This window comes from Mustela putorius, unplaced genomic scaffold (assembly GCF_011764305.1).
Source record: "Mustela putorius furo isolate JIRA1106 unplaced genomic scaffold, ASM1176430v1.1 tig00003834_pilon_pilon_pilon, whole genome shotgun sequence".
NCBI lineage: Eukaryota > Metazoa > Chordata > Mammalia > Carnivora > Mustelidae > Mustela > Mustela putorius.
Window position 1 is genome coordinate 25,843,878 of NW_025421987.1, and position 72,089 is coordinate 25,915,966.

The window sequence follows — 72,089 nt, forward strand, 5'->3', positions numbered from 1 at the left end:
CCCCTATGACCCTGCAATTGCACTACTGGTATTTACCCCAAGATATAGATGTCGTAAAAAGAAGGGCCATCTGTACCCCAATGTTTATAGCAGCAATGGCCATGGTCGCCAAACTGTGGAAATAACCAAGATGCCCTTCAGCGGACGAATGGATAAGGAAAATGTGGTCCATACACTATGGAGTATTATACCTCCATCAGAAAGGATGAATACCCAACTTTTGTAGCAACATGGACGGGACTGGAAGAGATTATGCTGAGTGAAATAAGTCAAGCAGAGATAGTCAATTATCATATGGTTTCACTTATCTGTGGAGCATAGCAAATAGCATGGAGGACATGGGGAGTTAGAGAGGAGAAGGGAGTTGGGAGAAATTGGAAGGGGAGGTGAACCATGAGAGACTATGGACTCTGAAAAACAATCTGAGGGTTTTGAAGGTGCGGGGGCTGGGAGGTTGGGGTACCAGGCGGTGGGTATTATAGAGGGCACGGATTGCATGGAGCACTGGGTGTGGTGAAAAAATAATAAATACTGTTATGCTGAAAATAAATTTAAAAAAAGGAAAAAGAAAAACAATGGGGAAAAATAAATGAAAGAAACACTCTCTTCCTTCCCTGTCTTCAATCTGTCTACTTCTCTCCATCACCACTAATTGAAATCCACCTTAGTTCATTCTGAGTTTCCTCCATTTTCTTTTACTTTCCCACCTTGGACACAAAGATCTTTAATACATTATATGTTTATTAAAAAATTAAACAATTACACACAAATAAAATAACAAAAAAAAATTAAACAATTAAAAAAATCCAAATCTCTTCATTTTACTCCCTTTCAAAAACTCTACAAAAGTTTCCTTTAGTTTTCTGGGTAAAGATCAAATCCTTTCATCAGAACCCTACAGTTCTAACTTCATGTTGGGCATTCTTTTTCTTGAAAATGATAATAATTTTATGTCAAGACCTCTGTCTAGAATATTCTTCTTTGTCTCCTCAATTAACTTACCTTCATCTTCCACATCTCCACTCAGAGCTGTTTCTTAACAACTGATTAGATCTCTTCTTTTTGCTGCACTCTCAAGAGCACCCTGAAATTATTATTTATATCATATCACAGATGCAATTACATTTGGAAATTATTTCAATAATTTCTATTTCTACCAATATTTTTAAGTTCCTTGTAGGTAGGGACCCTATTTATTTTGCTGACCATAGTCAAAGAACTCCAGGTGCCTGGGTGGCTTAATAGGTTAAGCATCTTTCTTCCACTCAGGTCATGATCCCAGTGTTCTGGGATTGAACCCCATGTCATTGGGGTCCCTGTTTAGTGGGGAGTCTGCTTTTCCCTTTTTCTCTGCCCACCCCACCCCACCCCCACACATGCATGCACATACATACTCTCTTTCTCTCTCAAATAAATAAATAAAATCTTTTAAAAAAAAGAAAAGAAAAGAAGAGAACTTGACAAAGTGTGAGGCACATAGTTGGCCCCTGGTAATTATTTGTTAAACAAATGATTAAATGTAAGAATTCCTGTTTTAAGGAAAATATTGGACACTTATTTTCATAATTTAAAAATGAAAGATTTTTAGAAGAAAATTTAGAATAATAATGATAAATAGGATATGAATCAGAGAAGGAGATGTTCAAAAGTAAAAAAAAAAGAAAGAAGAAAAAGAAAAATGAAGACACATATATAATATCAATTAAGTGATTATCATAGTTGTGTGAAAAATGAACATCACATGTCTGTTTTATATTTCTCCATTCAGAATCTGCCTATAATTTTATAGCTGTTGAAAATACATTTTTAAATTGTATTCTAAATGACAGCCTTTAAACAATAATATTTCCTCTGAAACAAAGCCAGGAGATTTTACATCATAGATGTCCATGTACCGAAGGAATCCATTGTGCAGAAACTAATTCCAAAGCATTCCCTTTTATAATTTGCTTACGCATTTCCTTATGTAAATTAAAGTGAAGACAGTCTAACATAAGAGAAGGAGAATGTTGCCACATTTTTCAAGTATACAACATCTGTTTTTGTAATTCTGTGCCATTTCAACTAGCCTAAAGAAAACCTCAGGGAGAAAACTATAAATGGTATACCCCATGCACACACACTTATAATGACCAGCACACATGGAAGCTGTACATTTAAGAAGAAAATCAACGTTTCCTATTGAAACTAGTATAGTTGTAGAGAGGAAGCCTCCAAAACAGGAAATTTGTTATTCAGAAGCCAGCATTAATCAGCCTAGATATGTTTTTAGGGTAAAATAAAATCTGATCAGGGCTTAGGTGCCGGGTGCTTTACAAATACTATGTCACTTAATCTTCACCTCAAGCACTGTGAGGCATACTTAAATGCCAACATTTACAGAAGAAACTGCGACTGAGACTCAATTACCTGAGGTAGACTCAGACAACCACAGGGTGGGACTTAAACTCAAGCACAACTCCAGTCTTCATGTTTTCCAGGCTTGTTTTAAAGAGCCCTTCATTCTTCTTTAAATCTAAATCTTTCTCGACCAGTGACTATATCTCTAGAGCTCTTCTTAAAATTTTACCTCTACTACCAGTTTGCCTCTGTCAATTTTGAACCCCTTCACAGTAGTTACTATGATGGGCATCAGAAAAGTAGGGACGTATTTTTCACCTTATTAGAGAGTAACTTGGGACTAATTTCTATTTCGCATCTAGTTCTCTTTCTCTTTTCCTCTTGTGGGTCACAGGATGCCTTGGACAAGCATTTACCATGAGTACTAACAGTTTGACATAGGAGGAGCTGAAAAAATAATATAATAAATGACACTCCATCATTTCCAAATTTCTCATGCATACTTTAGCTTATTTGAGAATGCTTTTTAGGTATATTGGATGTTAATGTTTTCTAAATGAAATTAAACCAACAAAATATCCCCCTGATCAGAAGTGTGCCTCATTAATTAAAGATCACAATGAAGAGGCAAATTCCCAAGCTAATCCTAAATAGATCTCTTCTGCTCAATACCTGGGTGTATTATTTCCCTACTACATAAAACCAAAGAAAAGATTTCTTTTCCAAAGTAGAAACCAATCCTCTCATATTCATGGCTTTTCTCATTCTGCACCTTTTTAAGCTTGGGATTCTAACACTTGTTAATTTAAATAATCTTCAGGAAATTGCTTAACTTCACTTCAGTGTGCCCATCTACAAGAAAAGCTGTAGTAATACATAATACATAATGAGATTATCTTCAAGAATTAAATATTTTCAAAGTTTTTAAAAAAAATTCTGTTTGTTTTTCTCTCTCGTCTCACTTGTCTAAGTTCTCATCAGTGCTTGCTCTGTTTCCCTGATTCTCTTTCCTTCTGTAATTTATTTATCCACTAATATCCTCTAATCTTGAACTTAGTCTGAGTTATTTCTCTCAAACCTCAAAGCTTTTTCTAAATGGAGTGTTTATCAACCTCCCATTTCTTCCCCTTACTGTAGAGTAGCTTGGAACTTTATATCAAGACTAATTTTTTAAAGTGGATAGGTTGTGGTTATGTAACTCATCTGGAACTTGAGCGTGTCAACAACCTTCATTAAACTCATATGTCCTGTAGTGAAAGGGTAGAACATAGTTATTTCCCTCTCAACATTTCTGTAGAAAAGCAGCATGTCTGCATTGAATTAGATTCCAATGTCTCTGTCTCTAGCCAAGCTGGAGGTATTTCCAAATCCACCATGACTTTTGAGAGATGGGGTGGCTTGTTACAAGGTTTACTTCCAGTCAACTTGATATTTGGGTATGTGCTATACAAATTATAATAATAAGCAGATCTAGGAAAATAATTAAGGGAAAGATAATACTCATATGGTCATAAGAAATTACTATTATCATAGTCAGTAGGGTAGAATGGCATGTTGTTTAGGCTTAATGGTAATATCAGTGGCATTGCAGTGGTTTTAAAAGATGGTTCCAAAGTTTTCTTGACACTCTTTCATCAAGGGTCTACGTCTGTTACCTTTAAATCAGGGCTCTGTGGCCACTTGAACAATAGAATATGTCAGAAGTTATAGTGTGCAATTTTCCAGCCCCAGGCCACAAAAAATTGGTAACTTACATGGCCTGTCTCTTGATATACATGCACTGAGGAAGCCCAATCCTAAGGGTTCATGCAAGAACCCTTAGGAATAGATAAATGAAAGTTCTGGCCCACATCTCTGTGGAGTTCCAAGTGAAAGTCAGTGCCAACTTACTGGTCATAAGGAGTCATCCAGGTTCCAACAGATGCCTTGTAGAGCAAAGATGAGTGGAGCAAGCCTTGCAAAATTTATGAGCAAAATTTTACATTTTTGCATTTATGAGCAAAATAAATTATTGATATTATTTGAGCTATTAAGTTTTGGAAGATTTATTAGGCATCAAAGATAACTGGAATAAACACATATTCAAAGGTCGTCAGTATTTCTTGATTAAGATTGAGTTGTAATGTCACATGATAGGTCTGTGTCCTCTATGCTCCCTACACACACCCAAACAGACTCTTGAGATGTCCTACCTAACATCTCAGTGATTCTGCCATATATAGAGATACATACATACAGTCAATCCTCATTATCCATGGATTCTGCATTTGCAGATCTGTCTACTCACTAAAATCTATTTGTAAACCCTAAACCAATAGTCACAACACTGTAACAGTCATTGGTGGACATACATGTGATTTGCACTCCCAACTGAGTCTGAACAAGTTAGCACTGCCTTTTTGTTTCAGTTCTCCTACTATAAACAAGGGTCTTCTCAATGGTCAATGCAGTGTCACATTTCTTATAATTTTGTGCTTTTTGTTGGTGATTTGTTGTCTAAAATGACCTCTAAGCATCATGGTGATGTGTCTCAAAGTGCAAGAATACCGTGATGTGCCTTATGGGGAAAATATGTTGTTAGGTAATCTCTGTGCAAGCATAACTAGTAGTACAATTGGCTTGAATTCAATGTTAATGAAACAGAAATACATAATAAATGTTAAACACCTATTAAGCAAGTTTATGTACTGACTGGTTGATGAAAATGTTGTAACCAGAAGATTAAAGGAATCTTATAGTGTATTTCCCCTGGCAATGATGGTTCAGTAATCGCAAAGTCAGGGGTGGCTACTTTATAGAACATAACTATGATGAATAATGACAAGCAACTGTATACAGCCCAACCTTATATCTCAGTGATTCTGCCTAACTTCCACCTATATATGTACACACACACACACACTTATACACACATCTACTCACATATAAAAGATAGCATGACAGTATAGGAAATTACCAACATAAACTTTGAAACATCAGTCCAGCTTCTATTTGTCCTTTTACAGTATAAAATTCATTGAAATATATGAAAAACTGTGAGTACCATTTTATGAATAGATCTACTAACACCATACCCAAGTAATCTGTTTCCCAACCAATCCCATCACACATAAATAATTTTATGTACCCTTCACCTTTTAAATGAGCATTATTTTCCAGCCAAGAAGTGAGGGAAAAATCATGATTTCCTACATATAATGTGAGTTTAATCAAAGCTAAGTCACACTGAAATGTAAATGATCAGATAAATACATGGCAAAGGTGACATGATTAATTAAAGCTGGCTGCTATAAATAGACTGGCTAATATAGCAAACTCCTGGGTGTTAACAAAGTTTTTGTCTATCATTGTTTGTTCTTCCTTCTCATTGATAAATTTCACAGTTCTACTCTCAGAAGCTCACCTCCTAATGAATATGTAATGATTATATAATGGAAAATATGTAGACCAAAGTATCAACCTGCACTTCATTTCCTAAATCTAAACTCAAAGGCAGCATCCTTTCTTTTTCTAGTTTAGAGTTGGTTCATAACAGCTGAAAGGTTGAACACAAAGGAATATATAAATCTGACTTTTCCTGCATGAGCTACAAGTAATCATCTATCCTTGTTCCTTCTTCCAGATGTTCATAATCTCCCCCCACCTCCCCACACCCACTAAACCTTTTGATGTATGACATGCTGGAATGCTAGAGAGCAATGAGTACTTTGGTCAGATAAGGAAATAGAGCTAAACATGAAACAATGGACCAAATTCATTTTAAATAAAGGAACTCAGTAGAATCTGAGGTCTTCATTCCATGCTCTATTGTGCTAGGAAAAAAAAATACTCCAAACTGTTTTTATTATATTTTTGTCTTAATGAAAAATCTTGCTAAAAGAAAATAACTTCAGAATGGAAGGGATATTTGGGCTTCTATTCTTTTTTTTTTTTTTTAAGATTTTATTTATTTATTTGAGAGAGAGAGCACGCACAAGAGAGAGCATGAGTAGGGGGAGGGGCAGAGAGAGAGAAGCAAACTCCCTGGGCTTGATCCCAGCATGAGCCAAAAGGAAAGCTTAACCAACTGAGCCACCCAGTTGCCCCTGGGCTTATTTTCTAACCCAACATCTTCATGTTAGTTATTTTTAATTTTTTCTAGCTTTATTGAAATATGATTGACTAATAACATTGTGTAATTTAAGATATACAACATGATGATTTGATATATGTATATTGTGAAATGATTGTCACAATAAGGTTAATCCATCACCTCACATGGTTATTCGTGTGTGTGTGTGTGTGTGTGTGTGTGTGATAAGAATACTTAAGATCTACTCTCTCAGCTGCTTTCAAATATACAATACAATATTGTTAATTATAGTTACCCTGCTGTACATTAGATCCCCAGAACTTACCTTTTAACTGAAAGACTGCAGCATTTGACCAATATCTCCTCATTTCCTCCATACCTAGCCCCTGGCAATCACATATAAGTGAGATCATACAGTGCTGGTCTTTCTCTGTCTGACATTTCACTTAGCATAGCATCTTCAACTTCCATCCATGTTGTCACAAGTGACAGGATTTCCTTCTAAATGAGGAAACTGAGTCCCAAAAAGATAATATGACCTGTCTAAGCTCTCACAACTTTCTCCTAACAGAACTTGAAATGGAACCTAAATCTTAATACTATTATTATTGTGTTATACACAATTTCCTGATGAGTTGGGAAATATGAGAGAACCACCATAAAGAAACTGTAATAGCATATCAACAGTCTTATTTCTTGAGCTATACTGTTACTGTATTGCAAGTAACTATATTATAACTGTATTGTAAGAAATAAGTAACTGTAATAAGTAACTGTATTGTAAGAAAACTTTGGGGCTGTATCCTGAGAGTTCATAATCCCTGTTTTGCACATTAAAAAAAAAAATTCCTGTGGTGAAACAGTGCTACTAATTCTTCTACTGATACACCATTGAGAGGACTATTTTAAGATTCCTTATTTTATTGACATGTAAAGTTATTTTTTTTAATGTTATTGGCAACAGCAGAGAATGCTTTCTTCTCTTCCCCATTATAGCTGTGAAATTCCATCCAGTAAAACCATCCCAGGCAGTTTGGAAAATTATCACTGCCTTCATCTAGCAATAGCAGCAATAATCTCTGGTGAGAAATTAAAGCAATTGGTTGCAGGCAAGACTTACTTATACTATGATCTTGGAGCCAGAGACAGCAGAGAAAAGCAAATGAACATGGCCCCTGCTTATTTTTTGGCTGGTCTCTAGAGTCAAATAAGCACAAAAGAACTGTAATCTTTGTTAAAATTCAGTATGAACTATGCACAGTGGTCTTTAACTGGTCCCGATGTGTCCACAGGAAACCTGAATAGCTTTGGCTACTTCAAAGCAGAGTCTAATCTGAAGCAAGTGCTTTTGCCTAGTGACAACAGTTTCCTTACTAAAATTGTATGATTCACTTGAAGCATTTTGCTGTAGCAAACTGGTTAGCGAATTTAAATAATGAACCCAGATACGTTATTTGTTCCCCAGACTTCTTTCAGTAACAGTTAGTTTCTTTCCTTTCTCATATCCAAAACACAGCTATTAAAATGGGAACATTTTAATAATTTTGGGAAAATCCAGAGAATTCCTCCAAAGTATAAAATATGAATAGAACATGCTACATGACTCATGGTTTAAAACATATTCTAGCCAATGTGGGACTCTGCATGGAATAACTCCAGCAGCATCATTTATAACTTTTTTTTTTTTTTACACAGATGGAACATCTAAACTATTAGTCTGGTTCAAAGAAAAAATAATTCTGAGATGGGGGTAATGAGGTACTATATGTCAAGGAAACATTGACTATGTGAAAAGTCTTGACACAGATGAAAGAAGAGCATGTTAATGAGCAAAAAAAAAAAAAGAGAGAGAGAGAGAGAGATGAAATAATAATCTAGTTTAGAAAACATGCTAAACATTTTCCAGTCAATCAGGGGAAACAAAAATCATATTCATATCTAAGATCACAAAAATGAGGGTTGAGCTCTGGCCGTGAGAAGGGCCTCAGCTTCCTATTCTTGAAGTCTCTAATAGGTTTCTTGTTTGTCTCTACTTTCATCTTGTTCAGTCATTCCCACACTTGTTCTTCACACTGGAATGAGAGGGTTTTTGTTTTTTCTTTTAGTATAAACCAGATCATGTTTCCACCCTGACTGAAACCTCACAGTCATTCCTACGTGACTTAGCTTGTCTATCAGATGACACCATCTGACATGTGTTTCCCTCTTCATCTCCTCCTGATTTTCTGTACTTTGTTTCCTACCACTCTATCCCCTATTCCATATGATCAGCCCCTTTGCCTTAGTTTTTCTTGAATAGGCCAAGGATATCTCCACTGTAGGACTAGTGTAATTGCTGTTCCTCAGTGTGAGCTCTTCTGCCCAGAGATATTTTATAGGCTTTCTCTCAACATTGAGATTTCAGCTCAAATGTTACTTCCTTACCAAGGCCTTTCCTGACCTCATAGCTTTCTATTGTGTTATGGTATTTTATTTTATTTATGTAACCTATGATTAGGTGAGATTATCTGTATTTACTATGTCCCCTGCATCCTCCCTCTGTCTGATTCTGTGCCTTATTTCCTCCAGCAAGAACTTTGCTTGTCACGTAGTAGTCACTCATATATTTAATAAAGAAATCCGTATTACCTAACTCTGTATTGCTTTGTCAATAATTTCAGTCTCAATTAGTCCAGAACTAAGCAAGAAGAACTGCTACTTTGAACTTAATTCTTTGTAACAACAACAAAAAACCCTGATTGAGTCAATGGGAGTGATAGTAACTTTGGAGAATGTGAACAATGTTCTTAGAATTAAAAATAGACCAATAGACCTGTGGAAGGAATTCTGGGGGGCAGCCAAACATCTACCCAGGACTTTAGGAAAGTACATCTCAAAAAATATAAGGCAAATTAGGTATGACCACATGTCCAGAGATTCTGAAAGGGAAGGTTGCTTCAGAGAAATGGAAGAATAACAATGGCATTTTGATAATACAGACATTAATTATATTTTTAAAAACAACAACAACAACAAAAAATAGAGCCTTAGGTACTATCTGGGATGAGATAATATTTTTAAAAACATGCACAAAAGACAGAATAAACAGTGTATAGCTAAAATGAAAATAGGAGTGTCATAAACCCATAAGATTCCTAGTCAAAGTCCAAAATGGAGTAGAAGTAAAAAAAAAAAAAAAAAAAACAAAAGGAAAAGAATCTAGAATTAAAACCCAGTGTGAGAAGAACATGAAGAGCCAAATCCACTTGGGTGAGACAGAGTAATGTTAGTACAAGACTAAACTCTTTTTTTTTTTTTAGATTTTATTTATTTATTAGAGAGAGAGCGAGAGCACAAGAAGGGGGAGCAGCAGGCAGAGGGAGAGGGAGAAGCAGGCTCCCCAAGGAGCAGGGAGCCTGATGCAGGGCTCGATTCCAGAGCCCTGGAATCATGACCTGAGCCAAAGGCAGAAACTTAGCCTACTGACTCATCCAGGTGCTCCAAGACCAAACTGTTGATTATTGTTTGTTGTTAACTCTCATATTAAAAAAAATTATTTTTGAACTGAAAAAAAAAAAAGGAAACAGAAAAGGAAAACAAAGCACAAGACAGATGAAGACAAGTAAATGAAAGGGGAGAGCAATATAACCCAGAATATTAAAACAATTTGTAATCACACAAACCTTAAGGAATCATAGTTAATAGTAAATGGAGTGGGGAAGTCCTTACCTTAAAGCTCACAAGGAATAAAATGAATCTTTGAAACTACATACTTATTAATTTGGGTCCTTCATGGTAAAATTCTAAAGCATATTATTAGAGGTGTAAGAGAGTATCTTAAAGTGTACTCTGTGAACCAAGAACATGGCAGGATGTTAAAACAAACTAAAACACCATCTACCACCCAGATATCCTTATACAAATAAGCTTGGGAAATGTTGGGTTAACTGAACTTAAACAAGACTTATTACCACTCCAAGAGTCCTCACTTTATAATATGCAGACTTCCCGAGAAGGGTATGTAGTATGTGGTGTCTCTCAAACTTATCCAATCATGTAAATTTTTCCTTTTTTTCCCTTTTAGCATCTCATGGAATTAGCATCATGAAGGATATAATTTGGAAAATGGTGATCTGATGACATGCTACAAAGTTTTATACTTAGGTCTCTTGTGCACAACACTTTTACTAGTAATTTAAATGAGGACAAGAGGGCCTTTTTATCATCTGCAGCCAACACAAAGATGGTTAATATGATGGATGTCGGAATCAAGTTTTAAAAATATTATGACAGGTTGAAATATTGGGGAGAACCTAACAAGATATTATTGGTTTCCAAGATTATCTTACAGGATAAGAGACACCTGCCATAACAGCAATTGCTATGAACAAAAGCTAGTGGGTTTACTTGACTTAAACTCAATATAAGCCAATAGTGTGTGACTCTTACAAATAACAACACAGCAAAACTGTTAAACCAGGATGTTTTCACAGATGAAAAAGCAGATAGGCATTCCTAACTGCTCTTCATACGAGTCACATGTTTGGAAGGTGAAAAAAAAGATCGGAATGTTTTCAGTGCAGGACCACAAGAAAGTGAAGGAGTCTGGAACACAGTCACAATAGCAACACAATAGGAACACAAAACTGGAAATGTTTGGTTTAGATAGAAGAATATTTGCATTAAGTTCCATATAAGGAAAAACAGTCTTTGATTATTCACAATTCAAGGAAGACAAAGTAAAATGCTGACTTACGAGATGGTGAGTTCTTTATTGCTGAAGATCTTCAAGTTAGGCTGAGTAATTATCTTTCCAGGATGTTGTAGGAAGAATTCCTACACTGATTTCTACTTTTCTAGTCTAAATGATTTCTAGGAGTCTATTATATTATGCATTTCAATATTGTTTTTCTGTTCACTGAAATCTTATAATATTTTCATATACAGTACTATAAAATGGTAGACCTGGAACAAACCTTACATATCAGTGAACAAACCTTCACTGAAGTCTTACAATATTTTCATATACAGTACTGTAAAATGGTAGACCTGGAACAAACCTTACATATCAGTGAACAAACCTTCACTGAAATCTTACAATATTTTCATATACAGTACTGTAAAATGGTAGACCTGGAACAAACCTTACATATCTTTGTAGGGCTCCACTTTTTAGAGGTGAGAAACCCTTTCCTGTGGTGGCTTGCATGGAGTCAGCTCGCAGGTCTGGGAGGTTCACATCTTGGCAGGTGTACCCTATGGCTTCGTGAACGTCACCATGCCACAAAATGAATATATTGAGTTACACCGGAAGCACTATGGCTGTGGTTCGGATTGCCATGAGAAAAAAAGAAAGAAGGTCAAAAGGGTCGTGGGCCTTCAAAGAAGGCAAAAAAGATGACTGATCTGAAAGCTCAGCTCGGTGTCATGCTGAGAAAATACAAATGAAAGAGACTATCAAGGTGCATGAAAAGAGAAACACCAAACAAAAGAATGATGAAAAGACTCCACAGGGAGCAGTACCTCAGTATCTACCGGACAGGGAGGGACAGTCCCGAGCTAAAGTACTTTCCAAAATGATTAAAAAAGACAAAAAGAGAAAGCAGGGAAATGGGAAGCTCCTTTACCCCACAGGCCCAAGGAGAAACAGAACTATTAAAAGTTATTCAAACCGGAAAGAGGAAAAAGCAAGCATGGAAGAGGATGGTCACTAAAGTCTGCTTTCTTGGAGACAGCGTTACTCGAAAACCACCTAAATATGAGAGATTCATTAGGCCAATGGGCTTATGTTTCAAAAAGGCCCATGTAACACATCTTGAATTGAAACCAACTTTTTTACCTGCCAATTCTTGGCATAAAAAAGAATCCTTTATCCCTACTATATACAACTTCGGGTGTTATTACCAAAGGTACTGTAATTGAGGTGAACATAAATGAGTTGGGCCTTGTGACACAAGGAGGCAAAGTTATTTGGGGCATATGTGCCCAGGTTACCAACAATCCTGAAAATAGCAGCATAAATGGGGTATTGCTTGTTTGACAGCAGTTTCAGACAAGTAATTCCTTATAATTATTGAAGACTACACACCAATCAGGAAGACCACCATTACTGTGATGGTTCTGAATACTACCAAACAGCCTTACATATCTGCAGTCATCAAGAGAAGTATTTATTTATCGTGAAAACATTAAAATCGACATTCATTGAAATAGAGATGAGAAACCTAGGCTCTGAAAAGTTTCTTTCTTTGAACTGCCAGATATTTCCTGGGTACGAGACCCTGAAATATGTACTATAGAGAACACCAACACTATCTTGGATGTGATCTCAAAGGTAGATAAGTTTCGGGTGGGTATATCCCTTTAGGCCCATAAACCAACTGCCCCATGGGAAAGGGCACAACATAAGGCCAGAGTGAGATCTTCTAGAGTTCAGGGCCAAGGGCAGGAGCCCTTCTTGGCTTACGGTAGGAATTTTGATTTCATTCTATGGCTTGAGAACTATTTGAGTTTTCTGCAGAGAGAAGTAGCATTATTTGCCTAAGGTGATGCTGCTCAACTTAGAATGCATATTTTCACATCCGTGGTCAATATGTCCTCCATTACTTCACACTGTACCTATTATTATGTATTAGGATCTGTGTTCAACATTGATTGAACTCTCAGTTAACTTTTATGGCTACATATTGTAAAGAATATCTTTTAAATATAGATCTAAAATAATAAATATAAATATTTCCAAGAGGAATCGATTAATGTGCATCCACATTAAAGACTTATTTCAGTTAAGGGGGTAAGAGATATGAAGACTAAAGTACCAGAAGTCATTAAGTCAGTCTGAAAATGATGTACCAGGCACTATTGTTGACCCTGAGGTTAGGTCCATGAATAAAACATGTAAATTTTCAACCCTCATATAAAACTTAATTTCTTGCGATTGTAAGATCAGAAGATGTTTAACATTCCCTGATATATGGCCCTCTCTGTAACATGGTAGTTGCTCATTCAAGGTCAGAAAAATAAGTCTCTCCTGCTTCTAGTTTCTAACTTCTATTTCTGACCTCTAAATTCAAATTTACAGTGCTTATGTGACTAAGTCAGGCCCATCCAGATCATCTCTGTTTTTATAAATCCCAATTCAGCAAACCTTAAGTACATCTGTAAAATTTTTAGTAACTAATAGCAAAATCTGCAGTATTTAAATGTCATTAAACTTAATAATCTAAATTACATCTTCAGAAATCCCTTTTGCTATATAATGTAACATAATCAAAGGAATGCTATCTCATTATATTCATAGATTCATCCACACTAAAGGAAAAGAAATTACATAACAGTGAGGCACTGGGGGTCATCTTAGAATACTGTCTACATGAGCACTTATTATATGTATACTATACTAGAGGCTAAAACTAAGTAAACAAGTAAGAAGTCACTGGCTTCAAAGATATAAACATCTAGAAAAGACATTTTGATTAATGATAGTAATAATAAAACAATGTGATAATTCAATAAGATAAGTAGGCAAACCTGAAGATTTGGCACAGAAGGAAAGATCAATCATCTAAAAGGGTCATATGGATTGTGAAAATGATGCAAGACCCTGTGTATTAATAGGTGTTTTCAAACTCTTCTGAATATGTAACCTTTATCTTGAGACTTTCATGGAAGGAATTACAGTAGAGACATATTTTTCCTTACTGGTATTAGTTTGTTTCTATTTAACACTATGAATGTCATTTCCCCACATCTACAAAGGAGCACCTTGCTAGGTGTGGCTACTTATTCCATGGGTTAATAAACTTTTCAGTTAAGTCTATAAAGTGAAATTGATGAGTCTATGGAGAGATCTTTCAGCATGCATAAATGTAGTAAAAAAAAGTCTCGGTTTCTATTAACAATTAAAGGAACAACTAGTTTTAAACTTTCTTGCATTTGCAGGTTGGAAATAAAGGTTAAGTCATACCACTAGTAAATCTGTAGCAAGATCCCACAGGGCAATAAAAAATGATGAACACATTCATTTTTTTGGCTTATATACAGGGAAAGTACATGGATGCCTGGGCTCCAAAGGAACAACTTTGTATAGTTCTGTTTGTAGTTACACATGGTATGTATAAACAGATGAAGGGTCCTTGGCTTTCTTTTGAACCAGGAAGGGTAGTGAGATTCTAGCAGCCAAAAGCAAAACACTAATTGTTGGCTACAAACAAGTTTGATCAATGGTCTGGGAGTTTCAACTGACCATTCTATTTTCTTAGCAAACAATTCATCTTGTGCCAGCCACTGCTGTGCACCCTGTTTGATATTGGGGACTGGCTATTCATCATCCCTTGGTTTTCTCATCAAGCACAAGAGTGCCAACAGACTGCTTATTGCCTCAAGGTAGCAGGTGGCAATGTTGGCTGTTAAACAGTCATCAAAATGTCAATATCACTCTCTGCTTTGTTCCTGAAAAACATAGAACTAAATGGAAGCCCATTTCCCCTACCTCCTAAGTTTTCCCAACTGTCAGACAGTTTGAAAACAAAAAACAAAAAACTCAACAACATAGAAGTTTTTTATAGTTCAGGACTTAATATTTATTTTAAGAATAAAAAAATTAATTATTCATAGAGTCTATCTGACATATTGGAAAAATTTTTTCATATAAAATGAAATATAGGAATTGTTTTTGTTACAAGATTTTGAGTGACTGATCATTTCTTTAAGTGATCTATCATGTCATCCACAGGGTTCCTTAACCCTAACATGCTGGCATTTGGGGCCATATATTATTCCAAACTAAAATGAAACACAAAGGGAACACTGTCAATTATCTGCCTAGATCACCTCAGAATCGTATTTTGGTTTCTTTCTGTATATCCATTCTCAAGCTCCTCTGAAATGTGCTCCTGATGGCTTACTCCAAAGTACCATGCTTCAGGGGCTTGTTCTTGAGTGACTGAAGCTGCTCTGCCCACAGGTGCCGAGAAAGAGGGGAGTGCCTGGGAGTTATCAGCTACTAGGACAGCTCATAAATTAGGGGATCAGCTCTGGGATGTAATTTTTGCTTTAATATACCCTGGAGAAAGGCTGATATTGTGACTAGGCTTGGCTCCTCCTTTGTACACCCTCATCAACTTGGGGAAGAACTTCCTTAATAAATTAACGACACAACAGAAAAGTATTTTGAAGAGACCCTTCTGGCTGTGATACAGGGAACAGAGGGTTGGTTGAGATTATAAAAAAATAAGACTGGGCTCCTAAATACTGAGGATATTATAATTCTTTGGAGTAGAAACATCTTGAGGGTATGTAGTCCAACCTTCATTCAAATCAGGAATCCCTGATAAAAAATCCATTACAGATCAGCTTCAGCCTGAAGATCTGGAAGCTCACTCTCTTAATAAGACAGTCATCTTTTTCATATAATTGTAACTGTTAGAAACTTCTTCCTATAATGAGCCCAAATGGGCCTTCATGAGTTTTGTCCATTATTTCCAGTCTGTTCTCTGGAATCTTGCAGATAGGGCACCCGGGAGGCTCAGTGGGTTAAATGACTGTCTTCAGCTCAGGTCATGATTCCTGGGATCCTGGTATTGAGTCCCAGATAGGGCTCCCTGCTCAGCAGGGAGCTTGCTTCTCCCTCTCCCTCTGCTTCTCCTCCTGCTTGTACTCTCTCTCTCTCTCTGTGAAATAAATAAATAAAATATTTTTTAAAAAGAAAAGAGTATAATCTTGGAGATAAAAATTATTCTTTGTCCACATGTGGTTAATTTTATGTGTCAACTTGACTGGGCCACAAAACCCAGACATCTGACCAAACATTATTCTGGGTGTCTCTATAAGGTTGTTTCTAGATGGGATTAATATTTGACTCAGTAGACTGGGTAAAGTAGATTAATCTCCCTAATATGGGCAGACCTAATCCAGATCAATTGAATACCTGAATAGTACAAAAAGGCTGATTAAGAAGGTACTCTACCTTTCTGACTACTTGAGGTGGGATTTTGGTCTTCTTTTGCCTTCAAACAAAATGAAAACTCAGTTCTTCTTGGGTCTTGTACCATTACTGTATACCACTATATCTGGGTCTTCCACTTGCTGTCTGCAGATCTTGGGACTTCTCAGCCTCTGTAATTACATGAACAAATCTTTATAATAAATGCTGCCATAAATATATATTCTATTGGTTCTGTTTCTCTGTAGTAACTAACACAACAAGAAAACTTTCAGAGATTTCCCTATGGAGTCTGATGTAAGAGTAACTGATATCCCAAATATATCACATCCCCTCTGGTTTGTCATATATTGATGCCATTGACTATACTACTTTGGATTAAGTAATTGTACCTCCATAAAAACTTTGCTTAAGTGCACATTTACATAAGAATTACATGAGAAGATAATACATTAATTCAAGAATAATTTTTATTTTACCATCAGAGCTTTGACTAGATGGGATACAAGAAGGTATAGTTTAATGTGGGATGTGGAAGGCCCAATAAGAGGATTAATGCAGGAAGTGAGATTCCAGTAAGGTTCTGTAATTCAAGGTTCTAGAAATCCTGAGGGTAGCATGAGGTGTTTGAGAAGGGTATAAGAAGGCAGACAAAAGACTTCCGGTCATTAATTTTTTCTCAGACTGGCCCAGCATTAAAAAAAAAAAATTACCACTGATAATTTTAACATATGTCTAGTTTACACATACTTTTAGAAGAAATTAGTACATTTAATAATTTTTGTGTACATTTTTCAAACATGAAAAATTTCCTTTGGTCACTTTTTATGTGGCAAATCCAGATATTAGGGACAGAATCAATGGAGTACTCTCCTTGGTTATAAGACAATTGCTAAGACATACATTAATATCTGACTTGGTTGGAAACTTTTGGATAAAATTCTACAAAAGACAAGGAAATAAAACCTAATGGCCCTAAATTATAATCATCCACGTAGTCCAGGATTTTAAGACCCTGGGGTAGAAAGATTCCACATGTCTTACACATGTGAAGAATTTTTTTGTGTTAGCAAGAATGGTTATTTCTTGGGAAAAATCAATATCTTCATGAGAAAATTACTTTCATCTATTTTTAATCTTGGCCATTTCTCTTTATATATACTCGATAACTGATGAGTTACTAAAAAGGATTTTAAAAATTATAACAGGCACTGAACCATTTGAAGACCTAGACATCTTAACTGTATTCATTTATTTCACTTACACCACTGTACATTTGATAGTAATTTTCCTTTGGCTATACACCAGTGTCATTTCTAACTTTAGTCAACTTTATTTATATACATATTCTTTGAAGGGAATGCCTATCATTTCTAATTTGCAGCCCAAAATTATTTTTAATAATCTTCTATTACACTAAATTATTGGTATTTATTTCAATCTCACCCTAAATTTCATCACCTTTTAAGAGAGAGAACACTGTCTGAAGCTCTAAAGAGCTGGTTAAAGTCCAAGAATTAAACTATGGCTAGGTGACCTTGAGGAAAGTCATAACATCTTTTCAGGCCTGCTGCTTTTCCTTATATGTCAAAAGAGGCTATAAAGAATATTTCCTTTTTTTTAAGATTATAACTTCTGTCTGAAACCACTCTCAACTATGATATTCTATAATTAAAGTGGACTCTTTCAATACTAGTTATATCTATGCTTTTGTTTTAGCAGTATTTATTTTTTTAAAAATTCAAGTGAATAAAAATGAATACAATCTCAAATACTTACAGAAATGCTTATGAATAAGTTAGGGCATCTCTAGCACACTAACTTTATAAACAAGAGCTTAATCACTTAATAAAGTGATGGGAAATGTCAGAAGATATAGGATAGCATTAGGGAGGAATGACATCTTCCCTTTATCATGCAATGTTGTACCTCTAAAATTCAGTAGGTTCACTGAGTATACTTCACCTTTCTGTGATTTTAGGAGAAAGCAGAAATTCTCCCATCACTCTGGATTCCCTACTGGAACTCGGCTTACATCCCAGTTTGAGTGGGAAATTATCTTTTCACCAATTATGAGTTAAAGTGTGTGGTTTCAACTGATAGGGAAGATAAACGCCAGGCCCCTGGTATACCCAGAGTATGCAGAACTTGTAGCGAAGCACCAAACACTCTTGAGGGAAAGCTCCTGGAAAGCATGTGGTGGTTTCTCCTTTTTTTACAGAGATCAGATCCTATGGAAAATGTAGACAGGCTTGCATTTCCAATGGACACATGTAAAAGTATGGTGACAGATAACAAAAACTGAGGGAAAATGGTATTTTAGCTTGGATTACTCACACTGAATTAGCCTCTTCTTTTTTTGTTTTTGTTTTTTGGTTTTTGTACTTAATATCCTGAGGAGAAATGACTATTAATTACTTATTGAATAATCATGAAGAATGATTTGGGAGTTCATGAGGATACAAAGTCAGATATTAACAAACATCGCTCTTAAATGGATGCTCTAATTGAAGAGATAAACATAAAAGTAAATACAGTACAAATATGCTAATTAAAGCATGTATTAAGTGCAATGATAATACAGAATCAGTGAAAATTTCACTGAAGTAGTAATGCTTGATCTAGTTTTGAAGAGATGAGGAGTACGTTTCCAGGTGGGTTTGGGGTATTGAGAATGTGAAGCAGAATTAGGACTCTGCCAAGTCCTGAGTAGTAGCAACAGCATATACGAAGGCACATGGGGCTAGAAACACCATGGTCTTTTGGGCAACTGCATAAAGTAATTTGGTATGTGTGAATCTTAAGGATGAGTAGAAGCTGCCAAGATAAGTTGGAGAAGTAGGTTATAAGTCAGTATTTCAAGCCAATTTCTAATACATAGACATATATTATGTTACCATTACTGGACAAAAACAGACACTAAATATCAAAGACATTTTTATACTCCTAAATTGTTGGTGACAGTTTTACCAATTTTATGGTGAAGTTGTATTTTTAAGTACTTAACTTATGCAAATTTACCATACAAGCACCACCACACAGGCTCTAAAAGAAGACAAAACAAGACAAACAAATGCAACCAAATCCAAATTCATCAATTCCATCCATTTGTCCACTTAATAATAATGTTATAATCTGAGCATGATATGGGAGTCTGAACTCTACTGTTTCCTCTATTGATCTCAGTTCCAGAGCACCTCTCACAGTGTATCTCTCTTCACTAGGTTAAGACTATGGAAAAATGTATATTTTTATTAGATTTAGTATGCATCCTTACTAGATACAGACTGTGTAAAAAAAATGTGTATTTTTAAAAACAGTGTTTTACACAACGTAAATACAAGTCAACTGCTTTACATGGTGCTCCGTCCAAATAAAAGTGACCTATTCCAATGCTGAATAAAAAAGCTGCACTGGACTACTTGAGAGATGCTATTCTGATCTCCAATGTGTACCTTCCTATAAGACCAGGATTAGTTTTGACTCTATACAAATCTCATCCTCTGCATCCTCCACTTTGTATTCTAACTCTGGTGGAAAATGTAGGTTCATGGTACACTGTAAGTTCTTTTTTAATTCTAATAACCAAAATTAAAACATCAAGAAAAAAGACAAAAGAGTAAATAATGCAATAATTCCACCACTATGAACTGTTATTTAATATTGATATTATTAATATTAATGTTATTTAATGTTTGTAATCCTTGTGATATCCCCTATCTAAAAAGAAGCACCAGCACCTCCATCATCAAAGTATTCTAGAGGAAAATAATAGAATAATATAGCAAAACTTGGATGAGGTAGAGTTTGCTCTGTAATGTCTCAAGTTCTTTGACCTTGGTGAGTAGAGTCTCTCATGCCATCCTGATTGTGACCTATCTTATTCTTTCATTCTGAATGTGTCCAGTTTTTTTTTATTGTTTTAAAATATTTTATTTATTTATTTGACAGAGAGAGAGAGAGAGATCACAAGTAGGCAGAGAGGCAGGTGGGGTGGGGGTGAGGGGGGGATGCAGGCCCCCTGCTGAGCAGAGAGTCTGATGGGGGGCTAGATCCCAGGACCTTGGGATCATGACCTGAGCTGAAGGCAGAGGCTTAACCCACTGAGCCACCCAGGCACCCCATGTCCAATCTTTTAAGGGAAAACTTTGTCGTTTATCCAGACCCATGACATTCTGCTGGTGGAAGGAGGAATCTCCAACTTTTTGTTTTAAAGACAACAGAGTTTTTTTGATAAATATTTGTAAAACTTTGACAGTGATACATTCTTGCAGAGAAGCCTATCCTAGCTGGGAAAATGAATTGAATATCAAGCATACTATTTTTTTCTCCACCCAGATAAACACTTAAAGGACAACATGGCTCTGCTTCTCTTTAGTCACTGATGAGGAAGGCAGAGTCTGGGTGTAGGGAGATGGTGATGGGGAAAGTCTGACTAATGGCACTTGGTTAGGAAATTTGTTGGGATATGTAAAAAGATCAGATCTAAATTGAAAGTCATAAGCCACACCCAGGCCAAGAATTCAAGCTTCTCTAAAACAGGAATGTTGGCAGTTGCCTAATTGTGGCTTATTTGGGCTATAGATTCTCACACTATGTGTGCAATGCTACTGATGTGGGAAAGAATAATATATACTGATATTTGAATCTACTATCTACTGAACACTGCGTAGTGATGTATATTAAATGGAATATATTCCATAACCACAAAGCATTATTATTTCATCTTATGAATGTCTAAACCAAGCATAACTTTTTAATAAGAAATAAAATATGGGACTTTGCTTTTCCAAGACAAATAGAACACCCCATCATTTAGAGCAGAGGAATAAATTAGGAGATGTGTGAAAAATTAAGAGTTCCCACAATATATAAATAAATGAAATACCATCTAGAAAATCCTTAAGATGTGGTATTTTCTTCCATGACCAGTCCTTTCTTATATTTAGGCTGCTAATAAGATACTCAGAAATTACTGACCCAAGTGTTAATATTACATCCTGGATCTGAAAAATGAGAGAAGGGTCTTAAAAGCAAAGGAAAAAAAAGGTCAGAGGAGACCACAAAGGGGAGACTGAACTCAGTTCAAGTTTGAAGAAAGTGTAGAACTTAAACTTAGACAGAAATGAAATCTTTAGGCATGGGAACCAACATGATCAAGGGCATGGAAGTAGGGCTCTTGATGAATCATTTTGGAGCCAACAGGCAGACTGATCTGGCTTGAAGAGTGTAGTTATGTTGAAGATAAGAGGCAAAATTAGATTTGGGACAGAATGTGGAAGGAAAAAAATGACAGGTTCAAGAAATTAATGTAAAAATAAAATTTTAAACTATCACAGAGATTTTATAGAGTATTTTAGATTTTATAGCATTTTTTAAAAGTCAAAGTTAAAAAAAATAGAAAGCAAAAGTTACAAATCATGAAAGTAATACATTGGGCTAAATCAAAGTTTAAAACTTCTATATAATAAAAATTAAAAGATAAGAAATGGTATGCCTTTTTGGAAGACCATTTGCAATTTCTAACAAAACTAACACATTCTCACCTAAGTACCCAAATTAATTGAAAACTTGTGTTCAAACAAAAGCCTGCACATGTACGTTTTGTTTATAATTGCCAAATAAGTTCTTATTTATAATTGCCAAAACTTAAAAGAAATCATGATGTCCTTCAATAGATCAATGGATAAATAAACTGGTGCATCTACACAATGGAATATAATTCAGCAATAAAAGAAAAGAGCTATCAAATCATAAAAAGACATAGAGGGGCTTAAATGTATATTGCTAAGTGAAAGAAGCCAATCTGAAAAGGGTACAAATTGTGTGATTTCAACTATATGACATTCTAGAAAAAGTAAAACTATGGAGATCCTAACAAGATCAGCGGTCACCAGGGGTTCAGGGGTAGTAGACTGGGAAGAAGTGGTAGTGCACAGGCAGTTTTTAGGGTAGTGAAACTATTCATGCATGAAACACTTTGCCAAAAGACTTTCCTCACCCATCCCCATAAAACAGAGATACACAGAGCAAAACCCAGCTAAGTATCTTCAGTAAATATTTTTTGCATGGCCAAAAGTCATACTAAATGATCTGAGTAATTTTGCTTAATGAGGAGAGAAAAATAAACAACCCAGGGACAAATATTAGCTGTCATCATACCGTGAGTCCCCGAATAATCCCTTAAAACTACTTAAAGTTATATATATGATATAGCGGCACCTGGATGGCTCACTCAGTTAAGTGGCTGCCTTTGGCTCAGGTCATGATCCCAGGGTCCCGGGATCAAGCCCTGCATTAGGCTTCCCCTTGAGTGGGGAGCCTGCTTCTCCCTCTCCCTCTGCCTGCTGCTCTGCTTACGTGTGCTCTCTATCTGTCAAATAAATAAACAAAATCGTTTAAAAAATTAAAATTATATATGATATAAAATGTATATATTAAAATTAAAATGTATTAAAATTATATAGTATATATATATAACATATAGTATATATGTTATTTAATATAGAATAAATGCACATTATACTAACACATTTATAATGTTGAAAAATCTTTTAAAAAACCTATAAGAACTCCAGGAAATACATTTATATGTTAATATCAATTGTCTGTTGTTGGTTAGATTTTAGAATTTTATTTTCTTGTTCCTATATTTTCCACATATTCTACAGTAAGTATTCTTTTAAAAAGTAGGAACAGTGCTTCAAAATATGTATAAATGGGCATAATTATCTATTTTGTATTCCTCAATTACTATTTTTTTAAGATCTTATTTATTTATTTGAGGGAGAGAGAGAATGAGAAAGAGAGTACAAGTGGGGCGAGGGGCAGAGGGGCAGAAGGGGAAGCAGATAGCTGCTGAGCAGTCAGATGCAGATGGGGGGATGTTGATTCCAGGACTCCTGGATCATGACATGAGTCTAAGGCAAATGCTTAACCAACTGAGCCACCCAGCCACCCCATTTTTTTTTTAATATCTTATTTATTTGAGAGAGAGACAGAGAGAAGTGAGAAAGATCTCAAATACTATTTTAAAAATAAAGCCACAAAGTTTCTTCCAACTATAATGAAATAACAAAAACTGAAATTAATCTCCTGCTGTAAACAATTGGCAAAATATATGAAACAACTATTTTCCAATATGATAAAAGAGAAAATGCAGGATTGGGATGCCTAAGAGAAGGTGAAAAAACAAAGGTGAGCTTTATTATTTTTTTAAATTTTATTATTATTATTATTATTAACATATAATGTATTATTTGCTTCAGGGGTACAGGTCTGTGAATCATCAGTCTTACACACTCAAAGTTGAACTTTACATTCATACTGGCTTCCTGCTTGGGGCCAATAACGAAACATAATACAGGGTGGGGAAATGCAGACAAAGTACAGTTGGTGACACTGAGCTTAAGAGATGGGGATTAGACCTGGGAAGGCTGAGGCAGCTAGAAATTTTGGGACAAAATTTCTGAAAGTAGGGAGTTATGAATAAAAAAAGGTCTGCATTGGGGTCCCAAACTGGTCTTCATAGATACTATGTCTGACATACATAGACATAGGTCTCCTTGTAGCATAGACAAATATGTTCTACTAGATTGACTTTCCTGCAAATAATAACCATGAACTCTGGACAAAATGCCAAGGAAATTACATGAAAGAATTGAATAACACAAAACATCAGGTAAATTCTGGAATTAGAAGGTAAATATTTTAGCTTGAGATCAAGCTGCACTTAGCACCATGTAAATGGCTAAAACTCAGTAGAAAACACTGTGTCTTTCAGGCCTGGAAATTCGAGTGCAATTGCTGGAAATTGAGGGAGTATCCAGAAAAAGAGCACACTAAGGAGGGAGTGCCACAGTTTCTGCATATGCGCTCTGCCTAAATCTCTTGGTACCCATGAGCTATGAATGCATGGAGCCGACTTTAAGCCACTCAGCTAAGAATTTTTAAAAAAAAAGAAAAACAAAAAAAAAAAACCCCTAAAGGTCGAGCAGTTATCCAAAAGGCAAAATTTGCGGTCTGAGTCCAACCATGATAAATGCCTTAAAAAACAAACAAAATAAACAGTTTTGAGAGAGTGACAGAAATCTAAATAAATGACCAGGAGACTTTTTTTTTTTCTAATTACCTTCTTTAAAAGATATCTAATTATCATCTTCAAGAGATAATTAACTCTTTAAAGAAAAAATAATGTATTAAACCAAATGGAATAGTTAACAAGCCAATAATGGAAATAAAATGATATATTCAATTTCAAATATTTAATTAATCTGTAAAAAGTAAGAAAAGAGAAAAATAAATAACAAGTGAAATAATTAGAAAATAAATTCAACATGGTAGATTTAAACCCAAATGTGCCAAAATTACATTAAATGCAAATAGCCTAAATACCAATTAAAAGGCAAAGATTATCAAAGTCTTGATTTTAAAAAAAGATATACATTAAATATTAAAAATATAGATTAATAGTAAAGGGATGAAAAATACAACATGAAAGCACCAATCAAACCTGGAGTAGCATATAAATATCAGACAAAGTAGATTTCAGAATAAGGAATATTATTAGGGGTAATGAAGTATGTTTCCTAATGATAAAGGAGTCAACTCATTAAAAAAAACAAACACAAATAACAATCTTAAATGTTTATGCACCTAATAACAAAGTTTCAAATTACACAAAGGAAAAACTGAAAGAACAAAAAAGGAAAAGAAGACAAAATCTAATTATAGTTGGAGGTTCCAACATCTTTTTCTTGATAAAAGTAAGTGGAAATCAGCAAAAAATACTAATGACTTGAACAACATTATCAATTGACTTGATCAAACTGACATTTATAGAACATACCATCCAATCACTGAATAATATACACTCTTCAATTTCATACTAAAGATTGCTTAAAATAGACTATTTAATGGCCCATAAGATAAGTCTTAATAAATCGGAGAGGATTGAAATATATGTAATATACTCTCTGACTAAAACAGAATTGAATTAGGAAATAATAACAGAAAACTAAGGGGGAAATCTTCAAGTATTTGTAAATTAAAAATTACTGTTCTAAATATCCCATATATTAAAGAAGAAATCACAAAGAAAATTAGAAAATACTTTGAACTAAGAATGAAAATATAATGTCAAAATCAGTGAGTACAATTAGCTTTTTATGGTGAATTTGTTCTTTTATTTGCTTATATTATAAAATAAAAGGTCTAAAACCAATAATCAATAATAAGTCATAGGAGTTTATAAGGCATTTCTTCAAGTGTAAATTAAAATCAGAGTAAGAAGACAGAAATAATAGAGACAAAAGCAAGGAGTGGATTAGAAAGCTTTTAAAAAACAAAACGTAAACCTGAGCTTTTAGAAAAAAATTGAGAAAATTCACATTCTAGTTTCAAGAAAAACAGAAAAGATACAAATTATCAATATTAGAACTGAAAGAAAGGACATCATTACAGATAGTACATATATTAGTAGAATAATAAAAAAAATTATAGACAATTACTGCCAAAAAATTCAATTATTTGGGTGAAATAGAAACTTTCTTCATAGATAAAAATTAACAAAACCTAAAAAATATATAAAAAATTAACAAAACCAAAAAAGTAAAAGAAATTGAATTTGTAACTCAAAATCTTACCATGAAAAAACTGGTAGAAAGATTGTTATACTGATGAATTCTACCAATTATTTAAGGTAGAAGTAAAACCAATTTCACACATATTCTTCCAGAAAATAGAGGAGAAAGAAAAGTTTATGAATCCATTATTCAAACAAAGACACAAGATATCTCCTCAGGCAAGGGAAACAAAAGCAAAAATAAACTACTGGAACTACACCAAAATAAAAAGGTTTGCCCAGCAAAGGAAACCTTCAAAAAAACAAACCATGAGAGACTGTGGACTCTGAAATACAGATGGTTTTGGAGGGGAGGGAGATGGAGGTTTGGGTGATCCTGGTGGTGGATATTATGAAGGATACATACTGCATGGAACACTGGGTGTGGTGCATAAACAATGAATTTTGGAACACTGAAAAGAAATAAAATAAAATAAAATATTTTTTAAAAAGGCAACCTACTGAAAGGGAGGAGATATTTGCAACTCATATGTCTGATAAGACATTAATATCCAAAATATAGGGGCACCTTGGTGGCTCAGTGGGTTAAGGCCTCTGCCTTTGGCTCGGGTCATGATCCCAGGGTCCTGGGATTGAGCCCTTCATCGGGTTCTCTGCTCGGCAGGGAGACTGTTTCCCCCCCCTCTCTCTGCCTTCTTGTGATTCTCTCTCTCTGTCTGTCAAATAAATAAAAAATATCTTTAAAAATTAAAAAAATATATATCCAAAATATATAAAAAACTCCTAGAACTCAATACCAAAAAAACAAATAATCCACCTAAAATACAGGCAGAGGACCTAATAAACATTTTCCCAAAGAAGACATACAGATGGTCAACAGACATATGAAACGATATTCAATATCACTAATCATCAGGGAAATGCAAATCAAAACCACAAGAAGATATATCGCCTCTTACCCTTCAGAAGGCTAGTATCAAAAAGACAAGAAATAACAAGTGTTGATCAAGATGTAGAGAAAAAGGAACCCTTGTGCATCATTGATGGGAATGCTAATTGGTATAGTCACTATGGTAAACACTATGGAAGCTCTTCAAAAAACAAAAATAGAAATACTATATGATCCAATAATTCTACTATTGAGTATTTACCTAAAGAAAACAATAAGACAATTCAAAAAGATATATGCACCTCTATGTTTATTGTAGTATTATTTATTTACACCAAAGAGCCAATTAAAGCAGAAAAGAAACGCTATGTGTAGTATTATTTATTATAGCCAAGATATGGAAGCAACCTAAGTGTCCAATGATAGATGAATGGATAAAGGAGATAGATATATTTAGTGAAATATTAGTCATAAAAATGAATAAGATCTTGCCATCTGTGACAACATAGATGGACCCAGTGGGTATTATGGTAAGTGAAGGAGGCAGACAGAGAAAGACAACACTGTACCATTTCACCTACATGTGGAATCTAAAAATAAAACAAATGAGTTTTGTTTTTTTAAAAAAAGCAGAAACAGACCTGTAAATACATAGAACAAATGGGGGGGCAGATAGCTGAAGCAGAGTGGGGTGGTACAGGTTTGTAGTTATTGAATGAATAAGTCATGGGAATAAAAGGTAGAATATAGGGAATATAGTCCATGGTATAATAGAGTTCTACAGTGACAGATGGTAGCTACACTTGTGGTAGGGTAGCATAACATATAGAACTGTTGAATCACCATGTTGTATAACTGAAACTAATGTAACATTGTGTGTCATTTATACCTCAAATTTAAAAAAATAGAAAGAAAACAAAAGAACAATATCTCTTACATACATTCAAAAATTCATTTAACATATTAGAATATGATATGTTGTAATATAGCATAACTAAATAGAACTTATTCCAAGAAAGCAATACTGATTTTATATTTGGAAATTAATCAGTATAACTCGTCATATTAACAGAAAAAGAAGAAAACCGTTAATCATTCCAATAGATATAGGAAAAACATTTGATAAAATTCAATATCCATACATGGTAACAGTTCAGTAAATAAAAAATAAAAAAAATCTCTTCTACTATTGATAATCAGAGTAAAGACTAGAGTTTTCCTATATCCATGGAATGTTACATTCTATGTCTAGATGTCCCCTCAATTTGATACTATTACTGATATCTGAAATTGAGACTATCAAAAGTAAAACACAATTTCCAGATTAATCTATTACCTATAGCGGCAACAGTTAAAAATGAACAAATACTAGAATATAGTGGTAATTTGTCTTCAGTAAATTCTATCTGAAATTCTTTATTATCTCTCAGCTTCTAGATTCTCTGATCCATTCTACCCAGAATTTAAGAATCTCTTAGACTTTATTTTCCTTCTCAGAAGTCTGTTCCAGATACCAATTATTATTCAAATCAATGGTGCTAGGAATTAACCTCAGAGTCATTTACACATTGTTCCCTGATTACTTGTGCTCCCAAGTTTGATATATGAAGTGTTACACTCTTCACTGTAATACCCTCTCCTTCTTTTTCTAGATAGATGAACTTATATACTTTTTCAAGATAGTAAGTATTTTAGGCTTTGCAGGCCAGGGGGTCTCTGTTTCAAATATTTAACTACACTATTTTAGTGGGAAAATAGTTAAATATAATATATAAGCAAATGGAGCTGTGTTCAAATAAAACTTTATTTACAAAAGTAAGCAGTGACCTTCATTTGGTATGTGGGGCACAGTTTACTGACCTTGTTCTTTGATATCTCTTCCCTCATTCAAAGGATTACTCAAAACCCATTTTATAGTTAGGACTTGGAAGACCAAGTCACCTTGCTTATTGTCCCTAATATTGCAGTTATTCTGGGAAAATAAATAAGAAAGTTAACTAAATGTATGTGGAGGAACTACTAAGAAATGCTATCTGTGTATTTGCCTTCTATCTGCTATTAGAGTTAAATTACTGAGGACTAAAACCCCAGGCTCCCATTGTTATGCACACAAAAGATGAACCAAAATAAACCATGATCATGCTAATCAAGATGACATGTAAACTTTTTAAGAAGTAAGCAATTAGTGCTTATAATAATAAAAAAAAAAATTCAGTTAAGAGAAGAGCACACACTTTAAACCTTTGCTTGATCTGTTTCTGGAAGGATCAGGTAGTTTGTAACATAGCCAAAGGAAAAATAGACGCTTATGCAATGTTAATTCTCTTTTTTTGGTTTCTAAGACTGGATAAATGGACACAATGGAAAATAATAAATAAATATAATCTTGTATACAGTATATGCTGGGGCTATGTTTGGTACATTTATGTATATTTATAGCACTTATTTGAGCTACTTGGTTAGAACTGCAATAAAGAATTAATCCAAGAACAAATACCAGTATTACAGCATATCACAAGTGCTTTTAATTAAGACTTAGTTTTAAAATGTTAGCTAAATACTTCCACAGCGTTCCATTCTCCCTAATAATCCACTGACAAGCTCCCTTGATCAAGGGCCAGTGTATCTTCAACAGTGAAATAAATCTCGTTCTAATCAAAAAGTGATCATATTATTATAGTTCCCTAGAAACTGCATTTAGCACACAAAAAGATCACACATATCTGCCTTGCTGGAGAGCACTGGCTCACACATGATTTGTTGGATATGCCTAAGAGAGTTCCGGCTCAGTTTGGCTTATTTTGAAGTCAGGATAATTGAACCCTACTCTTCCATTCCCCATGTTAAAACCTCCCTGCTGTGTGGGTCATTACCATCCCCTTTGACCACATTTGTGTTAAGTCATAGGTGAGCCTCCCAAAAGCAGCCTGGTATCTTTCCTTTCCATACAACATTTCAGAGTCTAGGGTCTCCTCAGCTGAATCAAATAATTTTCACAAATAGATGTTAGAAGAAATATAAAGTATCAAAACAGGCAGGTAGGCAGAAACCTGTATTTTTAGTGCCTTCAAGTCTCCTTTGGTTAACATTTAATTGGTATTTGGAGGTATGTGCTTAAAACAAGTGTTCATTGCTGTATTTTCACTACCTAGCACTGATGGGTCTGTAATCAAAGGAACGAGACTGATACAAAGCTAAGGTCAAGCAAAGCTTTATTTCATGCCAAGCATTGAGAATCAAACCGATCAGTCAGGACCGCCTCTTACAGAGAGGGTGAACTCTGCCTGCCTTACTAACTTTTAAAGGGCAAGGGCCATGTGGTTGAGCCTGGCCACACACAGGTGGCAATGAGATTGCAACACACAGAGAAAGCTGCATAGTCATGCTAGGTCACACACAAGTGACCAACTGAATCACAATTTACCCTATAGTAGATATTTGAACCAGCCTATCACCTTGGTCAGAATTGGCACCCAAAAGGCACCCAAAAGGCGGGGCCCACACTCCTTGGTGGCTAGGGATACAGTATGCACGCCCCACTGATTGGATGTCTCCACCTGGCCTGACCCACCCTTGTATTTGGGCTTTGTTACGTGGGACTGGTTTTTCCGACTTGCTTTTCAGTAAGTCCTCTGCGGGGGGGGGGGGGGGGGGGGGGGGTTCAGTTTAAGTTTTACTGTATAAACAACAAAATGGCTGTTCAACTGAGATGGAGCCACTTTGGCTAAATAGGCCCTAACAGCACAATTCCCATTATATGTCAGATTAATAAGCGAATCAGTGACCTTAAAATGGCAAATTAAAAGTTTACAAGAATTTGCATTCCATCTCTTGTCTGTAATCTATTTTACCATCTATTACAACCAGATTATTTTTAAAAATTGAAGTTAAACTTCCCATACTTGGTCATTTCTTTTGATCAATGAATACTGTATGACTAGAGTAGAATTATTATTTTTTTAAGATTTTTTATTTATTCATCTGAGAGAGAGCGCTTGCGAGCAAGCAGAAGCATGAGCAGGGGTAGGGACAGAGGAGAAGCAGGCTCCCAGCTGCACAGGCTCCTGGGTGAACAGGAAGCCTGGATGTGGAATGTGGGACTTGGTCCCAGGATACTGGGATCATGACCTGAGCTGAAGGCAGAGGCTCAACCCACTGAGCCACTCAGGTGCCCAGGGTAGAATTATTAATACAAGAGGTTAAAAAATACTTTTTTAATCCTCTACCAATAAGGAAAAGAAAGGCTCAGAAGGGAGAATATACTTTCCATTTCAATCTTAAACCTCTTAAAATTCATTCATGAAAAATCTCTTCTCTTTTCTCTGTAAAATCTAGGAAATCACACGGAATTTATCCTAGCTTATTAAACAGAATACCTTCATACTTGCCTGTGTTTTGTGTATTTTTCTTTGCAGTCCACATAAATTTCAGCACAGGCATACTGTGCCTGGAGAGAATACATTATAGCTTAAGGAGTCATTTTCATTCCAGATCCCATATGAATTTACTCTTTTCCATATTTAGAATTAACATCTGGAGTAGCCAGGGTTCCATGAGCCATGCCAGCTGCACTGATGATTCAGGTAAGGGGAGACCCCATGAAATTCAGGCACTACTCCTGACAACTAGCGACCACAGTTTTACAGAGCATTACTACAGCAGGGAGGAGATTATTATTTATCTTTCTGTATTTGATCCCTTATGTGTGAGAAACAGATGCCACTGTGGCTTGTCCAGACTGCTCTAATTCCACTACCCCAAGGTTGCCTTTTACTTTGCTCTTTTCTGGGTGTGTAGTTTCTAAAGGAAGCCAACGTGCCCTTATTTTATTTGGAAGAGAATGCTGTTCAAGGGATGAATACAGAGTGCAAAGGAGACAATTCTCCAGATCTTTTACATTCAGTCAAAATTCTCAAAGGAAGAAGATAAAAAGTAAATTAATCAAAAGAAAAGGAAAAAACGATGTGACTGAACTAATCACTGTTGTTAACGGGTGCCCACCATGTGTCCTACACTATGCAGGAAGTATAAATGGACAAATGAAAAACTAGATAGATAGATGATATATAATAGATAGATGTATTAAAAAGTTGTTTTTCTTTACTTGTTTATAATCTAATGGAGAGGCAAAACTTACCCACCTGAAATAGCAAAAGCATAATTAACACTGATATTTATACTAAGTGTAAGAGACATTCAAAAAGGCGGGACAGATAGTGTTATATTATTATATAGAGTTACCTTTGATTTTCCTGTGAGTGGTATTCTAATTCAACCCTTGTTGGCAACCTAAGCACTTTACTAAGAAATCATCTTCCTTATTCAAACTTCCAGAGTTAAACCCTTCTCATGGAGCCAGAACTAAAGCTATCAACCAAACCCTAGATCTGGGCTGTTTGCACTCATGTTTTGACTTTGTTAGATATGTGGCTGTGGACAAATGACTTGACCTCCCTCTGGTTCAGTTTTCATATTTGTAAAGAGAAATATTTCTAGAATGTTCCTCATATGAGTATATGAAGATTGACTAAATTCATTTCATTTTTACTATAGTGTCCACTATAATATGTACTCACTGTTATTTCTAGTATAGTGCCTGATAGTGAGCATTATATATTTGCTATGATTTCTGGTTTCTACCACCACACAGCTTAACTTCCCCAAAACATCATATATGATTTGGGAAGGATAGACCACCACAGTATCTTACAATTGGAAATTTACAATTGCTGAGTGAATGAGTCCAAGGCAAGCATGGTAGGGATAGGTTGAGTATGCCCAGAAGGTAGAGGAATATATGATGTGAAAAAATTGGCCTGATCCTCCCATTTCTTTGAGTGAGGAAATGGCTATCTTAGAGAGTTAAGAAGACTTCACATCCACAGGCTGACAACTTAGATCATACTATTCCAACTACATCTCAGTATACTATTGTTATGGCTGGCCGCTTTTCTATGTGAGCCTCCACTAACCAGGGGAGGGCCATGTGTGTCACTGCTTCTTTCTTCCTGAAGGTGTCATAAAGATGAATTTCCTTAATGTCATGAGATTCTCAAAGATAATCATAATCAGGGCTGCACTGCTGGAAAGTAGTAGGAAATTAGACATGATAAACAATCTTCTCAAATCATTCAGCTATTAGTTTCAATTTCTTCCCAGGAAAATTTTGTACTCTGTTTTCTACTAATGAAAGGTCCAAAAGTTCACACCTACATCTGCAGCTAAAAGAGGAATGCCCAATTAGCCTTGGAATAAAAGATAATAGTCTCAGAAAATAGCATATTTTACATTTCTACATTGTTTTGCAGATTTCATTTTTACAAATATTACCTGCATGTGTCTTCAGAAGATGGAGAAAGCAGTTGTCCTTATCTTCATTTTTGATGAGGAAACTGTGACTTAAAGACATAAAATGTTTGTTCCAATCACCTTTTCACACTAAAAATGGTATTAATTCCTTTTAGTGGGCCATCAATTCCATTGTCTTTCTAATCTTCATGACTGAAAACTTGATTTTTTAGAAATGCTGATAAAACTGCAAAGAAGAGCAGTTTAAATTATTTAGAGGTCTTAATCTGACTCATTGATTTATATTTTCCCAATTATATTTGTATTTGAAGAGAATGAAAAAGAAGTATTTGCTCTTTCTCCCAAAACCTTTGACCCTGTCCCATAAAGGAGAGTCCCACAGTTCCATCTGTGAACACAAAACTACAAATTATATTATCTGTCTCCATGAACTTCCTTTTTATTACTTCTTGGATCTTAGTTCCACATAGCTGGTAACAAACAAGTGGTGTCTAGTTCCCACTCCACCCCTGCTCCTCCCTGTGTTCCAGATAAGGGGGAAAAAAAATCCCTGTAATCGTAATCAGGGTACAAAGAGGAGCAAGTGCCAAGAGTTCTTCTGAACTGGGATAGAAAATGCTCATACTCCATATTCTTATTATTTGTACTTCCACAAACTATTTACTGAAAACTTTTGATGAGCTAAGCTCTGGAACAAGTGCTGAGAAAACAGATTTAAAAGATAATCATAACATTTTAGAAGTAAGATAAAATAAACCTGAAGTGAAAGAGCTTCTGTCCTATAGGAGATCTCAATTGCAATGTTTTATTAAAATGCTATATGTTAAATGCTCTGGGATGCCTAAAGAAGGCTTTCAGGGGAGTAATATTAACATACAAAAGATCATTTGAGAAAGAGGAAACATCTGTTTCCACTGAATGCCACCAGAACCATTGCAAGTTGTCTCTGTGGGAAAGGTAGAAAATAAGGGCTGGGAAGAGTTGCTGTTCCCATTCCCCCATTCAATGGTGTTTCCATATAGAAGAAATCAGCATTGGGGCACCTGGGTGGTTAGGTCCTTTAGCAGCTGACTCTTGATTTCCTCTCAGGTCATGATCTCAGGGTCCTGTATTAAGCCCTGCAGGGGTGGGCTCCCCACTCAGCAGGGAGAGTCTGTTTCTCTGCCTCTCCCCCTGCTTGTGCTCTCACACCCTCTCTCTCACAGAAATAATATCTTTTAAGAAAATAAAAATTAGGGGCACCTGGGTGGCTCAGTGGGTTAAAGCCTCTGTCTTTGGCTCCAGTCATGATTCCAGGATCATGGGATCGAGCCCTGCATCGGGGCTCTCTGCTCAGCGGGGAGCCTGCTTCCCCCTCTTCTGCCTGCCTGCCTCTTTGCCTACTTGTGACCGCTGTCTGTCAAATAAATGAAAATAAAAATCTTAAAAAAATAAATTTTAACTCTACATTAACTCTACATTAGTAGATATGTAGAGATAACTCTACATTAGTCAAATTTTTTTTTGTTGTTAGCTGAATTCTTAATGTTGAGTAATTTTAAGGATAAAAGTAATCCATATTTTTTAACATGACATGTCTCCAGTTATTGATTAGCGGCCTGTAGTATATGATAATTAGGGTAAGTTAGGGTTTAAAAGCTTAGGAAAAGAGCCCAAGCTGCTGATGGGAAATAAACATGTCCATCTTCCCATCCTGGTATGACCCACTGGGTTTTTCTCAGGGGCAAGGGCTGCCTACTCTGATTAGTCAGATTTCCCCTTCAATTGGTGTGCTTCACCCACTCAGATTTTTTAAAATATTCTGCATAACATCCCTGAATCATCTTTATCAGAAATGTGACCTAATAATAAGAGCTTTGATCAAGTGGTATTGTTTGCTCCCAGCTAAATGTGCTCTAGAGGAAATTCTCCATTTAGAGCAGAAACTAATGGCTCTGAGCAGAAACTAATGGCTCCATGCAGCTACTTGCTGACATCTATATGACCTTCAGGAATCCAGGTCTCAGCAGGCAAAGGAAATGGAAATGCAGAAGAAAATTGAGGATAGAGCTATAGAAAATCCTACTCTTCTGTATTCAATGAAGGTTTTTATTTTTCCTTTTATAAGAAAACAACTTTCTTATTTATTATTTTCCTTGTATTGAGACATGTTACATAACTTCATAAAATACACTGAGCATCTATCAGATTCAGAAGGAAAACCTATCACAGGTGAAGGTGGCCAAAAGGTACAAATGTCCAGTTATATGTTCTGGGGTTGTAATATACGATGTGGTAATTATAGTTCATGAAACTGTATTGTGTATATGAAGGTTGCTAACAGAATAAACCATTAAAACTCTTACCATAAGAAGAAAAACTGTAACTGTTTGAAGGGATGGATGTTAATGAAACTTATTGTGGTAATCATTTCATAATATATGTATATATCAAATCATTATATTGTATACTCAAAATCAAACTAAAGCAGTTTTGTATATCAATTATATCTCAATAAAACTGGAAAAATATATAAAAAATGTGAACATTGTCTAAATTCACAAACATAAATATTTTTGATATATTTTCTTTATATAGTTCTGTGAAGTGAATAGAAGATACTAATATTACTCTCCTTTTACAGATGGCAAAACTGTTAAGTAATAAGAAATTCACATAGTTTGTAAGAGGCAGAGCCAAGATCATGAACAAAGAATTCCTGATTCCCTCAAGTCTTCACCAGCAGCAGCTTCCTGCCTTTGTTCTGATGAGTTGAACAAACTTGTGGCTTTTCTGAAAAAAGACACCTCCAACTTCAACTGACTCAGTCCTAATGAGTAAGATAGATTAGATGCTGATTATTTGCATGTAAAAGAACTCTTTGCTTAATAAAGCAGTTCCCTTGAGCATTCTTTAGTTCTTTTAAATGTTCAAAGTTTACCCTGTACCAGTACTCTTCTAGACTATGGGAATGCAGTGATCAACTAAATTGACAAAGTCTATATTTTCTTACAGTTTATATTCTAGTGGAGAAAACCACACAAACATATGTGATCAAACAAACATATAAGTATTGGGTTTTCAAGTCATGATAAGTGCTTGGAAGAAAAGTAAAGCAGGGTAAAGGACTATAAAATGACAGGCTATGGGGAGCTGTAATAGCATGAATGGGAATGTGACCTTTGAGCAGAGGAATGAATGGAGTCAGGTAGCAGCAGTCAGGTGAAGAAACAGAGCAGCAGACAAGGTAGGAGAAGGCGAGTGCTGTGCCCACACCCAGGTCTATAGAGCACTAAGAGTGCAGGGAAGGCTGGGCCACATCTTAGAAGGCACTGCCCAACAAAGATCAATAAGGGATGAAATCAGTCAGTCACTGGGGAAAAAAATCAAATAAAATAGACTTTAATAGATTAGAAAACAAAATTGAAAACCAAAAGGTCAGGGTGACTGAGCCTGGGTGCTCAGTCAATTAAACGTCTACCTTTGGCTCAGGTAATGATCCCTAGGTCCTGGGATCCAGCCCCATGTTAGGCTCCCTGCTCTCTTTCCCTCTGTGATCTCTTTCACTTTTGCTGTCTCTCAAATAAACAAATAAAATCTTAAAAAAAAAAAAAAGTAAAGTAAAAGAAAACCAAAAGGCCTTAAGGACTCTAGTTGTCTACTTATACGTGGGACGTGTAAGACTGGTGGAGCAAAATAATTTGTCAGTAAATATTTACTGAATATTCAATATAGAAGTTTTATTCTTGGTGAAAAAAGAAAAAAGAATTCCTGACTCCATAAACAGCACGTGTTCAAAGCAAAAGGATTATCCTCTATAACCAAAACTAGGTATTGAGCTTGGTGGAAGATGTCTTTCATTGTACGCTGCAAACCAAGGTACACCTGCCTGATATTGCTTGTACTGTCTGTAGACCCTGAGTGGAAGCCCATGCTTATGCTCTCTGTCCATGCCCTCTTTCTCCTACTGTTGATTCCAACCAGAATGGACCTATATCCCAAGAGGGAGAAGCAGCCAAGACTTAAGTTACTCGGATGCCATTTTGATAAGAATTTGAACTAAGACATCAGTGATCTTTAGACAATGGATCTTATAGGTGAGCTGAGCTCAAATGGAAACAGATCTAATGAGCTATTTGCACAGGAAAGAACAAAGAAAGTTCACTAGGAAAGAGATAAGAAAAGAAGAAGAAAAGGAGTAAATTAACATTAAGAAACAGAGCAAAAGGATTTTCCCTGTAGAAGGTGTGGAATTGCCCAAAATTCTGCTTCAAAACTTCAACAGAAGCATATACCATTCATGTAAAATACAGCATTGGTAGCTGGACAGAGACTACCATTGATTTTTATCCCAATTAACACCTCCAGTTATAAAGTTCCTACATTTGAATGACTCTTATTGATGAGGATGAGATAGGAGCTGAAGAATAGTCATCACTTGTCTACTAGTTGTTAAAATCATAGATCATCTAAAAATCTCTTCTGGACTCCCATTTTCAACTTCTCCACCCAAGTAGAGACCTGTAGCATCTAAGAACTGGAAGAGAATGCAGAATTCATCAAACCCAAGTAGGTCAAGATAATTTCCTTTCATTTAGCCGCATAATATTCCCATGAGGTTGGGGCAGGCAGAGAATATGGATGGAGAAGTTTAGACACCAATAGGCCTTGTACAGGTCATGAAGCTTATGCATGACCAGGAATTCCTGGTTCTAGTCCTGTGTTTCTTCCTTAGCAACAGTTACATGACAGATCATACTTTATTCTCTTAAAACACTCCCCAGAAACACTTTGCCAAGCTCAGAGATAACAGCAATCTTAAGACTTTCCACTTCAGAATAACAAGCCAGTGGGCCCACACAACAGAAGACAGATCTTGAATGAACACAAATGAAACAGAAAGTAGAAAGTAGGAAGCGGAGGCCCTTCTGGGGCCTAGTGATTTATAGAATTGGATATGTTCTAAAACTAAGCTTGCTACATGGTTCTATCCTTGTTTATTGGGATGAATTGCCCAAGTCATATGGTTTCCCCAAGTCCAACTTTCATCTGCCAGACAAAAATAATATTACTGATCACTAAGATGGTATGAAGAATTCAAATGAACAAAACAAAAGGAGAACTGGAGGCACAAAGAACTATGAAAGCATGGGTTGATAGAGCTAAAAAGAGGTTTTGACATGTAATCTAGCTTTGAAATACAGAATAAGATGAATTATAGTCCTCTGCCTTGGTAACTATTAGAGATGTCCATACACACATACTTGTATCTCCAGAACACTTTGTCACACAGTTGGGAAGAGTGCAGAAGAAAGTGGGATTCACCAATCTTATCCCACTACTCCCCTCCACTCTGGGGCTATTTTATCAGTTCAAGATGAGGGATTGCCTGGGAGAACAGAAATAGCCATGAAATAGGGTAAAATTATTTCTGCAAACTTTTTATCCATTTCTAGCCTTTCAACCACCTCCATCTCAATGCCGAGCTGTCCTCCTCCTCACTATATTTTTCCATATTCACTAATATATTCTTTATGTTATACATGATTATCCAAGGCCACTGACTTAAATAAGAATTGTTCTCTCCCAAGAAACAAGCTCCATTACTCTCTGGGTTTACAAAAGTAATAGCTATCACATAAACTTCATGTACTCCTCCACAAACACTAGTGGAGTCCTATAATTTATTAGGTACTAACTTCAGCTTATAGACAGTCTTCTCATACCATGGAAATTCTTAGCCAGATGAAATATAGCTAGATTGCAAAAGATGACAGTGTTAGAACTGTCAGATACATAGCAGGCCAATAAAGCCTGGTACTTATAACCCCCAGAGACTGAGAAGGCAATGATCCATGTGGGACAAGGCTGGGGCTTAAAATGCTAAATATGGGTAGGATCTGACATTGGCCTTGATCTTTCTGTTCTCTAGCCAGCTGCTGAGCCTGAGCTTTCATCAATGGACATGGGAGCATAAGGGCAGCTGAACTCTCAGCAGCCCCCACGAAATTTGAGAATATGAGTGACCAGCAGATATTGATCTGGTTCTGAAAGGGAGAGAAGCTGAAGGGAAGTATTTACAGAATTCTCTATTGATGTCCAGAAAGATGCCCCATTTTTCTCTCTTCAGTTGAAGTGGCATGTCTTAAACTCTCACAGGACTTATGAATAAACCAGACAGGCCTTGTTACCATCTGAAATTCTGTAACAAGTATTTTTCAGCCCTGGCCAGCATGAGGAGAACAGCAGAATTCCACACTGCAATGTCCAAGGAAATCAAAATATGAACCCCCTGTTGATATATTTTCTTTTGACACACACAATTTTGCTGAAACTGCTGACTTGGAATTTGAATGCAAAGGTGTTTTATCTGAAAATTCTATAAGAACTTAGGGCTTCAGGAAAGTCCATTATACCCCTATGACTGTAATACCACATTGTCCTCTGATTCTGAATTCACTATATATTCTTACATCTAGAAGACACTACAAAACAGTTCAAACTGTAATCCCAAATATAAACCTCTTTTTTATTATTCACTTTGTAATTGTGCACCAATGCCAAATATGAAAGATGCTTAATTTACTACTATAGCTAGCAGCATATCCATTTCCAGATTTCTGAGGCATCTACCAAGATCTATATCTCAGTCCACGTGCAAAAATATCATGGGCTGTGTGTAGATCTCTGTTTTCTAGGAAGATACGTGAGCTGGAAATTGGCAAATTGCAATTGCACTTTAAAGTGTCTGGTGAAATTATCCTGGATCCTTGATGTATGGGAAAGCGGTTTGGATGGCTGACCAGACCAGACATTGTGCATGCTCCTGCCAGGGAAGCCAAAGCAATACACTGATCCATTCCAAACCACTGGGGGTGGGGAAAGCTGCTTAATTAGGGAAGTCTGTAGTTCTGAAGGCTGGGTGATTTAAATGTTCAGTGCGGAAAGTTATTGGTCAGTTGATAAGTCAGCCATGGTCTGAAGACTTTTTCTCTTAACATAACAATTTGTCTTCAGACTTCTTAAAACCTCAAGTAGACTCCACACAAGCCAAATATTTAGTGGTTTCGTGAAGTTTTTTCGGTATTCATGTCAACTGCAGTTCTTCAGAAACCCATTTAAAATGTTGTTTCTTTTCCATATGGCATTCTAAAAGGGAACACAGGATTACAAATTTAAGATTGTGACAAAAAAGAATGCTTTTTGTAACTGTTTCCATAACTTTCTAAACTTCTTAAATGACTTTGATTTATGTTGTGCCAAGAATTGAATACCATGTTTATCACTAGGATTGTGAATATCTATCTATCTAACTATCTATCTATACCCTTGGCAACTGGAATAACTATATGTATGGAGGCTTTTTTTTTTAAGTCTATTTATTTATTTGACAGAGTTCACAAGCAGGCAGAAAGGCAGGCAGAAAGAGGAGGAAGGAGGCTCTTCACTGAGCAGAGAGCCTGATGAGGGACTTGATCCCAGGACCCTGAGATCATGACCTGAGCTGAAGGCAGAGGCTTTAACCCACTGAGCCACCCAGGCTCCCCATGTTGTAGGCTTTTAGTTTTTATTTTTTTGCTATGTTTTTAGGTTTGATTGACAGATTCCACAAATGAGTCTTGAAGGTTAAATCATCTGCTTCATCTCAATACCTTCCAAGCATCTTTAACACAATTCTAAAGTTTAGGACTCAGAAAACTATTTGCAAATTTGTTCTTGTTCTACCCTATTTTATTATATACACCAGGGATACCACATTTCCTTAGATTTTCAAACTTTTGTGGCTATAATTTTTCCCATTTTCATGAATATGAATATGAAAAGCCAAATAAGGAAGAATTCTCCCTTCTGAGAAGTCTTGAGGTCCCTGCCAAGCCCATGGCTCCTTTTAGGGTCGTTGTCCATCCATAGATTGCGTATCCTGTGATCCTCACCCCTCTCTCAAGTCTGGTTGCAGCTTCTCCAGCAAAAGAATATTTGTCTAACCCAGAGATAGCCACCTAAAGACTAAGCAAAGGCCAAAAAAAAGGGTCCGGCTAGAGAACTCTACACAAAATGGTGGAGTGACTGATTCCATCAAAGCTCTTACTGGAATCTGGCTGGGAGATGTACAAAGACAGTGAGAAGTGGGAAAGGACTTGAGAAATAAATGAAAGAAAATAGAAGATACACAAAAGGGTAGAAGCCTGAAGGCAGCAAAAAATAGGTAGAGAACAAAGCAGAAGGGAAACTGAACCGTGAACATGACAGAATATCATTAGGGTCGCTATGTATCACCATGGAGATTATTAAAAGTACTGTTCCATTCTGATTCTCTAGGTCTCTGTCAGTTTGGCTCTGGAGTTGCTGAGACTGGTTCCATTCCTTCCTATAATACATCTCTGTTAATAGGGATACAAAAACAGGCTTGTTAGAGTTTCTGACAAGTGTATTAGAACCTAAGTCAAAAATTCATTTACTATGAAATGAAGCACCTATTTTATAGATAGATGTTCTGACAAGTTCTATGAGGGCTATAAAGTGAAATTTGCAATTACCCTTCTAAGGGGATCATTAGTTTAAAGAGTAAGACCATAGACTACTGATGAAGGCAGTGAAGGGTTAAAATTGGGCACTTTGAAGACATACTGCCTGCTTACAAATCCTGTACCAATATCAACTAGCAGTATGGCTGTCTCCTTGAGGTCAGGTTTCCTAATCTATAAAATGGGGTACCATTCTCCAAACTACCAATTAAAGTTCTTGTGAGGATTATAAGAAGGAAGTTCTGTAAAGGGTTTGGAACAGAGTTCAGAATAACTGAGATTGCCCACACCCTTCCCAGGTATCTGAGGCCTTCGTGGCAAAGAAAGAAATTGGGTGGATTAGAAGCAACTCTGCACAAACCCATTCCTCATAGGAAGACATTCCGTACACGAAACCAGGCAGTGTGGTTGGAGAGTTACACCTGTATCCCAAGGCAATTTTCTATAGAACAGATATCCACTTGGTGACCTTGATCCTTGGCACAGAGGAATCCTCCTCTCATCGGTCACTCACATTCCAAGGAAGGAATTTGGCTGTCCTTCCTCATCACCCTCTCTTTGCTCCTCTCTTTGCCAGACATCTGCTACATATGCTGGTCTTGTGTCTGCTTCATCTTTCCCCACATGATCTTCATCTCTCCCCTTTTCTTTCCTCCTCATACTTTCTTACAGGAAAGAACCAGGGGCAATTTTCTTACAACATACTTAACCACACAAAACATATATTTCCCACTTGGCTCTGGTGTGTTCATGAGTCGATCAAGACCATCTGCGCTTGCATATCCAATATCCCCCAGTATACCCCACCCCCTAAATCTAATCCTTTCTGTGTAATGTAACAGGGTCTTTGTGCTACAAAGCCCTTAATAATTTTTAAACAAAATTGCCTTAATATATAGCAATTGCTAAATGCAATACGGAAATATTTATTTCTCTTGCCAACTATAGATTCCAGTCTGTGGCTGCTTTGCACAACTTGCAGAACTCTATGTGATACAAACCGTACAAGACACATGTCTTAAAAGCTACTCCTTTGGGAAGTCTAGAAACACATCATTCAATTCTATAAGAGATTAACATTGCAAATTATCAGCAAATTAATTGCCCAGGGCAAGAACCCAAGCCAGCTTTATAATATTTAATTTCCTCTTGACCCTTCTATGACTGATATTTGATAGGCAATACTGAGTCTTTCCTGTGGCACCTGATTTCTAAGTGTGGACTTGTGCTTATCATCATGGTAAAACACTCAGGCATAAACTCTACTGACAGAAATCCAGTTGGAAATTAACACCATCAGAATATCCTGGAATGTAATATATTATTGTCATGTATAAGCACTAAAAATAAAAAAAGTAATTTTTGTAAGCTAATATTTATAAATTTTATAATGTTCACGAATTTTCCAGTATATGTGGATATATTAAATTACTATTCTTATAGGAATTCTTAAAACCCCACAATATCATGCGCCAATGAATCTTTTAAATTTTCTGAATTCTACTGCATCATTCAACAAATGCTGGTTGAACCCTTTGTTGTACTCAATACACTTCACAGAAGAATACAACAAATCAGATACACATTTTGGTCCTAAAAGTTTATGATTCAGTAGAAGAAATGAGACAGACATACATGTGGTAGGCAGATTATTAACCACACAAAGATGTCCACTCCTCAGTCTCTACAACCTGTCAGTATGTTACCCTAGATGGCAAAAGGGACTTTTGTGATTTGTGATTAAGATTAAGCACTTTGTGATGAAAGTGATTATCCTGGATTATTTGAATGGGTTTGGACTAATCCCGTGATTCCTTAAAATCAGAGAAACTTCTCCAAATGTGCAGTCAGAAGGAGATGTAAATGATTCACATTACTGGTTTTGAAGGTAAAGGGGGCCATAAGCCAAAGATTGTGAATAGCCTCAAGAATCTGGAAGAGGCAAGGAAATGAATTCTCCCCTAGAACCTCCAGAAAGAAATACAGTCCTGTCCACAAATTGATCTTAGCCAAGTGAGAGCCATGACAGATTTCTTACTTCCAGAACTATAAGGTAGAAAATGTGCATTGCTCTAAGTTATTAATTTGTGGCAATTTGCCATAGTAGTAATAGGAAACTAATATAATGCATAATTTATACGAGTTAGAAAGGGCCAATTGTTATAGAAGAAATACAATGATTGAGATATTAAATTAAGATTAGCATGACAAAATTGACTATATTTATCCTCTTTCTTAACTCCAGATTTGTATTCCTTTTGTATTTGTATTGTTACAAATATCAAAATATCAAAATAGCATCATAATGTCTTCCTTATCTTCCCAGGAGCTCTGCAGCAAAAAGCTAAGAAGACCATGCACATGAGGTGAATGACTCATACAAGATGGGAAGCTGGCTAACTGGTTAGCCCTGAATTTAACAAAGTTAACACCCAAGAGAAAGTTTCCAAACTTTGACTAAGCCAAAAGTAAGTTTCTGGGATCAAAATGACAAGTTCATGATAGAATCCTACATGGTATTTATTTGAATACCATGCTATTTAAATAAAACCTTGTTTTCCCTTTAAAAATGTATTCATAAAACATTCCTCGAGTCCTCAACAAGATAAAGAAACTGGGACCAAATATTGATACTTTTGCTGTAGTCTGCATGGTGAGTCAAGGATAGAGTTGTAATTGCTAAAATGTCTGGCCTAATGGAAAAGATTTTTTTTTAATTTTTTATTTTTTATAAACATATATTTTTATCCCCAGGGGTACAGGTCTGTGAATCACCAGGTTTACACACTTCACAGCACTCACCAAAGCACATACCCTCCCCAATATCCATAATCCCACACCCTTCTCCCGAAGCCCCTCCCCCCAGCAACCCTCAGTTTGTTTTGTGAGATTAAGAGTCACTTATGGTTTGTCTCCCTCCCAATCCCATCTTGTTTCATTGATTCTTCTCCTACCCACTTAAGCCCCTATGTTGCATCACCACTTCCTCATATCAGGGAGATCATATGATAGTTGTCTTTCTCTGCTTGACTTATTTCGCTAAGCATGACACGCTCTAGTTCCATCCATGTTGTCGGAAATGGCAAGATTTCATTTCTTTTGATGGCTGCATAGTATTCCATTGTGTATATATACCACATCTTCTTGATCCATTCATCTGTTGATGGACATCTAGGTTCTTTCCATAGTTTGGCTATTGTGGACATTGCTGCTATAAACATTCGGGTGCACGTGCCCCTTTGGATCACTACGTTTGTATCTTTAGGGTAAATGCCCAATAGTGCAATTGCTGGGTCATAGGGCAGTTCTATTTTCGACATTTTGAGGAACCTCCATGCTGTTTTCCAGAGTGGCTGCACCAGCTTGCATTCCCACCAACAGTGGAGGAGGGTTCCCCTTTCTCCGCATCCTCGCCAGCATCTGTCATTTCCTGACTTGTTGATTTTAGCCATTCTGACTCGTGTGAGGTGATATCTCATTGTGGTTTTGATTTGTATTTCCCTGATGCCGAGTGATATGGAGCACTTTTTCACGTGTCTGTTGGCCATCTGGATGTCTTCTTTGCAGAAATGTCTGTTCATGTCCTCTGCCCATTTCTTGATTGGATTATTTGCTCTTTGGGTGTTGAGTTTACTAAGTTCTTTATAGATTCTGGACACTAGTCCTTTATCTGATATGTCGTTTGCAAATATCTTCTCCCATTCTGTCAGTTGTCTTTTGATTTTGTTAACTGTTTCCTTTGCTGTGCAAAAGCTTTTGATCTTGATGAAATCCCAATAGTTCATTTTTTCCCTTGCTTCCCTTGCCTTTTGCGTTGTTCCTAGGAAGATGTTGCTGTGGCTGAGATTGAAGAGGTTGCTGCCTGTGTTCTCCTCAAGGATTTTGATGGAGTCCTTTCTCACATTGAGGTCCTTCATCCATTTTGAATCACCAGAGATTTCTGCTCTGACCTTTATGATTTCTCTTCTCCTGCTGGGCTTAGGGTTTCTTTCTTGGTCTTTCTCCAGCTCCTTTAGGTGTAGGGTTAGGTTGTGTACCTGAGTCTATTTCCGTGTGTAGTGTAAGGAAATATTCCAATTTCAATTTTCTGCATGTGGCTGTCCAATTTTCTCAGCACCATTTATTGAAGAGGCTGTCTTTTTTCCATTGGACAGTCTTTTCTGCTTTGTCAAAGATTAGTTGACTATAGAGTTGAGGGTCTATTTCTGGGATCTCTATTCTGTTCCATTGATCTATGTGTCTGTTTTTGTGCCAGTACCATGCTGTCTTGATGATGACAGCTTTGTAATAGAGCTTGAAGTCCGGAATTGTGATGCCACCAACGTTGGCTTTCTTTTTCAATATCCCTTTGGCTATTCGAGGTCTTTTCTGGTTCCATATAAATTTTAGCATTATTTGTTCCATTTCTTTGAAAAAGATGGATGGTACTTTGATAGGAATTGCATTAAATGTGTAGATTGCTTTAGGTAGCATAGACATTTTCACAATATTTATTCTTCCAATCCAGGAGCATGGAACATTTTTCCATTTCTTTGTGTCTTCCTCAATTTCTTTCATGAGTACTTTATAGTTTTCTGAGTATAGATTCTGTGCCTCTTTGGTTAGGTTTATTCCTAGGTATTTTATGGTTTTGGGTGCAATTGTAAATGGGATTGACTCCTTAATTTCTCTTTCTTCTGTCTTGCTGTTGGTGTAGAGAAATGCAACTAATTTCTGTGCATTGATTTTATATCCTGACACTTTACTGAATTCCTGTATAAGTTATAGCAGTTTGGGAGTGGAGTCTTTTGGGTTTTCCACATATAGTATCATATCATCTGCGAGGAGTGATAATTTGATTTCTTTGCCGATTTGGATGCCTTTAATTTCCTTTTGTTGTCTGATTGCTGAGGCTAGGACCTCTAGTACGATGTTGAATAGCAGTGGTGATAATGGACATCCCTGCCGTGTTCCTGACCTTAGCAGAAAAGCTTTCAGTTTTTCTCCATTGAGAATGATATTTGCGGTGGGTTTTTCATAGATGGCTTTGATGATATTAAGGTATGTGCCCTCTATCCCTATACTTTGAAGAGTTTTGATCAGGAAGGGATGCTGTACTTTGTCAAATGCTTTTACAGCATCTATTGAGAGTATCATATGGTTCTTGTTCTTTCTTTTATTGATGTGTTGTATCACATTGACTGATTTGCGGATGTTGAGCCAACCTTGCAGCCCTTCAATAAATCCCACTTGACGTGGTGAATAATCCTTTTAATGTACTGTTGAATCCTATTGGCTAGTATATTGTTGAGTATTTTCACATCTGTGTTCATCAAGGATATTGGTCTATAGTTCTCTTTTTTGATGGGATCCTTGTCTGGTTTTGGGATCAAGATGATGCTGGCCTCATAAAATGAGTTTGGAAGTTTTCCTTCCATTTCTATTTTTTGGAACAGTTTCAGGAGAATAGGAATTCTTCTTAAAATGTTTGGTAGAATTCCCCTGGGAAGCCGTCTGGCCATGGGCTTTTGTTTGTTTGGAGATTTTTAATGACTGTTTCAATCTCCTTACTGGTTATGGGTCTGTTCAGGTTTTCTACTTCTTCCTGGTTCAGTTGTGGTAGTTTATATGTTTCTAGGAATGCATCCATTTCTTCCAGATTGTCAAATTTGTTGGCGTAGAGTTGCTCATAGTATGTTTTTATAATAGTTTGTATTTCTTTGGTGTTAGTTGTGATCTCTCCTCTTTCATTCATGATTTTTTTATTTGGGTCCTTTCTCTTTTCTTTTTGATAAGTCTGGCCAGGGGTTTATCAATTTTATTAATTCTTTCAAAGAACCAGCTCCTAGTTTCGTTGATTTGCTCTATTGTCTTTTTGGTTTCTATTTCATTGATTTCTCCTCTGATCTTTATGATTTCTCTTCTCCTGCTGAGCTTAGGGTTTCTTTCTTGTTCTTTCTCCAGCTCCTTTAGGTGTAGGGTTAGGTTGTGTACCTGAGACCTTTCTTGTTTCTTGAGAAAGGCTTGTACCACTATATATTTTCCTCTCAGGACTGCCTTTGTTGTGTCCCACAGATTTTGAACCGTTGTATTTTCATTATCATTTGTTTCCATGATTTTTTTCAATTCTTTTTTAATTTCCCGGTTGAACCATTCATTCTTTAGAAGGATGCTGTTTAGTCTCCATGTATTTGGGTTCTTTCCGAACTTCCTTTTGTGGTTGAGTTCTAGCTTTAGAGCATTGTGGTGAAAATATGCAGGGAATGATCCCAATCTTTTGATACCAGTGGAGTCCTGATTTAGGACCGAGGATGTGATCTATTCTGGAGAATGTTCCATGTGCACTAGAGAAGAATGTGTATTCTGTTGCTTTGGGATGAAATGTTCTGAATATATCTGTGATGTCCATCTGTTCCAGTGTGTCGTTTAAGGCCTTTATTTCCTTGCTGATCTTTTGCTTGGATGATTAGTCCATTTCAGTGAGGGGAGTGTTAATGTCCCCTACTATTATTGTATTATTGTTGATGTGTTTCTTTGATTTTGTTATTAATTGGTTTATATAATTGGCTGCTCCCACGTTGGGGGCATAGATATTTAAAATTGTTAAATCTTCTTGTTGGACAGACCCTTTGAGTATGATGTAGTGTCCTTCCTCATCTCTTATTATAGTCTTAGGCTTAAAATCTAATTGATCTGATATAAGGATTGCCACTCCTGCTTTCCTCTGATGTCCATTAGCATGGTAAATTCTTTTCCACCCCCTCACTATAAATCTGGAGGTGTCTTCGGGCTTAAATTGAGTTTCTTGGAGGCAACATATAGATGGGTTTTGTTTTTTTATCCATTCTGATACCCTGTGTCTTTTGACAGGGGCATTTAACCCATTCACATTCATGGTAACTATTGAGAGATATGAATTTAGTGCCATTGTATTGCCTGTAAGGTGATTGTTACTGTATATGGTCTCTGTTTCTTTCTGATCTACCACTTGTAGGCTCTCTCTTTGCTTAGAGGACCCCTTTCAATATTTCCTGTAGAGCTGGTTTGGTGTTTGCAAATTCTTTCAGTTTTTGTTTGTCCTGGAAGCTTTTAATCTCTCCTTCTATTTTCAATGATAGCCTAGCTGGATATAGTATTCTTGGCTGCATGTTTTTCTCGTTTAGTGCTCTGAAAATATCATGCCAGCTCTTCTGGCCTGCCAGGTCTCTGTGGATAAGTCAGCTGCCAATCTAATATTTTTACCATTGTATGTTACAGACTTCTTTCCCGGGCTGCTTTCAGGATTTTCTCTTTGTCACTGAGACTGTAACTTTTACTATTAGGTGATGGGGTGTGGGCCTATTCTTATTGATTTTGAGAGGCGTTCTCTGAACCTCCTGAATTTTGATACTCGTTCCCTTTGCCATATTGGGGAAATTCTCCTCAATAATTGTCTCCAGTATACCTTCTGCTCCCCTCTCTCTTTATTCTTCTTCTGGAATCCCAATTATTCTAATGTTGTTTTGTCTTATGGTGTCACTTATCTCTCGAATTCTCCCCTCGTGGTCCAGTAGCTGTTTGTCCCTCTTTTGCTCAGCTTCTTTATTCTCTGTCATTTGGTCTTCTATATCACTAATTCTTTCTTCTGCCTCATTTATCCTAGCAGTGAGAGTCTCCATTTTTTATTGCACCTCATTTATAGCTTTTTTTATTTCAACTTGGTTAGATTTTAGTTCTTTTATTTCTCCAGAAAGGGCTTTTATATCCCCCGAGAGGGTTTCTCTAATATCTTCCATGCCTTTTTCGATTCCGGCTAGAACCTTGAGAATTGTCATTCTGAACTCTAGATCTGACATATTACCAATGTATGTATTGATTAGGTCCCTAGCCTTGGTACTGCCTCTTGTTCTTTTTTTTGTGTTGAATTTTTCCGTCTTGTCATTTTGTCCAGATAAGAGTATATGAAGGAGCAAGTAAAATACTAAAAGTGTGGCAACATCCCCAGGAAAATATGCTTTAACCAAATTAGAAGAGATCCCCAATCGTGAGGGGGGAGAAAGAGGATAAAAAGAGGTTCAAAAAGGAAGAAAGAAAAAAAAAAGTAAAAAGAAAAAAAAAGAAAAGAATTTAAAAAAGAGAACAAATAAGAAAAATGTAAAATAGGAAAAATATATATATTGGATAAACTAGTTAACAAACGTTAAAAAAGAAAATGGTAAAAGTTAAAAAAAAAATTACCAGAAGGCGAGAAAAAAAAACAAAAAATGAAAAGAAAAAATTAAATTAACTGCAAGACTAAAAAAAATCACAGGGAAAAAGCCATGAGTTCCGTGCTTTGCTTTCTCCTCCTCTGGAATTCTGCTGCTCTCCTTGGTATTGAAACCGCACTCCTTGGTAGGTGAACTTGGTCTCAGCTGGATTTCTTGTTGATCTTCTGGGGGAGGGGCCTGTTGTAGTGATTCTCAAGTGTCTTTGCCCCAGGCGGAATTGCACCGCCCTTACCAGGGGCCGGGGTGAGTAATCCGCTCGGGTTTGCTTTCAGGAGCTTTTGTTCCCTGAGGGCTTTCCGTAGAGTTCTGGAGGACGCGAATACAAATGGTGGCCTCCTGATCTCCGGCCCGGAGGAGCCGAGAGCCCAGGGCCCTACTCCTCAGTGTGCCCTCAGAGAACAGCGCCCAGTTACTCCCATCTACCTGACCTCCGGCCATGCTCTGAGCTCACCGAGCCTGCGACCGGTTCAAGGTAACACCGAGCTGCTAGCTTACAGTCGGCTCTGTCTCTGTAGCCGGCTTTCCCGTTCCAATACCCGCAAGCTCTGTGACACTCAGACACCACCCCCCGATCCTTTTGTGACCCTGAGCGACCTTAGGCCACGCTGACCCCGCATGGGCTTCGCCCCAGTTTAGCCTCTGGAGCTATGTCCCTCAGCGGAACAGACTTTTAAAAGTCCTGATTTTGTGCGCTGTTGCTCCGCCGCTTGCTGGGAGCTGGCCCCTCCCCCCGGGGTCTATCTTCCCGTCGCTTTGGATTCACTTCTCTGCTGGTCCTACCTTTCAGAAAGTGGTTGTTTTTCTGTTTCCCGAATTGCTGTTCTTCTTCTCTTCAATCTGCCATGGATTTTCAGGTGTTTGCATTCTTTAGATTAGCTATCTAGCTGATCTCCGGCTAGCTGAAGCAGTCTCAGCCTGCTACTTCTCCACCATCTTGACTCCTCCTCCAAATGGAAAAGATTTAAAAAATGAAAGAAGGGGAAAAAAAGTGAATCCAGGTGGGATTCAATAAAAATAATACCTTGTACATATATATATGCATATTTATGTATGATCATGCTTAATATTTATAACAGTGCTGAAAAGTTATTATCCTGGCTCACTGATGAGGAAACTAAGGTCCCATAGGTTCAATGACTTATTACTAAACAGCAATGCCCAGACTTAAAATCAAAGAGTAACTAGAAATTTATACATCTTTTTCTTTTTTTCTAATACCATCCAGAAAAAGGTACTAGATTGTAGGTCTCTTGAGGACAAGGGCCAGGAATATTAGTAACACTATTATAGATCCAGCAGTAAAGACAATGCCTGCAATAAGAGGAACTCAAAAATAATTGTGAAATGAAAGAATGCTATTCTCCCTGTATGCTCCGTCACCATGCAGTTCTTGGCAAGAACACAAGACAGCATACATTTTGATAAACCCCTCAAGTCATTCTAGCCACAGGTTTTAACCTTTCAGACATATCTACATCACCTGTGGAGATTTTAAAATTCAGACACCTTGATGGATAAAATAAAGGACCCATCTCTAGGTTGTCTACAAGAGACTGAGTTGAGATATAAAGACACACACACAGAGTGAAGGAATAGAAGAAGATATTCCATGCAAATGGAAATGAAAAGAAAGTTGGTATAGTAATATTAACATCAGACAAAAATAGGCATTAAATCAAAGGCTGTACCAAGAGAAAAAAAGAAAGGGATTACATAATAATAAAAGAGTCAATTCAACAAGAAGATATATTTGCAAACATTTATGCACCCAAGAGAGGACTACCTACATACATAAAGTAAATATTAACAGATACAAACAGAAAATAACAGTAATGGAATAATAATAGAGGATTTTAACACCCCACTTAAATTAATGGATAGATCATCCAGATGGGAAATTAATAGGGAGACAGTAGCATTGAAAGACACATTAGACCCGATGGACATAATAGATATATAAAGAATATTCTATCCAAAAGCAGCAGAATACACATTCTTCTCAAGTAGACATCGAACATTCTCCAGGAAAGATCACATGTTAGATCACAAAGAAAGTCTCAATAAATTTAAAAAGCTTGAAATCATATGAAACATTTTTCTAACCACAATTCTATGAAACTAGAAATCATTTACAAGAAGGAAATTGGAAAAAAACACAAACATGTGAACACTGAACATGCAACTAAACAACCGTTGGTGAATAAGGAAATCAAAGAGGAAACCCAGAAATACATAGAGACAAATGAAAATGAAAATCCAATGCTCCAAGATTCATGTACTTAGTAAAAGCATCTCCAAGAGGGAAGTTTCTAGCAATATGGGCGGAATTTGAGGAACAAGAAAAGTCTCAAATAAACAGTCTAACCTTATACTTAAATTAGAAAAAGAAGAACAAACAAATCCTAGTTAGTAGAAGGAAGGAAATAAATATCAGAGTGGAAATAAATGAAATAGAGGCTACAAAGACAATAAAAAAGATTAGTGAAACTAAGGGCTAGGTCTTTAAAAAAAATACAGCTGATAACCCTTTAGCCAGACTAATCAAGAAAGATAGAGGGCCCAAACAAAGAAAATAAGAAATGAAAGAGAAGACGTTACGACCAATACCAATTCTATGACCCTATAGAGGGTCATAGAAGACTACTGAAAATGATTATACACCAACAAATTGGACAACACAGAAGAATTGGATAAATTCCTAAGAATATACAACATACTAAGAATTGGAACATACCAAAGAAGAAATGGAAGATATGAACAGGCCTATTACTATTTTTTTATTTTTTATTTTTTATAAACATATAATATATTTTTATCCCCAGGGGTACAGGTCTGTGAAATGCCCGGTTTACACACTTCACAGCACTCACCAAAACACAGACCCTCACCAATGTCCATAATCCCACTGCCCTTCTCCCAACCCCCCTCCCCCCAGCAACCCTCAGTTTGTTTTGTGAGATTAAGAGTCACTTATGGTTTGTCTCCCTCCCAATCCAATCTTGTTTCATTGATTCTTGTCCTACCCCCTTAAGCCCCCATGTTGCATCACCACTTCCTCATATCAGGGAGATCATATGATAGTTGTCTTTCTCTGCTTGACTTATTTCACTAAGCATGATACGCTCTAGTTCCAACCATGTTGTCGCAAATGGCAAATTTCATTTCTTTTGATGGCTGCATAGTATTCCATTGTGTATATATACCACATCTTCTTGATCCATTCATCTGTTGATGGACATCTAGGTTCTTTCCATAGTTTGGCTATTGTGGACATTGCTGCTATAAACATTCGGGTGCACGTGCCCCTTTGGATCACTATGTTTGTATCTTTAGGGTAAATACCCAGTAGTGCTATTGCTGGGTCATAGGGTAGTTCTATTTTCAACATTTTGAGGAACCTCCATGCTGTTTTCCAGAGTGGCTGCACCAGCTTGCATTCCCACCAACAGTGGAGGAGGGTTCCCCTTTCTCCGCATCCTCACCAGCATCTGTCATTTCCTGACTTGTTGATTTTAGCCATTCTGACTCGTGTGAGGTGATATCTCATTGTGGTTTTGATTTGTATTTCCCTGATGCCGAGTGATATGGAGCACTTTTTCACGTGTCTGTTGGCCATCTGGATGTCTTCTTTGCAGAAATGTCTGTTCATGTCCTCTGCCCATTTCTTGATTGGATTATTTGCTCTTTGGGTGTTGAGTTTGCTATGTTCTTTATAGATTCTGGACACTAGTCCTTTATCTGATATGTCGTTTGCAAATATCTTCTCCCATTCTGTCAGTTGTCTTTTGATTTTGTTAACTGTTTCCTTTGCTGTGCAAAAGCTTTTGATCTTGATAAAATCCCAATAGCTCATTTTTGCCCTTGCTTCCCTTGCCTTTGGCGATGTTCCTAGTAAGATCTTGCGGCGGTTGAGGTCGAAGAGGTTGCTGCCTGTGTTCTCCTCAAGGATTTTGATGGAGTCCTTTCTCACATTGAGGTCCTTCATCCATTTTGAGTCTATTTTCGTGTGTGGTGTAAGGAAATGGTCCAATTTCAATTTTCTGCATGTGGCTGTCCAATTTTCCCAACACCATTTATTGAAGAGGCTGTCTTTTTTCCATTGGACATTCTTTCCTGCTTTGTCGAAGATTAGTTGACCATAGAGTTGAGGGTCTAATTCTGGGCTCTCTATTCTGTTCCATTGATCTATGTGTCTGTTTTTGTGCCAGTACCATGCTGTCTTGATGATGACAGCTTTGTAATAGAGCCTGAAGTCCGGAATTGTGATGCCACCAACGTTGGCTTTCTTTTTCAATATCCTTTTGGCTATTCGAGGTCTTTTCTGGTTCCATATAAATTTTAGCATTATTTGTTCCATTTCTTTGAAAAAGATGGATGGTACTTTGATAGGAATTGCATTAAATGTGTAGATTGCTTTAGGTAGCATAGACATTTTCACAATATTTATTCTTCCAATCCAGGAGCATGGAACATTTTTCCATTTCTTTGTGTCTTCCTCAATTTCTTTCATGAGTACTTTATAGTTTTCTGAGTACAGATTCTGTGCCTCTTTGGTTAGGTTTGTTCCTAGGTGTCTTATGGTTTTGGGTGCAATTGTAAATGGGATTGACTCCTTAATTTCTCTTTCTTCTGTCTTGTTTTTGGTGTAGAGAAATGCAACTGATTTCTGTGCATTGATTTTATATCCTGACACTTTACTGAATTCCTATACAAGTTCTAGAAGTTTTGTAGTAGAGTCTTTTGGGTTTTCCACATATAGTATCATATCATCTGCGAATTGTGATAGTTTGACTTCTTTGACGATTTGGATGCCTTTAATTTCCTTTTGTTGTCTTATTGCTGAGGCTAGGACTTCTAGTATTATATTGAATAGCAGTGGTGATAATGGACATCCCTGCCGTGTTCCTGAACTTAGTGGAAAAGCTTTCAGTTTTTCTCCATTGAGAATGATATTTGCAGAGGGTTTTCCATAGATGGCTTTGATAATATTGAGGTATGTGCCCTCTATCCCTACACTTTGAAGAGTTTTGATCAGGAAGGGATGCTGTACTTTGTCAAATGCTTTTTCAGCATCTATTGAGAGGATCATAAGGTTCTTGTTCTTTCTTTTATTGATGTGTTGTATCACATTGACTGATTTGCGGATGTTGAACCAACCTTGCAGCCCTTGAATAAATCCCACTTGGTCGTGATGAATAATCCTTTTAATGTACCTTTGAATCCTATTGGCTAGCATTTGGTGAGAATTTTCGCATCTGTGTTCATCAAGGATATTGGTCTATAGCTCTCTTTTTTGATTGGATCCTTGTCTGGTTTTGGGATCAAAGTGATGCTGGCCTCATAAAATGAGTTTGGAAGTTTTCCTTCCATTTCTATTTTTTGGAATAGTTTCAGGAGAATAGGAATTAGTTCTTCTTTAAATGCTTGGTAGAATTCCCCTGGGAAGCCGTCTGGCCCTGGGCTTTTGTTTGTTTGGAGATTTTTAATGACTGTTTCAATCTCCTTACTGGTTATGGGTCTGTTCAGGCTTTCTATTTCTTCCTGGTTCAGTTGTGGTAGTTTATATGCTTCTAGGAATGCATCCATTTCTTCCAGACTGTCAAATTTGTTGGTGTAGAGTTGCTCATAGTATGTTCTTATAATAGTTTGTATTTCTTTGGTGTTAGTTGTGATCTCTCCTCTTTCATTCATGATTTTATTTATTTGGGTCCTTTCTCTTTTCTTTTTGATAAGTCTGGCCAGGGGTTTATCAATCTTATTAATTTTTTCAAAGAACCAGCTCCTAGTAAAACCCAGTAACATATGCTTTAACCCAATCAGAAGAGATCCCAGATTGTGAGGGGGGGAGAAAGGAGATTAAAAGAGGTTCAGAAAGAAAGAAAGGGCAAAAAAAAAAGGAAAGAAAGAAAAGAATTAAAAAAGAAAATGAATAAAATATAAAAAAGAAAAAATATATATATATATATTAGATAAACTAGTTTAAAAACGTTAAAACGAAAAGGGTAAAAGTTAAAAAAAAATTTAGCAGAAAAAGAGGAAAAAAATGAAAAAGAAAAGATAATTAAATTAACTGCAAGACTAAAGAATCATAGGGAGAAAGCCATGAATTCCCTACTTTGCTTTCTCCTCCTCTGGAATTCTGCTGCTCTCCTTGGTATTGTAACTGCACTCCTTCATAGGTGAACTTGGTCATGGCTGGATTTCTTGTTGATCTTTTGGGGGAGGGGCCTGTTGTAGTGATTCTCAAGTGTCTTTGCCCCACGCAGAATTGCACCGCCCTTACCAGGGTTCGGGCTGAGTAATCCACTCGGGTTTGCTTTCAGGAGCTTTTGTTCCCTGAGCGCTTTCTGTAGAGTCTTGGAGGATGGGAATACAAATGGCATCCTCCTAGTCTCAGGCCTGTAGGAGCCGAGAGCCCGGGGCCCCACTCCTCAGTGTGCCCTCAGAGAACAGTGCCCAATTACTCCCATCTCCATGGCCTCTGGCCGCACTCCGATCTCACCGAGGTGACAGGTTCAAGGTAATCCCGAGCTAGGAACTCACTCCTCAGCTCTGTCTCTGTAGCCAGCTTCCCCATTCTAATACCTGTAAGCTCTGCGACACTCAGACACCCCCAATCCTTCTGTGACCCTGGGGACCTGAGGCCACGCTGATCCTGCTTAGGCTTCACCCTGGTTTAGCCTATGGAGCAATGTCCCTCAGCGGAACAGACTTTTAAAAGTCTTGATTTTGTGCTCCATTGCTCTGCCACTCACCGGGAGCTGGCCCCTCCCTCCTGGGTCTATCTTCCCATCACTTTGGATTCACTTCTCCGCCAGTCCTATCTTTCAGAAAGTGGTTATTTTACTGTTTCTAGAATTGCTGTTCTTCTCTTTGATCTGCCGATGGGTTTGTAGGTGTTTGCAATCTTTAGATAAGCTATCTAGCTGATCTCCTGCTAGCTGAAGTAGTCTCAGCCTGCTACTTCTCCACCATCTTGACTCCTCCCTCCCAGACCTATTACTATTAATGAAATTGAATCAGTCAGCAAAGAATTCCCCAAAAGTCCAGGACCAAAGAGCTTCACAGGTAAGTTCTACCAAACATTTAGAGTTAATGCCTAGGCTTCTTGAACTATTTCAAAAAATTGAACAGGAAGGAATGTTTCTAAACTCATTATACAAGGCTACCATTATTTGGCTATCAAAATCAAACAAAGACACTATAAAAAAAGAAAATTATAGGCCAATATCTTTGGTGAACATAGACACAAAATCAGCAACCAAATATTAGCAAACCAATACAATAGCAACAATACATTAAAAGAATCACAAACTGTGATCAAATGGGACCTATTTTAGGAAAGTAATGATGGTTCAATATCCAGAAAACAATCAATGTGATACACTATATTAACAAAATGGAGAATAAACATCATATAATTATCTTAATAGATGTGTAAAATGAATCTGACAAACTCAACATACCTTTATGATAAAAATTCTCAACAAAGTGGATATAGAGGGAAAGTACCTCAATATAATAAAATCCATATATGACAAACCCACTGCCAAAATCATACTCAAAAATGAAAAGTTTAAAGTTTTTCCTCCAAAATCATGAACAAAACAAGGATGCTCACTCTTGTTATGTTTATCAAACAGAACATAGTATTGGAAGTCACAGTCAGAACAATTAGGCATGAAGAAATAAAGGGCATCCAAATTGAAAAGGAAGGAGTATAATTGTCATTATTCACAGATGTGAAGATTCTATATGTAGAAAACCCTAAAGCTTCTACCCAAAAAACTATTAGAAGCAATAAATAAAATCAGTAAAGTTGCAGATACAAAAGCAATATGCAGAAATCTGTTGCATTTGTAGACACTAACAACAAACTGTCAGAAAGATAAATTATGGGAGGAGTCAAGATGGCGGAGAAGTAGCAGGCTGAGATGACATCAGGTGGCAGAAGATCAGCTAGATAGCTTATCAAACCATTCCAAACACCTACAAATACAACAGGAGATCAAAGAGAAGAAGAGCAGCAATTAAAGAAACAGAAAATCGACCACTTTCTGAAGGTAGGACTGGCAGAGAAGTGAATCCAAAGCAAAGGGAAGATAGGCCTTGGGGTGGGGGAGGGGATGGCTCCCGGCAAGCAGCGGAGCAATGGAACAGAAAATCAGGACTTTTAAAAGTCAGCTCCGCTGAGGGACATCACTCCAGAGGTGAAGCTGGGGTGAAGCCCATGTGGGGACAGCATGGTCTCATGTCCTGCAGGGTCACAGAAGGATCAGGGGTGTTTGAGTGTCTCAGAGCTCACAGGTATTAGAGCTGGGAATCTGGCTACAGAGACAGAGCTGAGGAGTGAGCTCGCAAATTGGGATTACCTTAAATTGTGATCCGTGGCACAGGCCACTTCTCTGTGTGTGGAGATTCCACAAGATCCAGGGAGACACCCCTGGAAGAGCACAGGGATCTGCAGAGTTTGGAGACTCCTGGCAGGGCTGTGTGCCAGAGACAGAGACACTAGGTCACAGTCTGGGTGGGCTCAGAGCACAGCCAGAGGCCAGGGAGTTGGGAGTGATTGAGAGCTTTTCTCTGAGGGTTCACTGAGGAGTGGGGCCCTAAGCTCTTGGCTCTTCCAGGCCAGAGATTGGGAGGCCACCATTTTCCCCATCCTCCAGAACTCTACAGAAAGCAGTCAGGGAGCAAAAGCTCCTGAAAGGGAACCTGAGCGCATTACTTGGCTTGGCCCCTGGTAAGGGTGGGGCAATTCCGCCTCGGGCAAACACACTTGAGAATCACTACAACAGGCCCCTCCCCCAGAAGATCAGCAAGAAGTCCAGCCAAGAACAAGTTCACTTACCAAGGAGAACAGCAGAATTCCAGAGGAGGAGGAAGCAAAGCATGGAATTCATTGCTTTCTACCCATGATTCCTTAGTATTGCAAATTGATTAATTTTTTTTAATTTTATTTTTTTTCTATGCTAAATTTTTTTAACTTTTACTCTTTCCTCTTTTAACATTTTTTAACTAGTTTATATTAACAATACCTTTCAAAAAATATTTTTTGAACCTTCATTATTATGGTCATATTTTATCCCTCATTGTATCTAACTACTTTTTGTATACACATAGGGTTTTTTCTTCTAAAAAAATTTGGGATACAAATTCTTCTAATAGATCAAAATATATCCTAACTCTAGCACAAGGCTTTGTTCTAGTCTCAAGCCTGAGCAAATTCTCTACACTTTCTTTTTCTTTAATCTCCCAACCAACTTATCAACTCCTTTTTTAGAAATCAAAAAAAAAATTTTTTTACATTGTTATAGTCATATTCCATCCATTCATCATGTGTACTCTTATATATGTTTTTCATTCTTTAAAATTTTGGGAGGTGGTTTCTTCTAAGAGACCAAAATACTCCCCAAATTAAGTGGGTGACTGTGTTCTATTCAACAGTCTAATATATATATTTTTTCCTTTTTATGTTTTTTTCTTTATTTTTTTCCTTTTTTAATTTTTTCCCCCCAACTTTTTTTTACTCCTTTTCTTCCCCCCATGATTTGGGGTCTCTTCTGATTTGGTTAAAGCACATTTTCCTGTGGTCTTTGCCACCCTTTTAGTATTTTATTTGCTCTTTCATATATTCTTATCTGGATAAAATGACAAGGCCGAAAAACTCACCACAAAAAAAAGAACAAGAGGCAGTACCGAAGACCAGGGACTTAAACAATATGGACATTAGTAATATGTCAGATCTAGAGTTAAGAATGATGATTCTCAAGGTGCTATCTGGGTTTGAAAAAGGCATGGAAGATATTAGAGAAGCGCTTTCTGGTGAAATAAAAGAACTAAAATCTTACCAAGTTGAAATGAAAAAAGCTATTAATGAGGTACAATAAAAAATGGAGGCTCTTACTGCTAGGATAAATGAGCCAGAAGAGAGGATTAGTGATATAGAAAACAAAAGAACAGAGAATAAAGAAGCTGAGCAAAAGAGAGACAAACAACTAGTGGACCATGAGGGGAGAATTCAAGAGATAAGTGATACCATAAGACAAAACAACATTAGAATAACTGGGATTCCAGAAGAATAAGATAGAGAGAGGGGAGCAGAAGGTATATTGGAGAGAATTATTGTAGATAATTTCCCTAATATGGCAAAGGGAACAAACATCAAAATGAGGTGCAGAGAACCACCCCCCCCCAAATCAGTAAGAATGAATCCAAACCCCGTCATCTATTAGTAAAATTTCCAAGTCTTAGCAACAAAGAGAAAATCCTGAAAGCAGCCTGGGAGAAGAAGTCTGTAGCATACAATGGTAAAAATATTAGATTGGCAGTAGACTTATCCACAGAGACCTGGCAGGCCAGAAAGAGCTGGCATGATATATTCAGAGCATTAAATAAGAAAAACATGCAGCCAAGAATACTATATCCAGCTAAACTATCATTTAAATTAGAAGGAGGGCTAAAAAGCTTCCAGGACAAACAAAAACTAAAAGAATTTTCAAACACCAAACCAGCTTTACAGGAAATATTGAAAGAGGTCCTCTAAGCAAAGAGAGAGCCTAAAAGTTGTAGATCTGAAAGGAACAGAGACAATATCCAGTAATAGTCACCTTACAGTCAACACAATGACACTAAATTCATATCTCTCAATAGTTACCCTGAATGTAAATGGGCTAACTGCCCCAATCAAAAGACACAGGATATCAGAATGAATAAAAAACCAAAACCCATCAATATGCTGTCTACAAGAAACTCATCTTAGACCCAAAGAAACCTCCAGATTTAAAGTGAGGGGGTGGAAAACAATTTACCATGCTAATGGACATCAAAGAAAGCTGGGTGGCAATCCTTATATCAGATCTATTAGATTTTAAGTCAAAGACTATAATAAGTAATGAGAAAGGACAATATGTCATACTTAAAGGGTCTGACCAATGAGAACATGTAACAATTTTAAATATCTATGCCCCTAACATGGGAGCAGCCAACTATATAAACCAATTAATAACAAAATCAAAGAAACACATCGATAATAATACAATAACAGTAGGGGACTTTAACACTCCCCTCACTGAAATGGACGATCATCTAAGCAAAAGATCAACAAGGAAATAAAGGCCTTAAATGACACACTGGGCCAGATGGACATCACAGATATATTCAGAACATTCCATCCCAAAACAACAGAATACACATTCTGCTCTAGTGTACATGGAACATTTTCCAGAATAGATCAAATCCTGGGTCATAAGTCAGGTCTCAACTGGTACCAAAGATTGGGATCATCCCCTGCAAATTTTCAGACCACAATGCTCTGAAGCTAGAACTCAATCACAAGAGGAAATTTGGAAAGAACCCAAATACATGGAGACTAAACTGCCTCCTTCTATAAACTGAATGGATCAACCAGGAAATTAAAGAAGAATTGAAAATTTCATGGAAATAAATGATAATGAAAACACAACAGTTCCAAATCTGTGGGACACAGCAAAGGCAGTCCTGAGTGGAAAATATATAGCGATTGCAAGCCATTCTCAAGAAACAAGAAAGGTCTCAAATACACAACCTAACCCTACACCTAAAGGAGCTAGAGAAAGAACAAGAAAGAAAGCCTAAACCCAGAAGGAGAAGAGAAATCATAAAGATCAGAGCAGAAATCAATGAAATAGAAACCAAAAACACCAACAGAACAAATCAATGAAACTAGGAGCTGGTTCCTTGAAAGAATAAATAAGATTGACAAACCCCTGGCCAGACTTATCGAAAAGAAAAGAGAAAGAACCCAAATAAATAAAATCATGAATGAAAGAGAATACTTCACAACCAACACCAAAGAAATAAAACAATTATGAGAACATATTATGAGCAACTATATGCCAGCAAATTTGCCAATCTGGAAGAAATGGGTGCATTCCTAGAGACATAGAAACTACCACAACTGAACCAGAAAGAAATAGAAAACCTGAACAGACTGATAACCAGTAAGGAGATTGAAACAGTCATCAAAAATCTCCAAATAAACAAAAGCCCAGGGCCAGATGCCTTCCCAGGGGAATTCTACCAAAAATTTATAGAACTAATTCCTATTCTCCTGAAACTGTTCCAAAAAATAGAAATGGATGGAAAACTTCCAAACTCATTTTATGAGGCCAGAATTACCTCGATCCCAAAACCAGACAAGGATCCCATCAAAAGAGAGAATTACAGAACAATATCTTTGATGAACACAGATGTGAAAATTCTCGCCAAAATACTAGTCAATAGGATCTAACAGTACATTAAAAGGATTATTCACCATGACCAAGTGGGATTTATTCCAGGGCTGCAAGGTTGGTTCAACATCCGCAAATCAATGTGATACAATACATTAATAAAAGAAAGAACAAGAACCATAAGATACTCTCAATAGCTTTTGACAAAGAACAGCATCCTTTCCTGATCAAAACTTTTCAAAGCATAGGGATAGAGGGGACATACCTCAATATCATCAGAGCCATCTATAAAAAACCCACCACAAATATCATTCTTAATGGAGAAAAACTGAGAGCTTTTCCACTAAGGTCAGGAATGTGGCAGGGATGTTCATTATCACCACTGCTATTGTACATAGTACTAGAAGTCCTAGCCTCAGCAATCAGACAACAAAAAGAAATAAAAGGCATCCAAATTGGCAATGAAGAAGTCAAACTATCACTCTTAGCAGATGATACGATAGGTTATGTGGAAAACCCAAATGACTCCACTCCAAATCTGCCAGAATTTGTACAGGAATTCAATAAAGTGTCAGGATATAAAATCAATGCACAGAAATTAGTTGCATTTCTCTACACCAACAGCAAGACAGAAGAAAGAGAAATTAAGGAGTCAATCCCATTTACAATTGCACCCCAAACCACAAGATACATAGGAATGAACCTAACCAAAGAGGCAAAGAATCTGTACTCAGAACACTATAAAGTACTCATGAAAGATATTCAAGAAGACACAAAGAAATGGAAAAAATGTTCCATGTTCATGGATTGGAAGAACAAATATTGTGAAAATGTCTATGCTACCTAAAGCAATCTACACATTTAATGCAATCCCTATTAAAATCCAATCCATTTTTTTTCTAAGAAATTGAACAAATAATCCTAAAATTTACATGGACCCAGAAAAGCCCTCGAAAGCTGGAGGAATGTTGAAAAAGAAAGCCAAAGTTGGTGGCATCACAATTCCAGACTTCAAGCTCTATTACAAAGCTGTCATCATCAAGGCAGTATGGTACTGACACAAAAACAGACACATAGATCAGGGGAACAGAATAGAGAGCCTAGAAATAGACCTCAACTCTATGGTCAACTAATCTTTGACAAAGCAGGAAAGAATGTCCAGTGGAAAAAAGATAGTCTTTTCAACAAATGGTGTTGGGAAAATTAGACAGTCACATGCATAAATATGAAACTGGACCACTTCCTTACACCACACACAAAAATAGACTCCAAATGGATGAGGGACCTCAATGTGAGAAGGGAACCCATCAAAATCTTTGAGGAAAACACAGGCTGCAATCTCTTCGACGTCAGCTGCAGCAACTTTTTCCTAGGAACATTGCCAAAGGCAAGGGAAGCAAGGCCAAAAGTGAACTATTGGGACTTCATTAAGATCAAAAGCTTTTGCACAGCAAAGAAAACAGTTAACAAAACCAAAAGACACATGACAGAATGGGAGAAGATATTTGCAAATGACATAGCAGATAAAGGGCTAGTATCCAAAATCTATAAAGAACTTATCAAACCAACACCCAAAGGACAAATAATTCAATCAAGAAATGGGCAGAGGACATGAACAGACATTTCTGCAAAGAAGACATCCAGATGGCCAACAGACACGTGAAAAAGTGCTCCACATCACTCAGCATCAGGGAAATACAATAATACAAATAGCCAGTCAGAATGGCTAAAATTAACAAGTCAGGAATTGGTAGATATTGGCGAGGATGCAGAGAAGGGGGAACCCTCCTACACTGTTGGTGGTAATGCAAGCTGGTGCAACCACTCTGGAAAACAGCATGGAGGTTCCTCAAAAAGTTGAAAATAGAGCTACCCTATGACCCAGCAACTGCACTACAGGGTATTTACCCTAAAGATACAAATGTAGTTATCTGAAGGGGCACATGCACCTGAGTGTTTATAGCAGCAATATCCACAATAGACAAACTATGGATGGAACCTAGATGTCCATCAACAGATGAACAGATAAAGAAGAGGTGGTATATTTATACAATGGAATACTATGCAGCCATCAAAAGAAATGAAATCTTGCCATTTGCGACGACATGTGCTTAGTGAAATAAGTCAATCAGAGAAAGACAACTATCATATGATCTCCCTGATATGAGGAAGTGGAGATGCAATGTGGGGGGTTTGGGGGGTGGGAAAAAATAAATGGAAAAGGATGGTATCAGGAGGGAGACAAAACTAGAAGAGACTCTTAATCTCACAAAAAAACTGAGGGTTGTCAGGAGGATGAGGTATGGAGAGGGTGGTGGGGTTATGGACATTGGGGGAGGTAGGTACTATGGTGAGCACTGTGAAGTATGTAAACCTGGGGATTCACTGCCCTGTACCACTGGGGCTAACAATACATTATATGTTAATTTTTTTAAAAAAAGAACAATAATAAAAATCTCCATTAAAGCTTTAAAAAAAAAGAAAGATAAATTATGAAAATAATCCCACTTAAAACTGAATCAGAAGGAACAAATTACCTAGGAATAAGTTTAATTAAGGAGGTGAAAGATCTTATATTCTGCAAACTATAAAACGTCAATGAAAGGTAACTGAAAATGACACAGATAAACTGAAAGATATACTCATGAATTAGAAGAATTAGTATTGTTAAAATGTCCATCCTACCCAAATCAATTTGTAAATTCAATACAACCACCATCAAAATACCAATGGAATTTTTCACAGAACTAGAACAAATAATCCAAAAATTTGTATGGAACCACAAAAGACCCTAAATAGCCAAAGCAATCTTGAGAAAGAAGAATAAAGTTGGTATCAACTTCCCAGATTTCAAACTATACTACAATGCTATTGTAATCAAAACAGTATGGTACTGGCTAGCAAGAAGTTGTTTTAGGTGAGGTCAAAGAAGTTGCTGCCTGTGTTCTCCTCTAGAATTTTGATGGATTTATGTCTCACATTTTTTCACTGATGGTGGGAATGCAAATTGGCACAGCCGTTCTGGAAAACAGTATGGAATTTCCGCACAAAGTTAAGAATAGAACTACCCAATATCCCAGCAATTGTAGTACTAGGTATTTATCCAACGAATACAAAAGTAGTGATTTGAAAGGGCACATGCATCCCAATGTTTATAACAGCAATGTCCACAATTACCAACATGTCCACTGATAGATGAATGGATAAAGAAAATGTGATATACACAATGGAGCATTACTCAGCCATCAAAAAGAATGAAATCTTGCCATTTGGAACAACAAGAATGGTGAGTTTATTATGCTAAGCAAGGAAAGTTTCTCAGAGAAAGAAAAATACCATATGATTTCACTCATATGTGGAATTTAAAAAATAAAACAGAGGAATATATAGGAAGGGAGGAAAAATAAGATTAAAAGAGAGAGAGGCAAACCATAAGAGACCCATAACTATAGGAAACAAACTGAGGGTTGCTGGAAGGAAAGTGGGTGGGGAGATGGAGTAATTGGGTGAAGGGCATTAAGAAGGGCACTTGATGGAATGAGCACTGGGTGTTATAGGCACCTGATGAATCACTGAACTCTACCCTGAAACTAGTGATACACTATCTGTTAGTACACTAACTTGAACTTAAATAAAAACAAAACCAAAAATGATATGGTACTGTCACAAAAACAGACACATAGATCAATAGAACAGAACAGAGATCTTAGAAATAAACCCATGCTTATATAATCAATTAACTGACAACAAAGGAGGCAAGAATATATAATAGGGAAAAAATAGTGCCTTTAATAAATGGTGTTGAGAGACTGGACAGCTACATACAAACTGGATTACTGTCTTACACCATATACAAAAATAAACTCAAAATGGATTAAAGACTTACTTTTAGAAGAAAACATGAACAGTAAGATCTTTGTCATCAGCCTTAGCAGTATTTTTTGGATCTGTCTCTCAGGCAAGGACAACAAAAGTAAAAGTAAATGGGACTACGTCAAACTGTATGGTTTTTGCACAGTGAAGAAAACCATCAATAAAATGAAAACAGAGCCAACTGAATGAGAGAAGATATTCACAAGTGATATATCCAATAAAGGGGTTAACATTAAATATATGAAGAACTCATTAAATTCAATATAAAAAAGCTCTGATTAATAAATGGGCAAGGGGGGATGCCTGGGTGGCTCAATTAAGCATCTGCCTTCTGCTCAGATCATGATTTCAGGGTCCTGGGATTGAGTCCTATGTCAGGTTCCCTGCTCAGTGGGAGGTCTGCTTCTCAATCTCCCTCTGCCCCTCCCTGCTGCTCGTGATTTCTCTCTCTCTCTTTAATAAATAAGTAAAATCTTTTTTAAAAAAATAGGTAGTGGAGGGCACCTGGGTGGCTCAGTGGGTTAAGCCTTTGCCTTTGGCTCAGGTCATGATCTCAGGGTCCTGGGATCATGACCCGCATGAGGCTCTCTGCTTGTTGGGGAGCCTGCTTTCCTTTCTCTCTCTGCTTGCCTCTCTGTCTACTTGTGATCTCTCTCTGTCAAATAAATAAATAAAATATTTAAAAAAAATAGGTAGTGGATCTGAATAGACATTTTTCCAAAGAAGACATCCAGATGGCCAACACATAAATGAAAAGATGTGCAATATCACCAATTATGATGGAAATGCAAATCTAAACCTCAATCTAATGTCACCTCAGACCTGTCAGAATGACTAGTATCAAAAAGACAAGAAATAATAAATGGTGAGGATGTGGAGAAAAGGGAACCCTCATGCACAGTTGGTAGGAATGTAAACTTGTATAGCCACCATGCGAAAGAATATGGAGGTTTCTCAAAAAATTAAAAGTAGAACTACCATACAATCCAGAAATTCCAAATCTAGGTATTTATCTGAAGAAAATGAAAAACTAATTTGAAAATACATGTATTCCTATGTTGAATGTAGCATTATTTATAATAGCCAAGATATAGAAACACGCTAAATGTACCTCAATAGATAAATGGATAAAGATGTGGTATATATACACAATGGAATATTACTCAGCCATAAGAAAGAATGAATCTTGCCATTTGCAACAACATGGATGAACTTAATATCATGCTAAGTGAAACAAGTCATATAGGGAGACATAAACTATATATTTCACTTATATGTGAAATCTAAAAAAAATTTTTTTAAATGAACAAACAAAACAAAATGGAAACAGATTCATAGATAGAACAAACTAGTGGTTGCCAGAGGGGTGTGGGTGGTGGATGGGCAAAATAGGTGAGAGTGATTAAGAGGTAACATCTTCCAGTTAGAAAATAAATAAGATACAAAGATATAATGTACAGCATAAGGAATACAGTTAATAATGGGAACTAGTTTTTATGGTGGCAGACAGTACCTAGACTCATTGTGGTGACCATTTCATGTTTCAGATAAATATTGGACCACTACTGTAAGATACTGTTGTAGCCCCTCTTTGGGTTAGCTATATCTTACTATCAATCTTTTAATCTCATTGAACACAGGTTTCAGGACATCAAAGAAAAGAAACAAATGGTTTTTGCTCCCTTTTTTGCCCTATTAAATAAGATATTAAATAATTAAACAAATGATACTCAAAATTTTCCAGCCTGCTGATACAAGTGATTATCATTTTGGACCGTAAACAGATCTAGTTTCTCTTACAATGGGGTACACAGAGTAGTTTTGCTCACAACTGACAACTGAATTCTATTAGTGGAGGAAGAACAATGGGAAATTGAATAGCTGTTCTCCTGTTGGAGATGTCTATATGTTTGTATGTGTAGTCAGAATTTGAAATTTTATGAGAATATTATACCATAATCTTCTTACCTCATTCTTTACTCTGAGGGCCTTATTTTTCTGTATTATCTAATAGAACACTAAAAACAATGAGCACTCTTAATTCTAAGTAGAGGTATAACTACATGTTCTCTTATAACATGTAGTTTATTTTCAGCAAAAGGGGTACAGAGATCCGAGTTAGTTAAAAACAATGGTTACAGTTTATTGAACTCATCTGTTTTCTTAAAAAGATAAAATTGTTACCTGATGGTGTGCAGGCTTTTCTTAAGTTCATCTCAGGAGAATGGCCAGACATAGAGATTTTCGAAAGAGGTCGATGGGTCATTTGGATAAACACCAGAATTGATGACCAATGTTCAGTAATCAAAACCTCAAATCTCCCATAAGTGAACTGTAGCCAACCTTTCATTGATCATTCATAGAATAGGTATGAATCTTTAATCCACAATGCCTTTCATTGTCTTAATGAAGCCACTTTTCTCAGTTCACCTAAATAAAAAGAAAGGGACCAATGAAACATAGGGAAATAGTATTACACACTTAAACCCTTAAACACACACACATACACACACAAACCATACCAAAAAAACAAACAAAACAAAACAAAAAACAAAACTTTTGAAATTATAGCTTAAAAAGATGTGGGGGTGGTAATACATTATTTTAAATGGTCTAATCATAGAATTTTCTCAAAAGGAGAAAAACAAATGTTCAAGTAGCCCTTTTGCTAGACAGTCCCAACAATGAGGTCAGTCAAACCAAGTGGCATTTTTCCTTGGAATTCATTGAGGTATTCAGGTCATTATTGGCTGTGGCATTTGGGAAAATATGGAGGAAGAAACTTGGCTCCCGGAAAGGAGGGAAAAATTATCTCAATGCCCCAGAAGTTCTCTTTCAAACTCCAGATTTGTAATGGGATATTTAGAGTTAGAATTTCCAGTAAAGAAGAGAATGTATCAAAGTTACATATTTTAAAGAAAGTCAAGGAGATGGTTAAACAAAGTTAAAAAAACAACTCTGGAATAAACAGTCTTGGATTGTTGAATGGTCAAATAATCCTACTGAATCATAGGAAAAAATGATGTCATGTCTAAATGTTAAATTGGTGGCGGGTGTCTTGTGCTTATAATTTGATTACACATTTCTTGAGTGCAGGTGTACTGGAGGGATGCCTCTCCCATTAAAAAGATCCATTTATCAAGTTTAACATGATAATTATTTATCATATTTTTTTCTTGGAAGCGGTCTCATTTTTTTTTAATTTTTCTTTCCTTGAAAACATTGAGGATTATTAATATTTATAATCCATCACTTGATCATATATTTCAGGAGCATGCACAATGTGCCTGGCACTGTGTCAGGGAATATATGAACCACAAAACAAGTAAAACGTGGCATCGATATACATGAAACTTAAAATATAATTATAAAAATAGAATTTACACACATACAGACATTAAGCAACAATTGTCTATGTGATGCCAAATGGAAGTATAACATGTTTTCTAGAATTAGAGGGAGCTATATAGCCTAGGATATTTGGGGAAAGACCTCAGAGGAATATTGGGCTTGATTAAGACCTTGAGGAATGGAATGGAGATGGGAGGCATTAAAGAAGAGTGTGAAATGAACTCAGAGGCAGTAAAAACATCAGAGAGTACAAGGAAGTGAATATATCTGCTTGACCATTGGGCTTGAAACATATATATCTGACATTTAGAACATGAGTAATAGAAAAAGTCTGTAGTACAGTGGAATGAGCCCAGATTTTAAGATGAATTCTGATTTTGCCCTATAACCTCAGCTTCTATCTAATATGTATTGAAAAAAACCAGAAATTTTAGTTTTACTTATTTGAAAGTGGCTCCGGACTTATTTTTTCTTGAATACTGCTCCTCAGTCTCTATGCATCTCAAAATTGCTTCTACCTCTGATCTAGGACCTTTGTCCCTCTTTCTGCTGCAGGTCACTAACCAGAATTGTTGGGCATCCACTTAAACGGCTATTTATTGCTTATTCTCACCTGGAGAGAATCATGTTGAGCAAGATGCAGTTTATTACCATATACTTTCTCTTTTTCCATAGTTCCATTAGACTAAAAGCTCTACAGGCACAACAGGCTTAAGGCAATGGTCCTCAAATTGGTCAGTACATTAGAATTATCTGGAAACTTTCTAAAATTCCGATATTCAGACCCTGAGTGAGAATCTTTGTAAGGTGGAATTTAAACATTGGGATTTTTTAAAGCTCCCTGGTAATTACAATGTGTAACCAGGTTTGAGAACTATAGCTCTAAAGCAATCATTTGAGAGATTCCACTAGACAGTAATGACTGTCACACTCCAGTTTCCAAAGAATGAAATTGAGGAAGAGAGACTTGCTGAAAGAGGTTCTGCATCTCAGCTCAGATAAAGCAGGAACCCTTTTAGCAGTTCTTTTTGAGATCTGTCCACCAATATGGGTTTCAGAAAAATCCATTCCCTCCTGTAATTGGTCAATGAGTAGATGTTGAGATGTGTTAGCATGACTTCCAAGAGCAATTATTCTCAGAGATTATACAATCTAAACCCATGAAAGAAGTACAAATATATTCAAAACTGCCTCATAAATTTCTCATGATTGAGTCTACATTTTACAAAATTCTACAAAGGTGAGTTCCTTTCTTCCCTTTCTCTCTCATCCCATGTCTTTTTCAGTTTGTGGCCACTTTTGTACCATTCAAGAGCAGGAAAAAAATTCAATATTGCACTCTACCCATTTAATACCACTCTTTTGGCCATACACAGAGTAGCTGAAGATTGAGGATTATCCCTCAAAAGAATTACATGCTCAAACACTTCAGCTTCTCTGTAAGGATGAGAAGTACTGTTGAATTCTTCTAGATAATGTTTATATTCTAGCTAAATTTCTTAAGATTTCTGAGCCTCAGTCTTCTTAACTAGAAATAAATAATATTGGTATCAAATTGCAAGATTCTCAGGATATCTCATTTATGAAATACTATATATGAAGCATAGTGGCAATATGGGAGTATTCAAAAGTTGATCATTAGTATTCCAATTTGAAAATGTCATAGGTCAGCTTTTCATGTTAAATAGGAAAATAAGGGACATGTGGGTGGCTCAGTCGGTTACACGTCTGCTTCAGGCTCAGGTCATGATTCTGGGATCGAGTCCCTCATCGGGCTTCCTGCTCAGGAGGAAGTCTGCCTCTGCTTCTGCCTTCTGTTCCCTCCTGCTTGTGCTCCCTCTCTCTCTGCCTCTCTCAATCTAACAAATAAATAAAATCTTTTAAAAATAGGAAAATAAAACAAAAAAAAGGAAGAAGGAGAGTTGGAAAGAAAAGGAAGAAATAAAATTCATATTATTTAAAAGCCCATTATGTGCCAAACCATATGTTAAGGTCTTTATAAGTATGTTGTCTCATTTATATCTACCCATGCAATAAGTTTTAATATGCTCTTTTTGTAGATGAGAAAATAGAGACCTATGGAGTTTAAGAAAGAGGAAATGACTAAGCCAAGTTTAGAAAATAGATTTTAAGCAACTTTTAATTATGGACTTCTGAGCTACCTTCTTCACCAACTCCTTTAGATGCTTATGGTTTCCACAAAGGCTTCTGACTCTTAATATCTGTCTTTAGGAGGGTGAGAATTTTGAGAAATTATCAGAATTCCTGCACATGTGGATAATGTAGTGTGTGTGTGTGTGTGTGTGCATGTGTGTACACACATATATTATTATATATACATGCACTCAAGCAAATGCATGATATCTTGAATATCATACATATATTCAATTTTAATTTTTAATAAATCTATTCCTATTTCTCTGTAAACATCAAGTATTTCTTTTCTCATTGCATATATTCCCTAGTGTGTACTAAACCACATGACCAGTGGCAGACACCAAGTTTTGCTGTAATACTTCAATGTCAGTAACAGTGCCATTCCTCTCTAGACTTATGTGAGATTTTTTTTCTGGAGTAAATATCTAAATGTGAAACTTATGGGCTATGAGGTGAAGCTATACTTTTTTTAACTGTATTCTGTTCACTAGAATGGTCTACATGTAATCTACTTGTACAAGATGGTTCCTACTATATTTCCATATTGTCTCCAGCATCTGACATTATCTGAAAAACATGCTATTTCACCTCTATTAATTTTAAAATCTAAAGAGAGAGTCCAAAGAAGAATATTTCATAAATCAAATTC

The 72,089-nt window shown here is 36.6% G+C and overlaps 1 long non-coding RNA gene and 1 pseudogene across 1 annotated transcript; one reads left to right on the forward strand and one right to left on the reverse strand.

The window, feature by feature from the left end:
* Positions 1-9,945: 9,945 nt before the first annotated feature.
* On the forward strand, positions 9,946-13,039 carry LOC106003708 (annotated as a pseudogene).
* Positions 13,040-16,018: 2,979 nt separating this feature from the next.
* On the reverse strand, positions 16,019-34,148 carry LOC123394367. The gene is made up of 3 exons (XR_006609059.1): positions 33,137-34,148; positions 16,359-16,507; positions 16,019-16,062 (listed from the first exon to the last, which is right to left on the reverse strand). It is a non-coding gene; the product is annotated as an uncharacterized LOC123394367 (long non-coding RNA).
* Between the last annotated feature and the right edge of the window lie 37,941 nt (positions 34,149-72,089).